We start from the raw sequence: 72,089 nt of genomic DNA on the forward strand, positions 1-72,089 counted from the left end.
CTCTATGAAAACAATAAAACACACAATTATATAGCCTACAGTCTGTGACCTCCAGCACTCACTGGATCGTTTCACAGCCAAGTGTAAAGCAGCTGGGATGAAGATCAGCACCTCTAAATTTGAGGCCATCGTTCTCAGATTTAGAGGTGCTGATCCTCAGGGTGCGTCAGCTTAATTAGCAACCCAAGACCTGATAAATTAAAAAAAAAACTAATAAAAATCTAAACTGTCATCAGACAGTAGCCAGTGGGTAGTGCTTCAGCCAATGCATTCTACCTCTTTTGCTCTCTACATGGACTGTGTACTTGCATGCCGCAAAAGCCTGATCAGCTCGATTGGTCAGTACTACTACAAACAGAAACCAGAACCCTTCTGATTCCTACATCTTGTCCCTTGCCTACAGATTCTTCATTCATATGTGGAGATCTTCTGGTTGGTAAGCCAGGATTGGACGGGTTTAACTGTCAGTTCGGTCTCACTGGTACAGGACTATGATGATTGGTTAATTAACCATCTGTATTTACCTGAGAGCCATCCAGCATAGGGAGGGCGAGCAGAGGAGAGCTGCTATCTGAGACAGAGCAGTAACACAACACTCAGACTGACAGAACACAGCTGCTGCTGCTGCTGCTGCTGGGGCCGCGGAGGCCACTTCGTCTGGCCCTTTACAAACACGCACACAAACACACACACAATGCCCTCCAAGACCCCCCACCCATATCCTGTGCACTCCTGACCTGACAAACTCATCTCTTGTCGTCAAACAAACTCTTTACCCGCACTCTATTGCCCCTCTATCTCACACTGTCCTCCAATGCAATGCCCTTTCCTCATCCCATTCTCACCACACACACACACACACACACACACACACACACACACACACACACCTCCCTACCAATCCATCCTTTACTGCTAATACCTTCTTACCTTCAAATCTTCCTCCTGTGGACGGCTGGATTAAACTGCTTCAGAACGCTAGGCAATCTTTATTTAGGAGTATCCCACATGTGAGTTCAATGTAACTTATATAATAGATAAGTTTAAGGATAAGGCTGGAAATGATAAGACTTACAAACTTCTGATTGGCCTGTTTTTTTTCCCACATAGAGGAAAAACAACAGTCAATGAGTTCTGGAAGATACACTGTCCTAACCTGGCATCACCAGACTGATCTGCAAAACGAAATCTCCAAGTTAATTTTTGATTTCCAAGAGGCATCATTAACAGGTGCAGACCAAAATGCCTTTGGATGCGATTGAATAGACCCACAGCCAATCAGAGCAACACAACACATGTGACAAAGCGCTGAGCGACACACCCAAGTTGGAGCAGTGTTTGTTCCGTTTTCAAACAGGAAAAAAAATGGCGGCTTTTTTAACCAAAGGTTAGATAAGAAGATTGACACCACTCTATTGATATTTGGCAAGTATTGAGCAAGTGCCATGAAGACGTTAGCCTAGCTTAGCATAAAGATTGGAAGCAGCTGAGAAACTATCTCGCCTAGCTCTCTCCAAAGATCAAAACTATGCCTAGCAGCACCTCTAAAACTCACTAATTAACCTGCATCCTGTTCATCTGCCCTGTGCAAAAACAGAAATGTGAAAATGACATGTTGTGATTTATGTAAACAAATGTTATACAACTTGTTAATTAGCAGCCTTCATGGGTGGTAGTAGATGTTTGAAAATTAGTCTGAATGGGAGGGTGGCCAAGCATATCTGCAACAGCAAATGAAACAGATTCATGGTTTGCAGGACAACACTGTCCTGGTGTGCACACCAAATGTGGGTTAACTCTCACTATATATACACTATTTTTATATTATGCCCTGCTGTACTATAAATACTGCTGTACTGTGACAATAAATAAATAAACAAATAAATAAACACATGAAAAAATAGATAGTTTTACCCATATTTAATGATGCTTGTCATCAGTAAGTAGGGAAGTCAACAAGTGTTGAGAGATGGACGAATGCATTGTTGGTTTTGGTCCGCTCATGCAACTTACTGATACTATGAATGATATGGAGTCGTGCCAGAATTAAAGGGATAGTTCACCCAAAAAAAAAGAAAATGCAGTCATTATCTACTCACCATCATGCTGAAACACTGCTGGAGTTTCACAGGAAAACACTGTTGCAGAATCTCCCAAACAGTGGAATTGAATGGTGACCAGTTTTCAAACAGAAAAACCAAAAATGCTTCCATACAGCTCATCTGGTGCAATCCAAGTCTCCTAAAGCCCCAGCACCACACACACCCAGTTCAGATGGTGTGCACACGTGCGTGAGGATCGACAGTGAAGATTCAGGCTAAAAACATGGTGTAAATGACGTCTTTCAAGTCAACTTGGCATGTTGGGGCTTTAGGAGACTTGGATTACACCAGATGAGCAGTAGGGAGGCATTTTATGTTTTATTTTTTTAGCTGTTTTTTTTTATATTTGAAAACTGGTCAACATTAACTTCCATTGTTTGGGAGATTCTGCAATGCATTTTTCCTGTGAAACTTCAGCAGTGTTTTGTGGACTACAAAAACGAAACCTGACCTTCAATCGACATGAAGATGAGTACATAATGACTGAATTTTCATTTTTCAGGAAGTAAGGGAAGACAGGTGGCTTGAAGACAGAACGATGAAGGAAATAAAACCTTCACATCTCCTCTCACTTCCTGCAGTCTCACAGCTGATTACTATCTCTGCAGGGCAGCTCCACAGTGTCCAGCACGTGTCCCATTCATACATCGGACGGTGCATTCCAGTACACTTCCTCCTGTGACACTCTCTCAGGCAAATGGCGGAGGGACAGCTGGATTCCACGGATGGCATTTGAGCTGAGATATTTAAAGCATTTCAGATACGCGTCTGCTCCTATCAGCAGCTACGGGAACTAAGTACCTCTGATTCATCAGTTATTGGAAATGATGGCAACCAAAGATGTGACGACTATCTTATTAAAAACGAAAATTCCAGACACATCATACGTGACAAGTGTTTGTAATTCCCCTCACTGAACTTGGACATCATTTTTATGATATTTCGTGCAGTTTGGGTATTTCAACTCGTCCCATCTGTGTTATCTAAAACACAAGAAATCACACAAAACACTAACAGTCGTTTCGTGATCTAGATGTCTGTGCGGCCGGCCAATAAACACGTAGTGCGCAGTTGTTGTATCATGGAATGTGTGTTTTTAACATGCTCTGTGCACAGACGTGTGACTTATTGCATGAGAGGAGCGTCGTTTTGCAACATGCATCACACGGCGGGGCGAAAAGACGGAGCGTGACACCCTGCTGCATGCTTATTGTATATAATGTACAAAAATGTGCACTCGAATCTGTCTAATTGGTATATGGTCTTTTTCTTCTCATCACACACACTCAAAGACACACATGTGCAGCTCCAGACAGTTCAGATGAGACTTGTCACGTCCGTTGACATAGGGCCCAATTAAAGGGGAGGATTAAGCCAGGGCTGGGTGACCTCTTGAGGAATCTCTCTGAGACGCTGTGTGTACACTGTCAAACCCTCTGACAGACCTTCCCTTAAAGCACTTTCACCTGCTAATTAAGACGCAGCGCTGTTGTGTGTGTGCGTGTACATCTGTGCAATTTGTGTGTGTGTGTGTTCACTCGCCGCGCGTACAAGACAAATGTGCCCGTGAACGTCAGCGATAGATTTGCAGCCCAAGAAGCTTCTATGTAAATATTTGACTTGAGCGTCGTATGAGTTCACTCCAGCGCACGTCAGCGCACGGGCCGCAGCAAAGAGACGGGCCCTGTCATTTATTACGTTAAATTATTACATGTTTTGGTGTGTGCATCTCGCCGCTGTGTGTGGAGGCTCCTCGGCAACAAAAGCCAAGCAGTGTTTATGGTGTGAAGAGATTAAAATGGATAGCGGCGAGGCAGAAGCAGTGAGCTGTTGCTGGACAAAGCTCTCAATGACTGATTAGTGCTGTGTCGCTGCGGCTTTTACACAATGTGGAGGAAAGGCCTGGAGGAATCGCACACTTCTTTTTGGTATTCTTTTTATTTACAGTAGCAAACTGTGAAGTGGATGGGTAGGAAATTAGTGGATATTTTAAGGGAATAATAACGTGGGGACAATGTCAAGCCGGAGATGGAGCTGAAGGCGGATAAAAGTAGATAGTTAAAAAAGGAAAGCATTGAGATCAAATGGGGATAGGAATCACATGAGGACAGAAAGGGAACGCTGCAAAAATCCCATCTGTGAACAAGCACAATGTATTGAGTAATCCAGAGAAATATCAGCATTAAACAGAAGAAATCTGCCAATGGGGAAAACAAATAACTTAATAAAGAAATTTGTTGAAATTATAATAGAAATCAGGCCACTACGAAACTCTATCTGACCTCAGGACTAATAGAAAAAATTTGATATAAGCCATGAAACCTCATATACTTATGGGTAAGGTTCCCAAAATTATTGGTGAAATTGGATTAATCAGTCCCTCTGGGATATCACATGCATTGTTGTGATGATTTCACTGCAGCTTTTCTAAAAAAAAAAAAAAAAGTGTTGTTTTTAGGCAGAGTGAAGTGAAAATTGCACAAAAGTGATTTTTTTTGTATAACTCATTAAAATTCAAAGGCAACTTTTTCCAGGGAGAACAAACCCACACTTTGTTCTAATTGTTCTAAGTAACCAAAAAGGCTCAGGATTACAAAAATTCTAACAAAATGTGCTTTATTTGTAAATGAAGAATTGCACGAGGCTGGTTGTCTACAAAGACGCAGATCTTTTTGGAGCTCAAACTCAGTCAGAACAGCACAAAAAGAAAATAAAAGAGCAGAGTGTTAAAATACAAAAACAAAATAACAATAATAAATTGAGATGCACATGGCTGGTGGACTGCTATGAATGTTGGAAGTGGCAACAATGATTGGTCAAATTTGCAGAAAAGTTGCGGTGATTGGACAAAATTAGAAAGTTGTCAAGGATTCATGGGGATTGGTTGACTGAAACATCACAACTGATAAATCTCTAAAGTTAATGGTAGTTCTATCTATAATTTCATAAAGTCAGTGTGATATTATTGGAATGAAAATACATTGTTAGAAGTTAAAGTACCAAATAATCATAAATAAACTACTGCAGAGAAGCCACATGGTGAAACATTAATGGTTGTTCATTTAGACCTATTAGTAATGTTGATCGGCTAATTCAGACTTAACAGGCTGTTACCTTCATTATAAGGCTCAAATATGTCTTTATGACAGATTTTTCTTGCTTTTATGGTCGTATCACATTTTGTCCACTGTAAGGCCACTTTAGAAGGCATTTGACCATATTTTATCTACTGGAAGGGCACTTTTCCACATTTTGTCCACAGAAGGGGCACTTTAGAGGGCACTTCTCCACATGTTGTCCTCTAGAAGGGCACTTTACCAAATTTTGTCCACTGGAAGGGCCCTTTAGAGGGCACTTTACCTTATGTTGTCCACTGGAAGGGCACTTTACCACATTTTGTCAGCTTTTGAGGGCATTTAATCATATTTCATCTACCATCATGGGCATCACAGAGGGCACTTTTGCATCATTTTTTCAAATATGGTGGCACCAGGGTCTCCCCCCACCCCCCCAACAAGTGGCACTGGGTGCAATCAAGCTTGCACCCTGAGCATGATGTCAAAGGAAAATAGCCACCATGTGAATATTGTCAATTCCTTCAAAAGACATTTTGTACAATAATATATTGAATATCATTTTTTAATGGTTGTTTAAAGTTAAATAATGTACTTTAAACAGTACAAATTCTTTTTCTTCTGACTTTCTTGGTTTGCCCTTTGCACAGTGTATGTAGGGACAGGAAGCCAGACTGGTCCAGGGACACGTACTGTATTTCACCATTTAGCCTCCCCACATTCTCAGCTGTAACCACTGAACCCTTTAATCAGGGTTTAGTGAGACAGTAGCCCTCTGGAACAACAGCCATCACGGACTTTTGACACCTGCTGTGCAACAAAAACAAGGACACATAAATGACATTCCTACAACATACTGTGCCCTTTCGGTGTGTTTCTAACGCGCTTAACGTCAAGCATTGCGTCACGTTCCATATTATGTTCAAATCAAGCCACCGCAGAGAAAGCCTTGACGTGTCCAGCTGACGTCCTGCGCTGATGGACGTTCAGGAGGCTCTGTGGTGTTTAGGGGCCTCAGTTGGCTACCACCGCCTGTCCAAATTCAACTCAGACAAATGTCCGCCTGGTATGTGGGAGCTGGAGGAAGGGATGCTTTGTTGAATACCGGCTGGAGAATCTGCTATCACACTGCTGATAAGATAAACCTCCTGCTCCACCAGCTGCTGGGTGACTGACTGCACTCAACTGATCACTTATTGTAGTCTACATCCATAAATCAAAGGGACAGCTTTCACCAATGCTGTGGTCATTATCGTAAAACATCTATAAATATATGCAAAAATCTTTATTCCATTTTTCTCCCATTAGAAGCCCTCTGTTTTTACGTACACGTCTTTTAAACTTAAGACCTCAAATCAGAGTTTCACACTCTTAAAGGTAGAATCAGTAGGATTTTTCTGAATTGTTCGTAAATGCACAAGAAAGATCGCTGTTTGTTGTGTCTCATTCCCAGGACGTCAACATTTTGGGTTGGTAAAGTGTCCCGAAAATGGCAAAATAGAGACAAACACAGGCAGAGATCATGTTTCTGAGTCTATATGTTCTTTTTAGGAAAATGTTGCATACTATGCCTTTAGCTTTCATGGTGACCAGTAATTCTTCTGGCGCATCTATTTTTATTTTTTTATTTTTTTTCAATATCAATCTGTTCTTGGCATGATGTACTGCAAATACATTTGTGTTGCCAAAGCATATAGAGAAAAGAGCAATGCTGAGTATATTAGAAACTGGTTATGTTCTGTATGGAAAGAATGAACATTAATGACAATCATAACATATCTTATACCCTAGGGTGCAGGTTCTCAAAGTTTGGATGACTGAGTGCCAATTTAAGGAGCCAACATATGATCCAGGGTCGCACAGGAAAACACAGGGTTTGTGATTGGTCTCATGATGGCATTTAAATTCCTTGAACAGACCATTCACCTGTTTGCAGATAAGGCAGTTTACTTTATTTGTTCACTTTAGTTTGACAAAGAAAGAGTCAATCCATTTCTCCTTAAACCTCTTTTCCTTCACAACTATAAAGAGTTTTTTTCTTCTCGTGGTGGCTTTTCCTTCTTACTTCCACATTAATGTGCAAAGTTGGCCACCAAAAAACAGCGTTAACACTGATTATAGAACGTAATTCCTGCGACACTTAAGAGACACCACTAGTTGTAATGCAACCAGTAACTTTCTACGAGTTGTCCCTCTTAACCTGACAGATGCTTGTTAGGAGGGCGCATTTGCAGTAACCGAGTAGTTTATTACATTTAGACTGTTGAAAGTGGAAGTACTGAAATGTACTGCACTTTGAAAACCTCTTTCCCAGAGACATATGTTGCCAAATGATTCTTAGGCTGGATATGGGAAATATTAGAAATGGATGCAATGCATCAGTGGCATGAAGTGTTTTTTTTAAATGAAGTTGATATAACTAACAGGGAAGCAAACACTTGAATATTCACACATTTAGAAGAAAAATGCTCCACTTAGTTCACCATCTTACTTGCTAACTTTGTCTGCCTGTTCTTTGCTGCTGAGCAGGCTGTGTGAAAACAGCTGACAACAACTGTTGCTGGAGCAACGTGTGACACTGAAACATGAAAAGTTCAAATCAAAACAACGAGCTGAAAGATGCTAAAATGCTCCACACTGCTGAATGGAACTTCAGAGCTGGACAACAATTTTCTATTGGTTTGTTACTAGAAGTGAAAACTGACATGATTTCATTTATTGTTTATATAAGATATTGATTGGCACAGCTCAAATTAAGAAATGTGCCCGCATAAAGCAGCTAAGTCTAAAGTTGAAAGGCTTTCCTGGTTTGGATCAGTAAACAAGCGTGTGAATCTGACCTATTGGATGCCAACTTTCTATACTGTTGCTACATTAAAGGAGCCAAGTTTCTATTAGATCATTTTTATTTGCCTTTAAAGTGTTGCATTAGAAAAGGTTGCTAGAAATGGCATAGTTCTCATAACTTAATTAAAAAGTTTTTAGGCTTGCTTGAGGCGTTTTTTTTTCCTCTTTCTGGGAAAAAAAAATACTGCCTTTTGCAAACAACCTAAATTTCCGCCGTCATCTGCCCCATGAAAGAATAATAACGAATATTTACAAAGTGCAGTTAGATGTAGGCTGACAGCTTATTCTTCATCTGCTGTCACAAGGCAAGAAGTGAAACCATCTCTGCTTTTCCCTCCTTCTCCCTCCTGGCTGTACTGCTGCTCCACTATCAGCGACTGTCTCTATCTTGATCTACTTCCCTCCCTATCTAGCTCTCCTCTCCCTCTCTCCTCTCTAATGACAGCCGGCAGGGCAGATAGGCAGATATATTTACACTGGTGGCAGGGGAGGAAGAAGTCATCAGCCAAACCCTGTCCAGCCTCCGGCTCGGGCTCCGGCAGGCGGGGCCTCTCAGAGGAAAACCCTGGTCCCGTGTTAGCCCCTCCCCGAGCGGGGCATATCTCTCTGTGCTGTCTCTGGCCCTGCTCAGAGTTCTCAGCTGGATGGGACCAAAGCTTCACCGGCCCCAGACTCACACACACACACACGCACACACACACACACTCCCACCACATCATCAGCCTCTGGTGAGAGAAGAAGGAGGCAGGAAGAGAGAGCAGAGCAGAGGGCTGCTGCTGGTGTGCACACTGGCTGCAAGAGATACAAGAAAGCCAGTGTGTTTGTGTGTGATTTTTTTCTTCTTCTTACGCCACTTCTCGAGCTGTTGATGAGGCAGGCTGGGTCAGCTCCATCTCATCTCAGCCCGGCGTCCAGAGGTGGCCAGAGGGGCTTCTCTCGTGTGTGTGACTTTATTTTGCAACTCTTGAACACTGGAACTGTACTGTAAGCATTATGACTCTTCTGGGCTCTGAACACTCCATACTGATACGAAGCAAGTTTAGATCAGGTAAGACAAAAGATGATTGACACGTGACTTTCTTTTCTTTTGGTTTGTGTGTACAGCTGTGTTTACTCTCAAAAAGCCTTGCAAACAATTTGTCTGTCATCGCTTGGCATTTATAGGCGATCCTGTGTACATTATGTCACTCATCTGTCTTCATGGATGAGCTGTGCTGACACTCAAGACATGCTCTTCAGTAACGCCTGCAGAAGTGACAGGTGTGTGTAATATACTGCGGGGCATGTGACGGTTAAAAAAGAATACCAGAGGGAGGCCGGCATAAGTCAGAAATCCTCCAGAGTACAACGCGCCCTGTCACAGTGTGATGGATTTACGGCCGGGGCGTGTTCTTTTGATGTTCATCCGCCTCCTTGTAAAAAAAAGAAAAAAAGAAAAAAGCACGACATGTGAGGGTGATGTCTCGGGCAGGTTAGTGCACTTGTTCCGTGCCAGCCGCCAACCTGCTGCTGCAAGTCAGCGGGACGCTCCGTGCACGCTGATAAAGGGAGATTAGACACTGCAGAGGGGTCACAGGTTATCTTAATATGGCTGCGCTGTGTGTGTGCGTGTGTTGTGAGTGTGTGTGTACCTGGACATATCAAAGAGGGAGGAAGGGTACAAACTACAGCGCTGATTTAAACTCCCCTTAACACACAGCAGCTGTTGGAGCTTTGTATTCATCTATCTCCCTCACATGCGCACACACTCTTTAATTCCATCACTCTCACTCGCTCTTACACACACACACACTATCTAAGTCTTTATTTTGAAGATACATTCTGTGTGTGTGTGTGTGTGTGTGTGTGTGTGTGTGTGTGTGTGTATGCTGGACTCCTTCAGTGTGTGTAGTCTGAGCAACACTGCCACCTCCCTGAGGAAAATGTAACTGACGGTGGCAACAACAGCTTGACAGAAGAGAACATACTTCACACTGCTGTGAAAGTACAAACTGTTGGCTGGACTGGTTTAAAGTTACTACAAGGAACTTTCATATTTTCTTTCTTTCTTTCTCTATTTTTTTCTGAAGGCCCCTGTGGACAAAAGCAGTAGCGTCTCCACCGTAATACATAAAATATACCGTGAAAAGTTAAACTATCTTACACCAGTTCTTGACAATTGGGACAAATCATGTTCTACTGAAAAATTTACTGATGCCAACACTCTAATTCCTTTTTTTTAAAGATTTATATGTATGAAATATATAGATAACATAGGAACTATTTTAGTCTGTTTTATTTTATTTCATTTTTACGCTGTGCCAGAAAACACGGTTGCCCAGGCAAGATTTCACAACTTCAAACAATTAAAAAATGTGTCCTTTATAATCTAAAACTAATACCTCCTGACAATACAGACATAAAAATTTGCTTTGTTTTCAATTTCTATTTATAAAATTGTCCACCCTTTAAAGTTGTGCCCTAGATTTCTGTCAGATTTTCGCAAAAACATGATTTAGTCAGGCATAAAAAGGGTTAGCTATATCCTAAGGACCCCTGTCTCACTTCCTGGTTTCAAAAAAGGCAGGAAAACTGCTCAAACACTGATAAGCTTTCTGTTTTTTTGACAAATTCATGAAATTCTACTGCTTTCAGATGTTTCTCAACCATAACATGTCAACTCTGTAGTCCTTCTAAATCAAAGCTAAATAAGAATTATGCTTTAAAATGTGTATTTTGATCAACATTAAGAGAACTCTGAGACACTTTAATGAATAAAATGGCTGCTCGCTCAAACTATTCTGTGAAATGAAAAAAAAAATTAACATTTTGTCAACTCTGTAAGATGTCAGCATTTAATAAAAGATGTAATGTAAGAGGTTTTACAGCCAAGAGTTTGACCTTTTAAAAATATATTTTGCCAGCATAATTGAAGAGTTAAAAAAAATCAAATCCTTTGCAAAATATGGTTCTATCCTAATTCTCAAGACTGAACGCTAATAAAAATATCCTCCTGCTTCTTTAACGTGCAGCTTACTGAAACTCTGCCTGGAAAAATGTAAACACAGCCTTATTTCATCTTATGTCACAGCGTATGGACCCGGTGTCAGGCGTTAAGAACAACTATGCAGAAATAGTAAATCTTCTCGGGAACGGTCTCGTTAACTTGAGCAGGTCATATAGAAACATCAGTAATTAACTGAGACTGTTTCATAACCTCTGAAAAACTCCTTGTAGCAGCTTTAACTTGCTTCCAGTTTGCCTGTGAGCTGTAATTGCGTACCAGAAATGGCAGGCTAAATGATGCTTTTCCTCTGAGCTGTTTAGAGCACATCGGCAGGGTGGGAAATGACCCCCGGTGCTCCGGGGAACACGAGAGGGTGGATGTTCAAGAAGGCAGCAGGAGCCTTTGCACCGAGGTGGCTCAGGTTCTGTGTTGTTCTAACCCACGTGCTCTTAGCTGGTTAATATGGCACAGATGTAGAGATACTGTCTTTACCGCCGTAAAGGTCATCTTCCTACAAGTCTGCTTGATGTTACAGTCAGAGGGATTAATGTTGGGTGATACAAGGTACAACCCCACATGACAGGTTGAGTGAATTTATGAGTGCATGAGTGAAATATTGAGCGTAAGAGAAGTAAAACTGCCCGTATTTCTCTCCGTGATAACCGCTGATGACAGGGGGAGTCTTAGACAATCAGCTCGTCCAGGATTTACAGTTTTCTTTAAGCTGCAGCAGCTTGAGTTACATTCTGCACCCCATGAAAACCAACAATTGTTGCTCTTTTTGCACCACGCTTGGTACAACATTATCAAAGCCATGGGAACTGCTGCTGCATGGTTAAAGCTAAAAGGCAAGATAAAGATCTTATTTAAGTGCTCCCTGCGGACTGCTGAATGTTTTGTGAGTGTGTATGTTACTGACTTGTTCTCATGCCGATTTGATTAACAGCTCAAAGGGCTGTGGCCTGTGCTCTTAAGCTCTCTGCCATTACATAATAGTATGACAGAGGTGTCAAATATTAAGTTTTCAATACTTAAAGGTGTCAGTCAGCACCACACACACAGCCGTTCACCATGCACTTGTATTTATCGAAAAAAAAAACTGACTACCTTATTTAAAAATATGAAAAACATATTTTTTTAATACTATTGATTCATCCACAGTGTACTTTTCTGCAGTGTTTATGGGTTGGGGTTGATGATCTGTGAATGCATAAGCAAAACAAGCCTTGTACTCCAGAGCTCCCCCGAGACCGAGAATATGTCCCCCTGGGTGTCCCATCAGTAAACTGAGCTATTTTTGTCTTCTAGTTAGTGTAAAATGGAGAAAACCAGTGACACATAATCGTTACACAAAATCATCTGTATTGATCTGTGAATACATAATTCATATGCGTAAACATAAAAAGCCTAGTACTCCAGAGAATCTGTCTGACCTGTGTGCCCCCATCAGTAAACGGAGCTATTTTTGTCTTCTAGCTGACGTGAAACGGCGAAAACTAGCAACAGAGATAATCACAACACCAAATCATCTGTTACACATAAGCACAGTAAGTCTTGTACTCCAGGGAATCTGTCTGACCCACTGTGTGCCCCGTAAGTCAACTTGTCCATAAAATGGAGAAAACCACCAACAGAAATAATCATGTCACCGTCACCATAATAATCTGAGAGAGATTAGTGTAGGAGAAGGTATTTTGGATTAGACAATGACAGGGAAAAATCATAGATAAAATTAAGGCTGTTGGGTTAAAATGCAGCTGCCTTGCTGTAAGCATGTTAGATTAGTTTGTCACACAGGTGAGGAACAGAACAACATCAGCAAGAGATGTTCTGATACCAGTTTTCCTTCCCAATGTAGTATTATTATTTTTAACAGGTGTATATCACTAACCCTGTATGAATGTAATATGCTATTGTTAGGTTAGGTTAAAAAAATCTGCGTGCAGGACACTGCTGGGAAGTAGCAGGGTCCTGTTTCAGGGACAAAAAAGTATAGACGCTTGTACTTGCTGATACCCACTCCAGCAGTGTCAGAGGCATTTCTGATACTGGTATCAAAACAATCAAAACATCAACTTACAACATAGTTAGTAAGATAATGAGTTGTGTTTTAATTACTCATAACAAATAACGTTAGCTAGTTGGATTTTATTTTTTATTTAGTTTTTGACCAAGTGACTGTCTCATCTGTTCAGCCAGTCATTTTGAGATGATCATATTAATTAAGCCTTAAATAAATATTACTCCAATGATTCTGGCAGACCACATCCTTCATAATATATCTGACAGAACTGAGAATAAGTAATGAGTTAAGTATGAGAGAAAAAACTTCCACTGAATTAGGGCTGGCAGTGGTATACTAGTATCATGATCAATTAATTCACATTATAGTATTGGCTACCAGTTTTATGAAAAAAGATATAAAGTTTATAGCTATATCCATGTTTATCAGGACAGAATATTACGTGAAATTATAATGAAGAATTTCTTAAAGAAAAAATCCCCTTCTGTTTTCATTCCGTAAACCGTAATACCGTGATATTTTCTGCCGATTATTGTACCCTTGAAATCTCATACTGTTCCAACCCCACTGACAATGAATGGCACTCTGGCAACAGATAAAAAAGCACTTACCTGTGGAATGGGTTGGCTTGTGCGCTCAAGTTATTTTTTTTCCGCATCACCCTACTATCCCACTGTTGACTATAAGTCACTGTCAATGGAGCTGCTCCAGAAACTGTATCTTAATGGTGGAGTGTTGGCTCTACTGCATCTGGCTCTGGCTGACGTTCACAAATCTGCCTCTAACTGTCCAAGACCGTAGGAATAAAATATGCGGGTTCTGTTTTAAGGTGGATTTTAACTTTATGCAGAGGTATTAGACTAAAATAAACCTAATACTTCATTTAGGAATACCTGTTTATTAAAAGTTATACAGTCGCGCTCATACATCTGTCGCGAGCACATTCCTGCAAAGTGCTGAGGGAAAAGTTCAGGAGAATTCATGTAACAAATACAACCAGCCTCTTTAGCTAAGATGTTGGAGTTTAAGTGTAAAAGTGTGGTGTTATTATTATTGTGAATGTGTGAGGCACAGGAGGACAATAAATCAGAATATCACTACATTGGCTTGTGTAATTATCGCCACTTCTACAGTGCAAACAGGGCCAAATGGTAATTTATTTACACTATAAATCTGAAAACTTGTAAATGTGGCTGTGGATTTGTATGTCCTTTGTTGTCAAGAAAGTCCAAGTTAAAACAAATGTCTTCGGTTTCAAAGTCAACAGTGAGAGAGGCAGAGTATCGTATGGTTCAGTGATCTGTGATTACACCGCCTGGCTCAGGTCCTCTTTCTATAACATGTGCACTCTGCAATCAGGACAGACAGCCCTCTGGTCTGAGGGAAGCTTTTTAAGACAAAGAAGAGATTATATGACAGCTGCTGTGCCTTTTCAGACAGAATTATTGATAACCTTTTAGTAAACATAGAGCAGCAAAGAGCCATAGCGCTTGAGCTAAAAGGACAGTCCACCCCAAAATGAAAAATGCATATTTTTCCTCTTACCTGTTGTACTATTTATCCATCTCTATTGTTTTGATGTAAGCTGCCAAATTGTGGGAATCTGTGTTGTAGAGATGTCTGGCCTCTCTCCAATATAATTGAACTAAATGGCATTTGGCTTGTGGTATGCAAAAACAAAAACACACATTTGAAAAAGTCAACAGCGTGCGAGGTTCATGCTTGTGATGGCACAGGATGTAAACATTATTGGTGTCCACCACGGCTGAGCTGTACCCTCTCATCTATGAGTAGATTATATTAGAAAGAAGACAGACGTCTCTATGGCCAATATCTTCAAAACTTGGCAACTCACACCAAAATTATCTACTTGGACACATAGCTCTACTCTACGCTCTGCAGCTAGCAGTAACGTTACATCTGTCTCCTTAATCGAAGAGACAAAATCTGCATGTATTGATCAAATAAATTAGCTGCCTTACCATAGGCTTGTCACATTAGCTTGTTAGACGCACTGCAAATGAATGGAACAATGACAGTGTCTTCCCAAACAAAACTGTTTAAGAAATAGAGCAGATTATTTTGCAGTTTCTGTTACTTTCTTCCTTTTTTCATGACAGAAAAGACAAAACCTGCATGTATGTATCAGCTACCTCACCATAACGTTACCCCCAAACAAACAGAACAACACCAGTCCTGCAGCACAGTTTAGGGTTTAGCTTGGTGGGTTGGTTTAGAATTTCATTAAGTGTCTTAATGCAAAGTTCTTCACTTGAATTTTTTTTCTCCAACAACTAAGCTTTTTAATTAAGAAAGCAGAATACAGCAGCTGCTGTTCTTCTCCTGACAGAAAAATATCTTTCAGTAAATCTGATACAGAGCGGCAAGGAGCCATCCCATGAGTTAAAAACCAAGACCGTCTGTAGAATCAACAACACCAACAATTACATTAAATTGTCACCTTGCTTTTATGATGACAGAAGGGACAAAATCTGCTTGCATGGCTGCCTTACTCTTACGCTAACTTGTCACGTTTGCTTGTTAGAGGCACCAAATGCCAGTCCTGCAATATAGTTTAAGATTCAGCTACATGGATTAGTGGTTAGGCTGTGTGGGTTGTGTTGGAATTAATTCATACACATAATGTACTAGATGAATTAGTTCTCTTGAAAAAGTGTCAGCCCTAAATGTTAGTCTTTGTAAGCAAAATGCTGATTTTCTTCAAAGAGAATTATTGTTAATCTTTACAGTAAACATAATACAGAGCAGTGAAGAGCCGTCCTGTGAGTTAATATCAAGGACGGTCTAAAGAATTAACTAATTCTTCCATTGTTACCTTGCTTTTTCCATGACAGAAGAAACAAAACGTGTATGAAAGTAATGCTGTTAGTTGACTTGAAATGGAGCTGCCTTGTCATAACGTTACTTAGTAATGCAGTTGAGGCACTACAAATGACAGGAACAAAGCCAGATCCACAAGATAGTTTGGGGTTAGGGATTAGGCTGTGTGGGTTGCGGATTAATTTGTACACATAATGAGCTAGTTGAATTGGTTGTTCTGGAAAAGATTCAGCCCTAAATGTTAGTCTTTGTAAGCAAAGTTATTAAAAAATCAAGCAGCTGCTATGTTTTTTGGAGAGAATTATTAATTACCCTTACAGTGAACATAATACAGAGCAGCGAGGAGCCGTTTGTTGGGTTAAAATCAAAGACGGTCTGCAGAATTAACTAACACTAACAGTTACATTCCATTGTCACCTTGCTTTTTCCATGACAGAAGAGACAAAACTCGTATTATCAAAGTAAGGCTGTTAAATGACATAATATGCAATTGCCCTGCCATGACGTTAGACGGTTTAGGGTTAGGGCTAAGGATGTGTTGGTTGTGGTAGAATTCATTTGTGCTTTATAGTGTGCTAGATTTTTTTTTTTAAATCTATTAAAAAAGTCTCAGCCTTAAATTTTAATCTTTTTAAGGAAAGTTGTAAAAATCAAAATCTGCTTTTACAGAGAGAATTATTGATATCCCCTACAGTAAACACAGATCAGTGAGGAGCTGTCCAGAAACTTTACAGAATTAGTTTAAACTAACCGCTCGATTTTGACTGAAGAGATACAACCTGTATAAAAGTTAGGCTATTAACTGACTTAAAATGCAACTGCCCTGCAATAACGTTAGCTAGTAAGGCATGGAGACAACACAAACGACAGGAACAACACCAGATCTACAGTAGAGTTTGGGGTTAGGCTGCGTGTCTTCGGGGTTATTTCATAACAGTAATTGTTACAGCATGTATAAGATCTGGCGTTGCTCCTGACAGTTGTGGTGCCTTCACAACCTTAATAGCAAACGTTATGGCAAGGCAGTTGCATTTTAAGTCAGCCCTACGTTTATACAGTTTTTGTCTCTTCCGTCATGGAAAACACAAGGTGACAATGAGATGTAACAATTAATGTAAGGGTAGGGGTGAGGCTGTGCATTTGCTGTGTTTGAGACAGTTATTGATAACCCTTACGGTAAACATAACACAGAGCAGCAGAGCAGTCCCGTGTGTTAAAATTAAAGACTGCAGAATTAGTTAAAACTATATAGATTTCATTTGTCACCTCGCTTTTTCTTTAACAGAACAGACACAGCCTGCCTGAACACACAACATGGGACATCAAAAAACTTGTCACCGTTGTCAGAGGTTGTATCAGTTACATGTTTTGATCAGCGTTCAGTCAGCAACTAATGCCTGCGTCTGCTCGCTGTGATGTTGGGACCAGCAGGTCACGACCTCCTCACTGTAAACTAAAGCAGATGTCAGATGAAGGGAAGGGCCTGGTGTTACATAATGGAGGTGCTCTCCCACGAGAGCGCTTCGATGTGGCACCCATGCTCGCCGATTTTCAGCCAAACTGTTTCATTACATCAAAAAGGAAATTCATAAAATGTTCAAATGGGGCCAAATCCGCCTGAATGTGAACCACCTGATGGAGATAATTAACAGTAGGGCAGACAGGCAGTAAAGGAGGAACATTTCATACTTGTGTGTCAGATCCAGGGCCTCACCAAGAGGCCGTCAGATAACGGCGAGGAGGAAAAACACACACAGACAAAGAAAGAAGAAAGAAAGCGAAAGAGCCACAGACACAAGCAGACCAACAGACACGGGGGAGGCTCTATGTTTATGACCCCGCACTCCCACCTAGACTAATTCTACACACACACGCATAAACACACACAGAGTGCGTAGCAACATGCACACACGCCGCGGACCACACACTGCCGAGCAGATCTGTTTAAAAGCCAGGAGCTGTGTTTATCATTCCCTACATCCTGCTCACAGAAATATTTGTGAGCAAGCAGCGTTGTTTTTTCTGTGTGTGTTTTCTGTATGCATATAGATACATACATACATGTACACATGTGTCTGATGAATCCGTAGTTTGTTTAATCTCAGCCAGTCGATGAAGTGAAATTATTTGAAATCAAATTACAAGTTAGATTTATGAAACAGCTTTTTAAGTGGTTTGAATTCTCAGTCTCTTCCCGCTTTTTCTCTGTCCCTTACCTGTCTTTCCACTTCTCTTCCTCATCTTTCCCCTTCTTTTTTACTCTTCCCTTCCATCTATCTTACCCTCCTCCTCCTCCTCCTCCAACTTCAGTCCTACAGTTAAGACTTCAGCAGAGGAGGACACGAGAGCAGCTGGCAGACCAAGGCATCATGCCTCGTGAGTAACGCCTTCCAACACTGAGCTGCCGCACATGCAGGCACACACACAACCACACACACACGCACACATACACTTCCACTTACGTGCTTTTACACTGCGGTGTGAGTAAGACAGGCAGAGGGAGGGGGTGAGACACACTGAACAAGCAAGGGAACACATAATCCTTTGGTCTAATTAGTAATAAGATATAAAGGTACAAATAAACCTCAGCTGACATAAAACCACATTTTTTTTCCTTACCTGTTGTAGGTTCTGGTCATGTGGGGGGGGGAGGGGTTATGCCTATATTTGATTGGACAGGTGGACAGGAAAGGGGGAGAAAGATCGGGGGATGACATGCAGCAAAGGCCACAGGAGAGGTTTTATTTTTTTATACTAGTATATATCACTTAAATTCCTGATATCCTGACAACTCTTGTAGATACAATGTTTCAAGATGTTGCTGCTACATTTTTTAAATGTGATTTTTCATTGATGTACCAAAACCAAAATCCCACACTGTGCCTCCATTGTATTTTAATGGAAGTAGAATTGTCAGAGGCATCTATCTCAAAACCCTGATGAACAAAACCAAAATTGTTTTTTTTAATCCCCACAATTCATGTGATTAGACACTAAAGTGTTTCCCGTAGGCCTGTAAAGGCTCGTGTATTAATGTTAATAGTATCTAGATTGACGGGTGTAACGTGGAACCAAAGCTCATGAGTGCAGGTTCTACCCAAAAACGAGCCAGAGCTTGAAGACCTGCCTGCATCCTTAAAAAGAGTTGTTTGGGGACAGTTCTGGTTTGTTGGTCAACTACAACTACAACAGAGAGAAAGCTGTTGATTAGACAAGAACAATGATCGGGTGTTGCTCCACATCAAGCATGCTAACACACATTTTATTGTTTTACCCTGATGAAAATAAACGTATCTTTATCCATTTCGGGGTTTTTTTTCCCCACAGAACTGAATCGCAACAAACCGCAACTTCTAAACATGGGGTATGGACTGAACTGTGACTCTTATACCCTTAGTGTCACATGATAATTATTAGGCTCGCTGTTTTTGACTGGTACCATTTTCTTTTAGGACCTTGGTCATCGCATTACTTAAAGTTGCATTTTTTTATTTTTTCTCTCTTTTTTGACCACTTTGGCCTGCAGAATGACATATAAACACAACACTGACACATCATCACTTCATGAAATTGACATGGCTAACATGTTAGCAAATAGTTTCAGTAGACAGACAGCAACATTAGCATTTGGAATTGTTTTTTTCTGACCACCTGGCAAAATTAAGTCCATCATTTACCCTCTTTTAACTCTGTCTTTGGTCTCCACCAACAGTTTCAAAAAACATCTGGCTATTTAGCTGCTAAATGCTGCACTTCACCAGCTAGTTGCCAACTTTGTTTGTTTAGTGCTTTGGTGCTGGGCAGGGTTTATCAGAGCTTTTCCCCTGAAAACAGCTGCCTGGTATGTCTGGAAACTATGCTAACATGGTAAGAATGAACCAAAACAGTAATGTTTTGGGCCATTGAAACCAACACAGTGAGCTGAGAGACACAAACAGTTTGTAGAGCTGAAGTCTTTTTTTTTCTGTCGCTAATGTAAAAGTGATGATTAGTGCCCTTTTAAATACACAAATGATGCGATTAGCTGTGAAGTAAATGGATGAAAAACAGTTGTTTTTTTTTGTCAAGTAATTTTGTACAGTGAAACATGTAATATTGTGTGTCAACAGTTTCAGAGAGCTATGTGGATGTAAAGGTTCAAACATCTAGTCCAGTGTGGGAAATATGAGCACTTACTGCCTCTTCAAATTTGCCCTGTAATTGTAGGTCCCCTTGGCTCAATCAGTTTTATTTTGAAAATCTTGGAAGACAGTTGTGAGAAGCATCATTTTCCCCAAGTTTCACATGAATCGGAGCATTGATTCTGACATATTGTATGATATATAAAAAGAAAAAAAGACATGACTGATTTGTGATTATCTGTTGCACTTTTGAAATGAAACAGTAAAAATCAGATGCCAGCTGTTTGCTCAGGAATCAGATGATTTCGCTGATGAACTTCAACCACAAAGAGGCAACCAATCAGTGGAATCAGCTGCTGTAGGTATTTTTGTATTGGAAACCTGCAGATTCTTGTTAGCTTCTAGAGTTTTTCTGACCGATTCACTTTCCTTACTGTAACTTGAGTCAAGATGCATTAGAGCTGAGGTCAACGTACAGACTCTGTCTTTGAACAAAAGACTTACGCCGCAGATTAAAGCATTAAAAACAGACCGAGAGGGGCAGGTAGGAAGAAAAGAAAACAGTTAAGATGACAGATGCTCTACAGAGAAACAGATCCAGAGCCCCAGAGACGGATAAATCCACAGGTAGTGACAGATACGAAGGTGCATGTAGAGGAAGCAGGTGGATATATTCGCCCGACAGGCAGAGAGACAGGCAGATAGCGCCTGCAGCCAGCGAGTAGGGCAGACAGGTCGGTGAGTGACCGCCGTGGAATGCTCTCGCGCTGGAAGAGGCTCTCGGCCTTCAGAAGAATCAGCGACTGCTCGGGCAGATTTACAGAGACGGTACCTGTTTACAGCACAGCGCCTGCACAGCACCACATCAAAGCCGAGGCACGCCTAAACACAACAACACCGAGCATCAGCCGCCATTTATAAGACGGAGGCTTTGTACTTTCAATGTCACGTAAAGACACAGTGATGAGAACAAGTAGACCCGAGTGTACTGGACGTACTGTTAAATCGTTACTGCCTCCATTAATGTCCTCTCATGTTCTTTAGGTCACAGTAGCTCCGTAACGTGTGCAGTTATCTCAGCTTCCACTGCCAACACACTACCTGATTTAGATTTAACACTCTTAACCCACTTAGTCATTTGAAGTATATTAGTTTTAGTCTAGTTTTACTTGACTAAATATCATAATTTAGATTTTTGTCAGCTTTTTATCAGCTAGCTAGCCTTGACCCATCCTGTTAGTTGCAGTGGCTTTTAACTACATGTTCACATTAGCATCATGGTTTTGCTTACGTATACTGTCTTCGTTTTACATCCTACGCTTCATATATGTGTGGTTAAGAAAAACAAGTACATCTCCAGCCTAATACTGCTTTGTACCTCAAAAGGTGATAGTGAGTCACTGTAGCGTCCCGTCTGCAATCAACAACGCCAAAATGGTTTTCTTCTGGCAGCTGAGGACAAGCAGTGTAAACACACAACACTCCCCTGGTGCTCCGACAGCAAACTGAACAAACCATCTAATGGCAGCTACAGTCAGCAGGGTTACTCTGATGATATGCCCTCTGTTTAATTTGGGTATGAATTCAGCAGGTGGCTTATTCTTATATACTGCACCTTTAATTTATAATCTAAAATAAACAACTGTAGACAATGGTGGTTTCTTTTAGATTGTATTATATGTGAAGTTAACAAAAATATTTAATTTGGGGATGACTCTTAAGCAAATGCTGCTTGTTTTCATTGTGGGCATTCACAACATTTTTTGTCCTGTTTGTCAGAATTAATAAGATTATTGTCTCAGATTTCTGAGAAGAAGTTCACAGTTTTTTTTTTGTTGCTGTTGTTTTTTTAAATTATTTTAAATTACAGAGGAGTAGGATTTTTTTTTAACCTGAGAAATTATCTCATTAATTCAGGAAAACATAGTAAATGCATCATGCTGCGATAGAAATGTATCCATGTCTGTTCCTCTCTTTCTCCCAAACGTTGATATTTCTGTACAGTTTATGACGTCCCTTTAAAACATTTTGTCTAATTTTTATTCTTTGATGAAAGTATCAGTATATTATTTCATAGTTTTTTCTTCATAAATTATTTTTATTTAATTAGCTTCTCATTTTTGTGGGCAAAATTAACACTGATACACAGACAAATATTTATGACACTTGTGGAATCTAAATTTTAGGTATTCATAAGAAACCAATCGTTTGTTTAGCACAAGACATTACACAGCAGACAGCCACTTATAAACTGAGATCTTATTGATTCCTTATACTGCAACACTGTGCCGTCTTGGCAAACATAGGAGCAGTGAGCGATGCCAGTGTGCGGCGCGTAGTGTTGTTTTTTTTCCCCCGTTACTCCCCTGCAGGAACAACAAGGGGACTGGGGACTGCAGGCCAGGGATTTGTTGAATGATATCTCTGGCACCGTTTGCCATTTCACAGAGGCTCCAGCCTCCAGATAAACTGCTGGTAAGTGTGCGGGGGAACGGAATCCAGAGGCCCGGCAAAGGCCCTATCAGTTTCTAGGAGTCTGTCACAGATAAGGCAGCAAGGAGAACCGCAATTGGCCAGCGGGGCCGCAAGCGCTTTTTTAGAAAAGAAGTTTCAATTGGTTGTTTATCTCTTGATTGCAGGCGGTGGCGCACATGGAAGAGCGTTTCAAAGTATTTGTTAGTACACACTTTCTCACACCCACACATTCAAAGTGTCGCTTTCCGTCCCAGCTCCAGACATTTTTCGGGGCGCGTCCCAGCATCCTTGTCCTCTGTGCTGCTGTGGATATGATCCTTCAGACGCTGGCTGGCTGGCTGGCTCTGCCTGGCTGTGTTATTCCTGCTGGGGGAGATGGACACGGCACAGGGTCTGTGTATATATTACCCAGGGAACATCTGGTGTTTATTAGGCTATTCAAGAATCCGCCCCAGCCTCTCAGGCCTGACTGGCGTGTGGCCTGCATAGGAGCACACTGTCTGCCTGCTGGCCACAAGTCTGAATACACACACACATACAATCTAATATTTCCTCATAAAGATAATAGGGCTGTAGCTGCAGGTTTACTGTGCTTTTTCCTCCATGCATGCGCTCGTGCATAAAAACGTTTCATTCCATCTGCGGCGGCGGTGCTTTAATCCTCAGAGGATGGAAACAAAGGGAATGATTCCTGCCTGCAGCGCCATACGTCTTACCTCTCAGTGCAGTGTTTACATTCGACAGATACAGTCAGCAGGTATATGTATTGCAATAGGTTTAGAGTGCGTCGTGTGTTTTAGCACCGCTGCAGAATGTTTAAAAGTCTGTAAGCCGGCTTCAGGCTCACCGGATCGTGTTACATTATGCCCAAGCGGGCCAGCGCAGCCACGGTCGGACGCGTTTTTTCGGCACAGTTTAAACACACTTAAAGCTCCATGTGTCCCCGCGATGTCAAGTCAGGTCTTAAATCAGGCCGGGCAGTGACAGGTGAGGCAGGAGACTCTGGGAGTTATAAACACACGATGATGTCACCCTGCTGGTGGACGGCGACGGCTCGCCAACGTGACCGGCAGCTGATCCTTCACTACCTACCCTACGAGGCAGGACGGGCACCGGATCCAGGCTGCCATGCCGGACCATCTCCTGTAGCCACTGCCCTCCACCTGTGTGGCTTTCACTCCTTACATCCCTTTATCTCTCCCCAAAGCTCCACCTTCCTATCATACCCCTTTTTCTTCCCGTTTCTTTCCCCAATTTATTCAAAAAAAAAAAAAAAGATTGAATAAAGTCATTAAAGTGAACGTCAATAATGATGCCCAAATAATAACAAATACGTTTCATAGCTCACTACGATCAGTTAATTAAATACATTATTTGTTTGTTTTTTTGGTCTCTAAAACTCAAAGATTCAAGTTTAACTAAAGAAGAAAGGTATGTTATCTCAACGAAAGATTAAAGTTCTGCAAAACATTTTTCAATTTATTTCAAAACATAAAGAGACTCAAAAAACTGTTGCATTAAGTTGCCTTGAAATTTGTAGTTTTCTGAACTTTGTTTTGTTTGTTTGTTTGTTTTTTTCTTTTTACAGTGTATAGCACCTAGTAGGAAACACACTGTTACCTTCAATAAATTACAGATTTCACTGTTTGAACATTGTTGAAAACATATGGTCTGGACCAGACCAGGGCAAAATGTGGCCCAGGGGCTGGATGTGGCCCACTGAAAGGTTTCATTTGGCCCACAATGTCATCATTGAAACACCAAAAATTAAAAATCTAGCGAAGACATTGAATAGCATTTTTGCTTTGTATTTGTATTCACTCAATGCTGTACATCCACCTTGTTTTTCTTCTGCTTTTGCTGCAATTATTGTTGCGACCTGTATGCAGCATGCATGGTACACTGTAAAACATCAAGTTTTGGATATCGCCAACAAAATGCTAGTCCACAGTTCATCACAAAAGTGTCCTATATAGAACACTTCTGACCATTCCACTGTTAATGATTTGGCCATTATTAGGACCTTGTATCACTTGTGTCTGGCCCACAGCAGCCTGATTCACTTCTTATATGCTTCTTTTTTCTTTTTTACATAGGTATTTACCTTATTTCTACCCCCACAACACTCTTCCCTCATTTATTCCATCCATCTTCTGTCATGTTCAGGGAGGCTATCATGCATCACGAACAAATTCACACTTGTTCAACCAATTTAGAATTTTCTAATAAAACAAAGACTGTCCTCCTTCATGTCATCTTTCAACCCTTTCTTTCTTCCTTGGCTCTCTTCACAGATCTGTTTTTCCTTTCTCCGTTTTGTCTTTCATGTTTATCTCCCATCCAGATATTCCCTCTGTATGTTCTTCCATCCATTCATCGTCCTTCAATGACATTCTTCTATCCTCCTCTCCCTGCTCCTCTTCGTTTCATAGAGAATTATAGAAGTCGTATTTGAATGAGACATTAAGCCAAAATAGTTGCTGTATCTGGAGGTTAGAAATGCTTAATATTGCACATTAATCTTGAATTAGTTGTGATGTTTGAAGTGTTTTGTAAAGTTCCTCATGAAGTATTGCATTTCAGCTCCATTTTTCATCAGACAGTAATGCTCCACCTGAGTTGTCCAGCGCGAAGGCTCAATATCATTCCTTTTATTTTGGCTCTGTATCCTATGTCAGCCCTCCGAAATATCCCACTAAAATTATATTTGACCAAATAAGTGCTGTTGCTCTTTCTTGCTCTCAGATAATCAAACTGATGTGGTGTTCTGTCCTCATCGCTGGGTAATCAGTCCTGCGAGTGCGGTGGATGGATTGTAGGCCAGGCCAGGTTAGCTCCAGCACTGATTATTTATACTGGATTTACCAGAGAGAGATTGTGGAAGGTTGAAAATCTCACCCGCCGCAGCCCTTTAATTACAGCCACTCCATTTATTTTTCTAGTGCTCAAAGTGTCTGGCTGTGCTGGGAGTGGAGCAGCTGAACAGATATTACAACGGATCCAGAACAGAAATATTGATTATTGAAGGCTGAGGGAACTCACATGCACAGGGTTTGTGGGGAAATGACAGCAGGGTTTAACAAGATATATCGTATAATGATGGTAAAATAGAAAAAAATAGATAAAATGAAAAAACAGCAGACATATATGCTTGCTTTAGAATCTATATATTGATAGACAGCTCTATAAATTTAACGAGGAAATCTGATAATTCCACTTTTTTCACTTCATAAAGTAGTAAGGGTGAATGTAGTCTAAAGAGCCACAATGTCTGCATAGTTAGGTCGGTAACCTGACACACTGGGTCAGAACCATCTGGGAAATCCTTAAGAAAGGAACTCCTTAGAAACTTCTTGGAAAAGGGCAGGCACTTTCACAAAGAAACTCCACACAGGCTAACTTCAGCCAGTCAGATCAAACCCTTGCCGAAGCCAGTCAGGAGAAAAGCGAAAACATCTTTTCCATGGAGAAAAGCCTTCGGTGAAGCTCTTTGCTCCTCTGTCAATGAAGAAATACTCTCCGAATCTGATATAACATTCTATTTTAGGATTAGGCTCCATGTTTTTTTTTTTTTTATTGAATCAAACAAATCACGTGATAGTTTAAATTGGTTCAAATTTGATCGTTTGTGACAACAATCAAAGTAACAGACCAAAAAGTATTAGAAGTAGCGACAGAATGATGAAATGATGGCAGTTTGTATTATTGATTTGTTATCACTAGCGATGCTCCGATATAATTTTTTCCTTCCTGCTACCAATTCCAATACCTGAACTGAGCATATTGGCCGATACCGAGTATTGATACATTACCAGTGCATTAATAATATGCATATTTACTTGATATTATTTATTAACAAAGGTGAACTACTTGCGCCTGTATGGATGTGATATGTTCAGGTTAGAAGATTTGACTGCTGCTGGGAAGTAGCAGGGTCACATTTTGGGGTTAAAAAATAATGTGGTATTCCTTTTAACTACACATTCGCAAACACACCCCTATGCATTATGACTTTCTCGCATATCCTGTATTCATTTGGGCCGATGGAGAAATTAATGCAAACACTTGAATAAAAAGCAAGTATATCTTTAAGCTGTATCAGAGGCATTTCTGATACTGGTATTGCATTGGAACAACCCTAGTTATTATGACTGATGCATTAATGTAGAAGCAGCATTCAGTTGTTGTAGTATATTTTACATGTGTATCTTATGTAAAACTGTACTCAAATACATTTAGTGATTCTCCAGTACTTCAGTATGTACAGACCTGTATGAGGAGTGTTTCCTTGGTGTGTTCCCATGTTGTTGTTGACGGTGTGGTGCCGCTGTGTGTTGTGCAGACCCGGCCTCAGACGGCTCCTCTCTGGAGGCCCAGATGAGGCTAAAGCGAGCGCGGCTCGCCGAGGACCTGAATGAGAAGCTGGCTCTCAGGCCGGGGCCCCTGGAGCTGGTCCAAAAGAATATCATTCCCCTAGACTCTGCCGTCACGACGACAGGTATCAGCGGAGAGATGCTGCCCACGTGTAGTTGAACTCACCTGTAACACCTGCTGCATCTGCTGCGTGACTCCACGTTTGTGTGTTTGGTAGCATCAGTTTGTGTTAATGAACAGAAGAGCACGCCTCCCTCCTGACTCTGTGTGTGTGTGTGTGTTTTAACAAACCATTGTTCCAGTCATATACTAAGTAGTACAGAGCACTCTGTTAGAGATTGTAATCTACTCAAACAAGCATGTACTTTAATGACTGCACTGCTGGACTTCAACACAGTCACATCATTTTGTCAAACAAGCCAGTACGATGTTTATTGTAGATCTTTTATCGACATCATGTTCCTCCAACGCAAAAAGGTTTGTACCAACAATCTGATGGCATCACATACATCCTGCACATGACTGAAGATATTTTAACATCCAGTGGCGCCCCCAAACCCTAAAACTGACCTTCTTCCTGACTGAATTTCATGAAGCTCACCACAGATCACAATATTTTATGTTATATTGACACTTAATTGTGTATCTGGAGTGGAACTAATCTTAATTACTTTATACTGAACACAATAGTAAAACCAGGAAGTGCATCTGCAACTTTTACAGTTTAGATTAGAAGCTTTTCAAGCTGTTTTTGCCCACGCTTGAACATGAAACAATTCTACCACTTTGTTCTATGGCATCTTTTGTAAATGTTTTAAAGGGACACTTCACCCCCAAATCAAAAATACAGATTTTTCCTCTGGCCTGTAGTACTATTTATCCACCTAGATTATTTTTGTGTGAATAGCAGAGTTTTGGAGATTCTCTCCAGTCTAATGGGACTAAATGGCACTCGGCTTCTGGTGCTCAGAGCACCAAAAAATACCTTTGAAAAATTCAAAACCAGTGTCTCTATCCAGAAATCATGCCACAGTCACTCAAGATAATTCACAGACCTTGTTGTGAGCAGTTTCAGGTAGGAACTACTTTGTTTGTATAAGAAAGAAAATAGTTGCGGTAGATTCTGTTGCAGAAAATCTCAAAAATGAGGCAACTCACCACCACAACAGTTTAGATGGATACAAAGCACTACAGGCCAGAGGACAAATATGTATTTTGGATTTTGAAATGTCCTGTTATGCTATATTAGTTATAATATATGAATAAGAAAAACGGGTACATTGTGCTTCAATATGAGCCAAAAGGGCAAATGGTTTATTAACCATGAATTAACTTAAAAACCCTTTAAACTGTGACGTATTAGATAGATAAGCTTTTTACTGGTTGAGACAGATGGCTGCCTGTCCTGAGCCTGGTTCTGCTTGAGGTTTCTGCATGTTAAGCCGAGATTTTCCTCGCCACAGTCCCTTAGTACTTGCTCATGGTGGGAAGATTTTGTGTCTCTGTAAATAACATTATAAGGAGTTCTGCAGACATGAGAAGTAACTAAGTACAAATACTTACATTCTTAAGGCATTTGCAAAATAATGCACAATGAAATCAGCTTAAAAAGACATAACAAGATGAAAATTGCATTAAAAAACATACCAAGACGAAAACAATATAACAAGACAAAAACATCGTAAAAGACATAGCCATAAGAAAATGACATTAACAAGACAGGAACGATGATGTAACAAGATGAGAATGACGTAACTAGACAAAAGAGCATAACAAGACAAAAATGCTGTAAACAAGATGAAACAGAAAAAGGGGAAAGTTCAACCACTGAGAAGAGGTGAGGTTCAGGTAGCTTTACACAGAAAATACACGTAGAAATGTACTTCAGAGGCGACTCTTTTTACTTGAAGTTCATTTCAGAGCCTTTTTTTACACAACTATCTGTACTTCAGCTTGAGTACAGACTGTGTACTTTTGCCACCTCTGTGGAGTTCTGTCCTGACCTGGTCAATGAGAAAAGTGCCTTCTGTTCCAATTTGGAGTTTTATAAATAAAATTGTCGTGACGTTTACTTGATAAGTTGTTTTAACACAAATGACACTTTCAGTCAGAGGAAAATTACATTCCACCAGACTTTTTCAGTACCTGCTTCCTGTTGTTCCTTCTTAATGCAATCAACATTTCTTAGAAGGAAAAAGTATTTATTTGTGTTTCTTGCACGGAGAATGTTATTTACATTTTTTAAAGAACATCACGTTTATTTCAGAAAATCTCTTGCACGCTGCGTGGATCTCAAAAAATGTTCTTGCCGTGCTGAACTGGCAGATTTTCTTTAAGAAAAGGTGCTTTGGCAAATGTCTTTACAAATGTTTATTGTGGACTAAAGTGTATGGGGAGACCTCTTGAGACCTCCACCTCCTCTAGTGCAGTGCACAACGTGCATGCTTAGACACTGCATTGATTTAGCGCTGTGCGGAGGCCCGAGACGTCCACTCTGTCCTCCCACTGTTTGTCTTCTAATGCTCAACATGTTGCTCACTCTCTCTATATCATTCTTGGCAGCGCGACTAGTGTTTTTGAGACTCTGGTCTTTTAGCGGTTTTATGTTTGCCCCCTTGAGCTTGCAGTAAACATGTTGCGTAAAGGCCGCCGTCAGCTGGTTTACACTACCTCTGCAGGAGGAGGGGAGCATCGTTTATTGAGATGAACAGCAGCTGTATTTGGGTCCACCCATTTTCTTTAGAAGTGGCCATGTGTATTTGAGTTGGAGTGCATCCTTGTGTGTATGTGTGGGCGTACCTGTGTGTATGTTTGTGCTGACCCTCCTCCTCCTCCCTGCTTTGTCTCTGTCCACTCTTACAAAAATGTGTTCCAGAGGGGTTCTTTCTGAAGGACAGAGGTTTGAATCAGGACCGTTTGTTCTCAAGGGTTCCTTTTAATGGCCCTTTTCATCAAAACAGCCCCTTTTAAAAGAAGGAGTTCCTTTCCTTGAAGAACACTTTTGTCAAGGGTTTGTCATAGGTTCTTTATACCACAGCAGTAAGAGCCCCCCTCTGTGGGTTACAGACAAAACCCATGGAATATAAGAAAGTTCCACCTGAGTGGCTTCTTGTGAGCATCCTTTTTTGAATAAAGGATTCATCCAGGGTTCTCTGTAAGACTAGGGGTTCTGTTAAGGACCCTTTGCAGCCAAAGAACCCTTTTTTAAAGTATCAGTTCCTTGATAAACTCTTTTGTCCAGGGTTTGTCCTAGGTTCTTTGCACCATAATATTAAAGGGTTCTCAGCAGAACGCCTTGGGTGGTATCTAGATAAAACCCATGGGATATAAAAGGGTTCTCTGTAGTACCCCCGTAAGTGTGTCAGCACCCTTTTTGAAATGAAGGGCTCGTCCATGGTTCTTTGCAAGACTAGGGATTCTGTTAGGAATCATTTTCATCCATATAGCCATTTTTAATAGAAAGGGTTCTTGTTAGCACCCTAAGAAGGTGGAACAGTTCTGGATAGAACCTGCAGAGAGGGTTTTACGTGGAACCATTAGACCATGGAAGTGAACTCTGTAGAACATCTCATAGGGGACTACGGGTGAAACCTCTCACAGATGGTTCTAGATATAATTCTTTATGCCGGGTTCAAGGTAGGACTCTCTTAGGACTCTTTTTCACCAACATGGAACTGGTCCCACTCTGGTTCATGAACCATTTCCACCACAAATTGACCAGCATGGAATCAAAAAATAGCAGGTTTTCCTTGAGAGCCAAACTGGTCCTATTATGTTCTATGGGTTGTTGCATTGTGCAACACCCTCTGTTGATGATATCCTTGATTGCAATTGTTCAGGTCAAAACTGGTGGAAATGGGACCTCAGAGGACCTCAAATGGTTCCAAATGGAACTAAAAAGGTTCAGTCAGCAGCTGGTAGTGAACCAACCTGTTTTTCTACCAGTTTTGAGTGGAAGCATTGTACTAAAGGATGTCATCAACAGAGGGTGCTAACCAACGCACAACAAGCTGTAGAGTATGTTACGCCCACTTTGGTTCCCAAGGAAAACCTGCAATTTTTTGCTTCCAGCTGGTAAACAACTTTTGAGTTTCCGAAGCAACTTACTTTTGGTCAAAATGCACAGAACAATTCAAAATTAGGTGCTTGAACTAGAACAGTGCTGGCTCCTTGTTGGTGGAAAAGGCCCTATGGAGAAAAGCAGGAGAACCCTTTATGGTTCTAGCTAGCACCTTTATTTCTAAGGGTGTATAGCTCCAGACAGCCACCTATAGCTCTGACAGGAGCAGGCTGTTGCGTTCCCCTCGCCTGCAGCATTAACCCCTCACCTTAAAGCTCTATATTCTCTCACACAACACTCCCTACGATTGGTTCAACCTCTGTCCGGTGATGTTGGAAACTATGTGACTTCTAAACCAGCCACTTGGAAAGCGGAAGTGAACACGTCTTGCAGATTTCCTGCAATTCTGCCATCTCAATCTCCCGCTGACATCAAATTGACTTAAAGACTCATGGAAACAGCATGTACTGGACACGTTCACACATGACCCATCCGGAGTGTGTGTGAGTGAAGGAGTTAAACATGAACAGGTGGGAGGAAATGGCATTTAGGACAATGCTGTGCACTAAGCTGTGTGTTAGGTTCTGTGTGTGTGTGTGTGTGTGTGTGTTTGTGTATTGCGAGGTCATTGAGTTGCACAGAATGGGCCTGGTGCTGTGATTGAAACCAGGGTCTGTTCCTGCCTGCTGTCACATGTTTGGATACAAAAAGAGAATCTTATACCTCTGCACACACATACACACACACACATACACACACACACACACACACACACACACACACACACACACACACACACAGACACACACACACACACACACCAGCCTGTACCACCTCTCTCCCTCCCTCCTCTGGCTCTGTCCCTTGAGCTCTGGTCTGATAGCCACTCTTAGCTCCTCCAATTAAAGCCGCAGTCACTATCAGCGCAGCCAATCAGGAGCGTGGTGGATGTAAAGTGGCGGTGTCAGTGTCTCACACACGCAGCGTAACACCTCCGGGCTGAGTGTGGTACTAGGTGTCGGTGACAGACAGGCGGTGTGTGAACACCACTGGTCACACAGGGGACATACATTGTGGACAAGGTGCAGCGGTTTGCAGTGTGCACATGACCTAACCATCTTATGTTAAAAATTAAAGGATGATTCCTGAGTTTTACAACTTTGGATTAACCTGCTGCGATTTGATTAGTGGTTGCCTAGCAGCACAGATAACAGCCCCTCATTTGTCAACACAGTTTGATTCAAGTGAAGGGTTCTATGATCAGGATAAGGTAATGGGGTGCGATTACTATTGCTTGAAGCAGTATTGACGAAGTACCAATCACAAAGTCTATTTGAAGCTTTCTGTTTCACGTGTATGTGTACGTTTATTTAAATATCTTAACAACATTTTATATTAAGTATATATATAATTCAACTTGACTAGTATCACAGAGGTATTTGGGGACCTGTTGTACAAGAATATGGTTGAGTTTACTGTTAACAATTTAATAGGGTTTTTGTAATAGAGAATTTTTTTAAATCTGACATGATTTTAGCGTCTAATTACTAAAGTGCTGCAGTGAAAGAACAAAGTAATGGCAGGTGTAGATAACAAAGGAAAGTAAGAAAAAATAGACAACTTCATGTCAGTTTGAATATAAATTTTTGAGTTTACAAGGAGCACCTGAAAGCACCATGAAGTCCCTGTCCCTGCGTGTGTGTGTGTGTGTGTGTGTGTGTGTGTGTGTGTGTGTGTGTGTGTGTGTGTGTGTGTGTATATCTCTGATGCAGACAGTGAGCCTCCTGAGATTTACTCGCTAAGTGAAAAATCTACCTGCATTCTGCGCTTGGCGGTTGTTCTGATTGGCTTTTATAGAGACCACTGGTCGCGAGTATCAGCTGACAACAGTCTGAATCTTTTCTGACTTTGACAGGAAATGTTTGTATTTATGTCGGACCCGTAACTCAAAGTAGGAAAATACTTAATCATAGCCTAGATGAATTAAATGCCACATGCTGACCCAGGAGACACTGGGTCTTTTAATGGACTTGAGCAGTTGCTGCTTGGCCTGGTTGGTAATCTTGCACTGTTAATTTTGGCAAGAACGTTTAGTTTAATTTTAGTCTTAGTTGCTTTTTTTGTTTGTTTGTTTTAGTCACATTTTAGTCTTTCGTCTTTGTTTTGTTTTAGTCACTTCAAACTGTTTACTTTATTCAAAACTGTTTATTATTTATCCATAAATATAGTTCTTTCACATTAACTCGCATGATGTGTGATTGTACAACAGACATCCAATTAAGTCGTTTTTTTTGTTTTGTTTTGTTTTTTTTTTTGTAGAAGACAAACGTGGTTACTGTGTATCAAAGTTTGACAGATTAAGCACAAACAACTGTTGAGTTATGAGTTATGGATGCTCAACAAAAATTGTTACCACCATCCCAGGTCTCCCCTATCATATAAAAATCACTGCATAAGTTATGACTGATGCGTCATTATCGGTTATCAAACACTGATAATGTTTATTACCTGGTAAAATATATATATATACATGTCTGATCACTGTGATCTAATCAGGTTGTCGACCTGAACAGAGCCAATTATTTTGTCTCGTCTTTATTCATCAAGGCAGAATGAACAGAGACTTTGTCATAATTTTTGTTGCCAATATTTTTTCATTTGCATCGTCATAAACTTGGGTTGTATTTTCACCATATACAGCTGTATACTGATACTAATATGTTTGCACTTACCAAACTGTGTTTCAAAGAAAAATCACCAAGTAAAGAGTTGAGTTATGGAAATGTGGTAACATCACTAAAAAGAAGTCAGACAGAGCAAGAAGCATAAGCAGTCAGACAAACAGATTTTAAACAGGTCAGACAAACTTATTTAGAGGAGAAAATAAAGGCAGATAGTAAAATTCTAAGCCAAACTTTCAGTTATGAGCAGCCATCACAGATTACACAGTTTACCTACTGTATGTTTGTGTGCGCTCAGTTTTCCTGTGCAGTGAGGGATTGTTAGTGACATTAGTTCTGGACATGTTGACTTTCAGTTTTACCTCCAAACAAAGTGGCTGACATAATCTTGGCTTGTTTACTGAACAAACCGCCCGATCATCTGATTTCTATTTCTATTTCTTGTTCCATCTGACTTCTTTTTTTCTCGTGTGTCAGCAGTAAATTTGATTAGAAAAATCATAATTAATAGAAACGACATAAGACCCGAGTTGTAACCAAGTGGAATTATTTATTTAAAGTGATCTTCTGTTCTCCCTCTTCCTCCTCTCAGTAATGTGGAGGTAATGCATACTGACCCCCCCCCCCCCCCCATATCTCCCTCTCTGCTCTCCTTCCAGTAAACCATGGCAAGTTCCCGAAGCAGGAGGACTCGTACGCGTTTGAGGAGGACAGCAGCAGTGAGAGTCTGTCTCCAGAGCAGCACCACAGTGACGAGTCGCAGGGCTCGGCCTGCCCTTCGTCTGAGGCAGCGGGCAGCGCGCCCTCCTCCTCCTCCTCACCTGCCCTCACCAGCCCACGACAGGTAAAACACCTGACTCTGTCCTGACAGCGTGGAGGTAAAAGATCCCAGAATTCCTCTTGTTTTCCTCCACTCCTGACTCTGTTGCACCTCCAGCAGTTGTTGCCACTGCTTTGCTTCTTCTGCCCCCCTGTGGCGGCAGAGTGAACTGCAGCACCATCCTGTGTTTTCCACTGACCGTTGGACTGAGTTGAACTAGGCAGGTGTCGCATTCCAGCACGCCGAGCCACCCCGCCTGCTTACCTCTCGCTCGCGATGACCTCATTCCAACGGTCGCCATCAGCAACGGTCACTAGGTTGTTTACTTCTGCTGGGCTTCTGTCTCTGACATGTTCCAACTGAATCATTAACTCTCAGTGTCTCATGTCAGTTACAAACTCCTCTTTAGAGCTTTTTGGAATGCTTTTACAAATGAAACATCAATGCATGTGCATTTTTGGGTGCAGTTATTCCATTTGAATTACAAACTGACTGTCTCCTCAGTTCAACTTTAGAATCCTGAAGCAGAAGTCAATAAAATACTTAATTATGAGTAAAAGTTTTTACTAAAATAAAACTACATAAGTATTCTCAGTAGAGCTGCAGCGATTAGTCTATAAATCAATTAGTCGATCAAAAGAAAATTCATCGCCCACTATTTTGATAAACGATTAATCCTTTCTGTCATTTTTTAAGTGTAGTCTGAAGTTGTCAAACTTGTCTTAGCTCAAATGTAAAGTGGCTATTAGATAAAATAACGTCATCATCATCCCATAAACATCTGATCTGCAGCTACTAAGCAGCTGCACTGGGGCAGCCTTGCTCAGGGGCACCTCAGTGGTGGTAATGAGGGGAGGGCAAGTGCAAATGTTAGCATTTTAACATACTAAACCACACAGTGAGCATGGTAAACATTTAGTTATTAAAGATCTGTATGCTAGCATTGTCACTACCAAGATGTACCAGAAGTACATTCTTCTTCTTCTTCTTCTTCTTCTTCTTCTTCTTCTTCTTCTTCTTCTTCTTCTTCAGTAGCCCAGAACAAACCAAACACTGGCTCTAGAGACGGCCTTTTGTATTTTTCATGAGTTTCCTTGCCAACGTAGGTTCTCCTACATGCTTGGAAGGGGAGGGTGAGACTAGCCATATTCATTTGGTTGCAATCTACAACCTCACCGCCACCATCACTAAATCTTACACACTGGTCCTTTAAGTTTTGTTTTCAAGTTGTTGATTTACTGTCTTATCTGGAGAAACGTGCCCAGAACCACAGGTGACATCTTCAAACGACCTGTTCTGTCCAGCCTGAAGTACAGCAGTCAAAGATATTTAGTATATAACTGTTAACTGTCGATAACTGTCACTTTAGAAGCTGGTCTGTTAGAGTGGCTCTGAATGGACATAGAGGGTTATATAAAGAGTGTTGTTTTTATTTGTGAACAGGGAGGTGCAGCCAGAGACCCTCCTGATCAAAGCCAGGATGAAGGCCTGTCTGGTGCCAACAACAGCCAGGCTACTCCACCAATACCTGTTCCTGCTATTGTCAAGGTCAGCAGCATTAAAAAATGTATTTCATCTTCTGCTTACCTTACCTGATGTGATTGCTTTACACTTTAAAGGAGAAATCTGTAATGTATTTACTGCAATAAATCATAAAATGACCATGATATGTCATCAGAGAAAACGGAAACACAGCAAGTTTAAAAACTCACTTCTCTGACAACAATGCTAGTCATGGTGACCTTCGAAATTTCTGTTCTGTCCTTACCTTGTGTTTTTGTTTGCCCATTTCACGTTCATTAGAACTCTAATTAGTATTGAATGTTCATTCACATGGGAAAGTGTCTGTTTATGAGTTGTAATATATGGCTAATAATCTTTCAGAAGGAGAAGATATTTATCACGGTTAAATTGATAAAAATGTTAATGGAGTCTGGCAGACAGTCACTAAACTCCACACTCCATTTTCAGAGCAGTGGACTTTTGTTTTCAGGGTAACAGTCCTAAATTCACTCTGACAGTTATAAACAGCTGATCAACTAACAGCGGAGGACTCGTCCTCGCACGTTATTGTCAGATTACAATGTTGACCTCTCCCTCCCCCTCCGTCCTCCGAACAGTCCAAGACGTCGGACAAGAACCGACACAAGAAGCCCAAAGATGTGAAGCCAAAGGTGAAGAAGCTCAAGTACCACCAGTACATTCCTCCGGACCAGAAGGCAGAGAAGTCTCCTCCGCCCATGGACTCGGCCTACGCCCGACTCCTCCAGCAGCAGCAGCTCTTCCTGCAGCTGCAGATCCTCAGCCAGCAGAAACACGCTCACACACACCCGCAGTCGCAGCAGTCGCAGCAGCACACACACGCTCAGCAGACGCAGGCCCAGGCTCCTCCGCAGCGGCAGCCCGCCTTCAGCTACCAGCCCCACCCACAGAGCCAGAAGTAAGCTTTGTATGGTCTCCTCCTCCTCCTCCTCCTCCTCCTCCTCCTCCTTCTTCTTCTTCTTCTTCTTCTTCTTCTTCTTCTTGTAATTGCATTTCTTTTTTTGATTAGGCATCTATTATAAAGGGCTTACAAGCTGGTCATTAATGCTTAATAAATTATTTACTAATGTCACATTGATCGGTTTTAGATGGTAATCTAACAATAAATGTATTATAATGCTATTATTAACACTTAAATAAAGTTAATAAGCATCTTATTACCTATAAAGGCTGTATTTGCGATCAACGCTTGTTAGCTCTTTGCCCACCAGCGTATTTTAATAAAGTTGTCAGGCAGTGCCAGCTGAATTTTTGTCAAAATTCACTGATTTTTCAACACTTACAGAAAATTCAGTTCTACAAATATGTTAACATGGAATATATCAAAAGAAAGAACGAATCTGCTAGTTTCAGACATTCTAGCTTCATTCATTCTTTTTTATAAGCACTTTAATTTTGGTTGGTTGCATCAAAAAGGCCACTTTACAGACAAAACACAGAAAACTGTGTTTTTGTGAAAGACACATTTTTAAGCAGAAAATCAACTCCATGTTTTTATGTTTGTTTTTTTTATCACTTCATATTACATGTGTAACATCACTGTCACTAGTGTGACTAACATTAAGTGTTCCCTTCTTCTTAGGCCGACAAATGTTTGTCAGATGATGCGTCACAGCGTCCCCAACCACCTCACGGTGAAAACAGCAATTGACGAGATATCTTGTCATTGGCGGAGAAAGAGTTAAAAGGGCCTTAATATAAAGCATTAGTGGACTGCTGGTGGGCTTCAGAGCACCAGAGAATCATGTTTTTAAGTCTCAAAAAATCCTGTGGTACTTGTCTGTACATTCATGGGTACGCTGCAGACGAGAACAGCAAATAGCTAATTCAATGCCTTTTAATACTGCCAATTTGCCATTATGCAAATATAATAAGCTAATATGCTAATGGAGGGCAGTAGTCTCATTTTCCAAGACCCGTATGCACTAGACATACATTGACACAACCTTGACATTATCTTATAAGCATAAGGAAAACTGATTTTGGTGAGGAACATGGGAAATGTTGCACAGGGAAAATTTAAAAATGTAAAATGGAATAAGTAAATATTTTAAAGCTTTAGATTTATTTTTACACTATATTTAAATTAAAACAAGTATTATTTATCAGTGGTTTCAGTTTTTGACTCATCTGAGAAGGGTTTTTTCACTATCTGGCTAGTTAGTTGCTTACAACTGATCTAAGAAAACTTATTAACCATTGATATTTACAACATATTATCAATCTATAAAGGGTGTCTGATCAGAAGTGGTACCATGTTTTTCTTTTAGCTATTTTTACTTAACTGTGTGAGTAATCCACTTGATTTCTGTCATTGTAGAGGAGCCAGTGAGCAGCTATCAGCGTGCAGCTCCAGCGGTCCATCCAGCCAAACCAACAGCAACTCCTCGTCCCCAGTCAAGAACACATATCCCAACCAGAGCAACATCTCACCGGTCAAACCTGGGCCCCTGCCAGCCAATCTGGATGATCTAAAAGTAGGTGTTACAAAATCAAATTACTCTAGTGGAGACATTATAAGACCGCCTTCATGACTTTGATGTCTTTTTTTTCCCCAATGTCAGGTATCAGAGCTCAGGCAGCACTTGCGTATTCGTGGCATGCCCGTCTCCGGCACCAAGACGGCCCTCATCGAGCGGCTCCGACCCTTCAAAGACTCAAACGCCGGCTCCTCACCCTCAGCCTCCTCCGACATCACCACGGTGACCTTCCCCGTCACACCCACGGGGTCCCTGTCCTCCTACCAGTCCCCGTCCTCCTCCAGCGCACTGTCCCAGGGGGGCTACTACCCTTACCCCAGCACCTCCTCCACCCCTCCCATCTCTCCGGCCTCCTCCGAGCTGTCCCTCAGCGGCTCGCTCCCCGACAGCTTCAGCGACGTGCCCATGTCCTCGCCGACGCAGTTCGCCCTGCAGCCGTCTCCGGCCCAGCTCAGCATGGAGGACGGCCTGGGAGGAGGGGGCGGCATGGGCGGGGCAGGACTGAGGGCCGGGGAGGGCGGAGGAGTGGATGGCATGGAAGCTGAAAAAGATAAGATGCTGGTGGAGAAGCAGAAGGTTATTGAAGAGCTGACGTGGAAGCTGCATCAGGAGCAGAGACAGGTGAGGAACCATGAGTGTGTCAGTCATCAAAGAATATAAAGAGGACACTGTGTCAAAGAACAAAACTATTACAGACTGGGTTAATCCAACAAAGATTAATTTAATGTAAGATTCGTTCTGATCAGAGTTTATCAAAACTGGGTTTAAAAAAAGAAAATCCAGATTTAAATTAAGCAGAGCTCTGTTGTACAATTAAAAACTTGTACAAGTTTGGGAAATCCAAGTTTATTGATGTAAACCAAAATTAAATTTAATCAGAATGGAAATGCTTGACTACTTAATCTAAGATAAATAAATAAATTAATGTAATATTCCTTAACAAAACATTACATTGTTTGCTAGCTAGCTAAAAAGTGAGTTGGCTTAGTTAGACTACTTATTCAGCTCTAATTTGCTAAACTTGTAAGCTGAATTAATGAAGCAATATAGTCAAATAATACTAGATAATAGATAAAAATGGAAAACACAACAGTGAGGAAAAGAGAGACAGTGGTTGGACTGTTTTAACAAATCAACAGGAGTAAAAGAAAGAAGAAGCATGTCATAAAGCTCAGTTGTTTCTGTCCATTAACTTTCTTTGCTCAGTTCATCTCAAAAGGAATATAGAGTTTTGGTGCAAAAAAAAAAAAATCTAGGTTTAGAAGATAGAACTAAACTTAGGTTTAAAGTTAATCTTAATTTTAAAAGTTTGATGCAACATAGTTTTAAGTTAAACCATGGGTTTAAAAATGAATCATTGACGGTGCAATCCTGCCTTCAAGCTGCAAACATCTTTAAGAGCTTTTCTTTGATTGATATATTTACCCCTGTCTGCTTGTCAGGTTGAGGAGCTGAAGATGCAGCTCCACAAGAGGAAACGCTGCTATGGAGCGACACAGGACACCATCCCTCCTCCATCTCACCCCTCCATGCACCACCAGCAGACTCCAGCCATGATGGGCCAGCACTTCTTCGGGGTGACGATCAAACAGGAGCCCATGTCCCTGTCCTCCAGCTGCCCTCTGTCCTCTCCCAAACAGCTGAAGAGCTCTCCTGGCAGCTGCATGGAGGACATGGGACACTGCAACGCCCCCCTGTCCAATATGGGGGGCCCCGGGGGGCCACAGTGCATGGACACAAACCCGTCCTCCGGCAGCCCCTCCACGATGTCGGCTTTCCTCAGTCCACAGTGCTCACCACAAGACTCCCCCATCGGGAAGCCTTCTAGTAGCCCCCAGCCTTCATCTCCCAACAACCCCTACCTGCTATCACCTCCGCTGGGGAGAGACGGCTGCAGTCACCCCCACCCCCAGGGCAATAACAGAGCACGCAACATGCAGGTAGGACAGGTTTATGGACACAATTATTAAATGTTCTGAGACATTTTATTTAAAAAAAAAATATGACATAATAACGATACTATTCGTAGGGGAGTATTATTACCTGGGGATGTCATAATTTTTGGCTTCTTTCCACAGTCCAAAGACATGCAAGTTAATAGGTTAATTGGTGACTCTAAATTGCCCATAGTGTCAGTGGTTATTTATCTCTATGTCTCAGCCCTGCGATGAACTGAAGACTATTTATATTTATGGTTTGGTAATTTTGAATTTTTCACTAAAACTGAAGGAGAAAATGGGGTTTTTTATGAGCTGAGACACTTCACTATGAGACGCTATTTCTTAAGCCAAAACAAACCATTCACAAAGCCGATGGATCGTCTAAAAAACTGCACTGCCACAAAGCCAAAAACATGGCTGTTTTTCTAAGCACCTGAAAAGTTGACATCTTGGATATAAGTGTTTTTCATTGGAGAATGACAATTTTATATATTTATACATATATCATTATTATTATTATTATTATTATTATTATTATAAATTAGCAATTTGTCTACCCAATTGGATGGAAGAGCTAAGAATGTAGCAACAGTGCACAGAAGCACTATGAGCTGAAAGCTAATGTAAGCAAGCTAATATGCTAATGCTAATATGCTCACAATGACAAAGTTATCATGCTGATATTTAGCAGATAATGTTTATCTGAAGTTTGCCAATTTAGTTTAGCAAGTTAGCATGCTAAAAAAGATTTGCTCATTTGCTCTGAACAGAAATAAGTGCAGCTGAAGGAATGTATGTAGTTTCTTTAACTGTTGAAATATTTCAGTCTAGGACAGTCCAACAAACCAACATTACAACTATGGCGCTAACACCCTGATTTCCACGTTTTGTTCAACCGTAACTACAGTACTTCTGAATGTGGTTACATTTGACATTTGTGTAACTCCAGATGCAGCAGAAGAACGGCGGCCAGGCCATGAACTGTTCTTATCCTTCTGACCAAAGAGGCCTTCAGGGAGTCTTTCCCAACTCGGCTGACTGCGGCCACGGCAGCTCGGCCAAATCTGAGAACCAGAGTATGCAACCAAAGGTAAACATCACGTCAACGTTAACAGCGTTTGCAGTGTTGTCATGTCGGTGTCATGTACTTCATCTGAATCACCTCACATCCACGTAACCGTTTTTCTCTTTTCATTTGTGTTCTGTCTGTGACTCTATATGGTTGTGTGTTGTGATGAGGTCCATCGTCACTCTGATCTGTTTTCATCACATATTCCTTCACATGTTGGTGACTTTTCCTTTACGAGAACACAACGCCAACCCTTTTCATCAAATGAATGTTTAATATGAGATTATTCCATCATGAGGGCCTGATTTATAGATCTTTTTGCCTTTTTTAATCTATAGTACACTCATATTTGGTAATCTCCTCCATTCTAATTGGTGGGCTAATGTCACTTTTTACCCATGTCTCATATAGATGTCAATATTGCCCTCTCCTCGGCATGTTGGCCAAAAGTGCCAGGTGTCTCCCCCTGCCTTCAGTAGCTCAGATTCAGATGCATCTGACTTAAGACAGCCCCCATGCTATGAGGATGCAGTCAAGCAGGTAAACTGGAAATCGTGCTAAAATGAATTCAGTAGAGAATGGCTGGCCAGAGATTTGATTTGACCTATCGGCGTTGCTCTAATCGCACTTTTCCTCCTGTCCCCTGTTTTTGTCTCTTAAGTCCATCACCTGTCCTGTACTGCACCTCTTTGATTCATCCATTCGCTTTGTTCACTGCACTAACTTTCCACCCTTACCAAGTCTGACGCAGATTGGGGTTTTAGTTGTACAAGCAGTTTTTGAAGGCAGATCTTTTTCAGTTGGAGAAGCAGATAAAAAACTCAACCTGACTAACCCAGAAAAGCTAAAGTTCAAAAGGTCAGTCCACTCAAATTACAGCAAAATGCCTGTTTACACCTGGTAATAACATGTATTGGTTGGACAGCTTTAGGTCTGTCAGTACAGTGGATCTCACTTCCCGCTTTAAATGCAAATAAACACATTATATTATTTCCATTTGCGAAGACCAAATGCATTGCTGTTTTTAACTGGGTGTCCTCCACCATACCTGACCATGACGGAGGAGGCCGATTAACACTGCTATACTTCCGTCACTTTTGATTTGATGTTGTCATTGTGTGTCTCGTTGCAAGTGATGCAAAAGACCTCTGATTCAAGTGGCGAGAAGGGCCCGACTGATACGCATCTAAAGAAATATATTTCAAACCGCATTTCAAACCATCTACGTATTTGGCTTGGATCCGATTTGCAAAAATCTGATCTATTTCATGCGTTGTTTTTCTGATGTCCAGACTTTTTCAAATCAATCTGGATACAATCAGTGTGTTTGCAAACATCTGCTGCTTATCTTGGCAGGTTAGAAAACCCAAACACATCATTTGTACATAATTTGCATTACAGTGAACCAAATGGAAATCAGACAGCTGTTTTGTGTGGATTTCAGTTGAGTAGGTGGTTCTTTAATGTGTTGAGTTCAAATCACTAAAGGAATGTGGTCACGTGCGGCCCAGGCCGAACCTGAGTCGTCCTTAGAAACTGTTTGGAAAAGGGCAGGCACTTTCAAAAAACACTTAGTCTTCATGTGGTCTCAGCGACTGGATCAAAATGCATCTTGGATGCGTTTACATCTGTACTTAGAGCAGCCCGCTTGTGATTGGATCACCCAAGACACATGTCATTACCAGGTGTAAACAGGGCCTAAGAAAAGCTAGTGCAAGAGTTTAATCTCAACCAATAAGGTGGTCTGTCTTCAGAAAACTCTGTACCAAAACCCTATTCTGCAAGTCTTTGTAGACTGCTTGAAAGCTTGCATAATGTTCATGTACAATTCTTTAATATAACTGGATTGAACATTGTTCAGTTAATAAAAAGAATCACTTTTTTATTACTGTTCCAGCAACTGACCAGAAGTCAGCAGATGGATGAACTTTTGGATGTGCTCATAGAAAGTGGAGGTAAGGTGAAATTCCGCACATAATGTTAGCGTAGCTCACACTGCGCATGCATATCAAAGATGGTTCAAAATCTCCATGTACATCAGTGAGTCACAGTGGTATCAGCTCCAGTCCCTGCTGTGACCCTCCCTCCTCTCCTCTTTCTCTTCAAGAGATGCCAGCTAACGCCAGAGAAGAGAGGGAGAGGTCCTCTGTAACCAAAGTTGTGCCTCACATTACTGTGTCCCCAGGGTGTCCCGGCCTCCTCATCCCGAGGTTCCACAGACACTACGAACACCTGTCCCCCTCCCAGCTCCCGTACGACCACTCCGCCAATCACATCACCGAGAGCCACCTGGAGACTCTGCTGGGAAGTCCGATTGGCCGGGGAGGGGAGGCGGCACTCCTAAAAATGGCTGCTGAGGACGGCGGGCAGGAAGACGAAGGGAACAGAGAGGGCGAGGGGTACGGCAGCCCCCACAACCACCACCGCCACCCTCACCACCCCCAACAGGACAAACTTCTGACCAACAGAGACCTGATGGACACCCCTCTGTCGCCCATCAGCTCCAAGGTGTCCGCCGTCCCAGAGGTGCAGGGGATGGTGAGCATGACTTTCAGCGAGACGCCGTGGGAGACGATGGAGTGGCTGGACCTGACGCCGCCCAGCTCGGCCACGACCTTCAGCGTCGCTCCGCCCAGCGGGCCCAGCATCTTCAACACGGAGTTCCTGGATGTCACAGACATTAACTTGAACTCTGCCATGGACCTCCACCTGGAGCACTGGTGAACGCATCACCGCCACAAAGGGCGTCTAAAACACGAGACACCAGCTTCGAGTAGCTGTACGGACCGCTCATATCAGCTATGACCACACCAAAGAACTCTTGAATTCTACCTTAACAGCTTCAGTCCAAGTGCCACAGCTAGCCTCCTATGATATCACGTGGACCGTTAGCCTCCATGCTATGATTGGCGGCTAAGTCGGAGGTTGAAGTACAGAATTATATTTTGACTTATTTTCTCCACGTCACTGAAATAAAGTCCTCATGTTGTCGTTGTACCCAGAATCCAAAGACTAGGTGCTTTTTGACATGATCTTTGTCCATTTCAGACAACGATGCGCACAACTGCCAAATAAGTATGACAGTGGACACATGAAGGATTGTCAAGATAATGGACATCACTCATTCTTCAGAATTGGGGCAAAAAAATGTTTTGCTTGCTTGACTATTAAATGTTGTAATGGGCCAACCTTCAAGTGATGAAATTCTTAATAAATGTGGACGTCAGGTCCATCAGAGTTTTTTATTTTCCATTTTCCATCTCATAAACAAAAAGAAAGCAAACCAAAATATTTAAGAAAGTCCATATATTTATATTCTTAAAGAACAGATTTTCACCCCACCAATTCTCAAGACTGGGTGATGGACATGATTACAGTGCTTTATACCAACACTTTATGCAGTATCAGTGTTACGCCACCTAGACTTGAAGACACATTTTGACAATCATTGTATATTTTCTGAGTCTATGTTTGTATTACTGGAAAAAAATGAAAGGAATTACAAGGTGAATTGGATTGCTCAGCACGGCCATTTTTGTAAATATCTTAACTATCTGTACTGACAGAGACAAGTCGACGTCTGCATATTTTGTCAGTGGTGTGGGAGACGGCACAAACCACCAGTCAAGTGTATCATGTAATCAGTTCATCAATTGATGTAAATATGACAAAAAAAATCTCACTGTGCACCTCTAGCTAAAATACACATTTGTCACAGTTTGCTTGAGCTTAGAATATGTGTGTAGAAATGGTTTTCATTCCTATGAAGGACCTTTTTGTTTTTTTATACAAGTTTCTTTACACTATTTGGCGCATTTATCCACAGGATGACATTACAGAGAGAAATGAAGGTCTGAAAAAAACAGACTTGGGTCTTATCGGTTTTAATCGGCAGACAAACTGTGCCTTATTTGCAACAGTTTTTATAAAAAATATTTTATATGAGTTTCCCCTTTACAATGTGTTATTAATTTGTTATTCCCTGAACGCTGTTGATAGATATTAATATAGAAAGCTCCAGATAAGTCCATTTTTATCTGCAAAATCAGACAAATGTTACTGAAAAATACAACTTCATCTCTATTTTTTCTTACTAAATTTCACCCTTTCTACTCCCTGGCCAATCACAGTTATTTATTTTGTGTTTTTGTATTTATACTTTATCCTGTATTTATACTGACATTCCTTTCTAATAGATTGGGGCTCTTTGATTTACCGGAAAACTCCTGTGCTGCCAATCTGACCACGGACATTTCTCAGTAGATCAATTCTCTTAAAAATGTGATACAAAGTGAAGGAACCACTTCGAAAAGCCATGCTTTCTTAAAACACTTCTCTTTAATGAACCATAAGAAGTGGAAATGTCCATTATTATTAGCACTTGTGAATAGAAAAATGTAATATATTCAGATCTTTACTGTGAATACTGCATATTAACACAGCATAAACCTGTAGGAGAGCCAGCCTTTACACACACAAGTTACACTAATGACATCATTTCTGACTCAAAACAGCTTTCTGTGGAAGAGTTTTAGAACCAGGCTTCAGGGAAAAACATGAGAAAACAGAGGATTTTTTTAAAATTTATTTTGCATTCCGAGATTTCTGAGATAATGTTGAGAATAGTCGGACTAACAGTGTTAGAGCCGGCATAAGGGGAAAAAAAAACTGTATTTCCAGAAGGAGGTCGAAATGCTGAGAATTAAACTGAAATACCATTTTGTGAATAAAGTCAAAATTTTATTCCACTTTATTCTCAACATTTTGACTTTTTTAAATCTACATTTCGACTAATAAAAAGATTTAAAATCTTCCTTTGATTTTTTTTTTCTTATGCCTGGCAGCAAACTGAAAAATCTTCTCACTATTTTGTCCTTATTCTTATTTCGATTACATTCTTGCCATTTTGACTTTGTTCTTCATTTTGACGATTTTCGCCATTTCACTTTTATTCTTGACATTTTGTCTTTATTCTCACCATTTCAACTAAGAAAAAATCTTACACTGATTTATTTTTTTGGTGCTTCTTACGAATACTGAAAAACTTAACTTCATTCTCAACCTTTATACATTTTTCTCAAAATTTTGCGCAGAATCATCCTCATTTTGTTCCCTTACTCTTGGCACTAATAGTCTTCCACAGCTTTCAGTTTTGGTCAGTAATGGTCTGGTTTTCACACATGTAACAAGATAGGAGTTAAGATGAGAAGACTGATAACACTTGAGAGAGGTATCAATCTTCTCCTCTAGCTCTAGGCAAGAATGAATAAAAAGTATAGGTCCCAAAATGTCAAACTTTTGCTTTAAGTGCATCAGGCAATTAGTTTTTTGCATTTACAATAATGTCCTCTGTAAACATGGATCTCACTTTGTGTTCTGTTTAGACCAAATATTGCTTTTATTCCTATTACTTATGAAGTGTTGCACTTGTTAGATGGGTTTTAGTTTCTTTTCATCCTTTAATGCCCATTCTGAATATATGACGAAGCCAATATTCTTTATTTCCCGCCCTCTGTTGAAAGAATATCTGCTGGCCTTTTTTTTTTTAAATCTCATGGGGTTCAATTTGCAGCAATTTTCCCTTCTCAAGAAAAGAAAATCTCACCTGACAGAAGCCTCCATGTTGCTTGGCCACTGACTTGCTTTACTATTGTAAAATAAACAGTATTTGCCTGCATCCCTGTATACTACAGAAAGAAGAGCAATAAACTTATCACAGCAAAATCATTTCTGCAGTTACTTTTTTATTCATGTCCGATTCACAAGAAGCACACAATACAGCTTTTTAATCTTTTCCATGGGAACTTTATTTGTAACCCTTGATAAAGATACAATATAATATTCATCGCCCTTAATATTATCTTATAATCTAATATGAACATTCTAGTAAATTGCAATTTTATACAACATGTACCCTGGAGATTCAGATTCACCAGCAGTAAGTTAGCTTCCTGGAAATGTATCCCATGAGAGAAGAGCAGATCTGGAGACAGTTTGCAGAGAAACGGCTCTCGGGTCTGTCGTGTCACATGAGACCGTGGGCTTTCTCAGGGGTTTGCACCATTTCGCGTTACGGATAGAAACGGAAAGAACAGAGCTGACGCGATTCTCCATTTGAATTATGAAGAGACTCATGTCTGGTCTACGCTGCATCTCCATCAACTCGTTTTTTTTTTAAGTTTTACCCCCTTCTGAATAAGCCACAAGTATTCAACAAGTCTGTCACCAAACTCCCCAATACGTCCCCATGATGGTGGCCATTTTCCAACATGGCTGACATCTGTAGAGACCCATGAAAGATTTTTAAATGAAATGTTGTGGGTATCTCCAGCTAATTTTACTCGTCAATTCATCAGTCATCAGCCTTTTGAAAACAGTTATTTAATGTGTTCTGAGGCTCTGGAGGAGCTTTGTCAAGTCTCAGACAATAACCTGATGATGTCATCAGGTTATTACTTTTGGTTTCGGAGCTTTCACCATACGAAAGCTTAAAAGTCATGATATCTCTGCCTCTGCTGCACAAATGTTGACCGCTCTTTGTTCACCTCTCCTAAACCTATGAAAGTACAATACTAAAATTGCTGGAATGGCCCTTTATGCATAGCAAGCTCTTTAAAGGGATGGTTCAGATTATTTGATGTAAGGTTGAATGAGGTACACAAGTAAGTGTATGCTACATTCAGGATATCTTCACTACTTGAATCTACCGTTTAACAAGCCAAATATTACTCTCTCCAAACCAACCAAACTCCATTGCCAAAATCAGTCATTTTACCTTGCAGAACATGGGAGTTGGTGGTCTACCGCTGCCTCCATGTGTTAGTTTGTTTGCATTATTGTGTGACTTCAGTGTCTTAAAAGGATAGTTTAGATTCACTGAAGTCAAACAGTAATACAAAAACTAAGAGATCAAGGCAGCGGTAGTCCTGCAACTTCTGTGTTAAATAGCCCATTTCGCCTATGGGGTTTGGTTAGTTTGGAGAAAGCAAAATTTGGCTTGTATCACAACAGTTTCCCATTTGAAAATGCTGTTTGGTAGCAAAGTTAAGTGGTGAAAACACTCTAAATAGAGTGCTCACTTAGACTGATATTAAATTTTTCAGGTGAACCTTTTTGTTACGTGGCTAAAAAACTTCTGTTGCTGACCGTGTCCACAGCTTAGCTTCTGTGCTGGTACTCCTTTCTGCTCCTCCAAACTGGAGGCGTGCTGACTGGCATCTTTGTAACTAACACACTGACCTCATACAACCCCACTTGAAATAATCTGAACTATCCCTTTAATGCAATGAAACTAAATGTAATGAAACATACAGTGAGAAAAGAAGCCAAAAATACAATAAGAACTGAGCTGCAACAATGTCAGTCAGTGTTGACAACAGTTTATAAATGTATTTCTTCCATATTTAGTTAACATTATTTGCATTATTAGTAACTGCTAGGTTAAAGGACAAGGCTGGCAATATTTAATGTTATATTAGTGGGATTTTTTACATTATTACATTACAAGTCTCTACAGTGTCCCAGTCTTGAAGGACCACCATCCATACAGACAGTTTGGTTATGTAGCTAAGTCCAAGTTGCGTGACTACCGCCGGGTAGACGTGGCTTTCTGAGAGGGAATGATGGCGGGTGGCTCTCGATAGTCTTAAGCCTCTGCCCTGGTATGGTAAACTGTGGTAAATCGTAGGCGAGGCAACACGTTTTAGACTACAGAGACACATCCCGAGCGTAATACACGTTTTTGGCCTGGGAAACATTCTATCATCAGTGCAAGCCAGAGAGACATGCCGAGTCACGGAGGAGCATGCTGAGTCATGGCGACCTTAAGGGTCAAAGAGCAGTAACTAAGCGAGGAGCGGTCTCCCTCCTCTCCTGACAGTCGTGTGTGGGTGGTACAGAATTATGTCATTTAGCAGCATCTATGGGTGTCATATTTGTCGACGGGGAACTTTTTGCCAGGACTTTTACAGATGTAGTTACTACAGTTTGCCTCTGTGTGGCAGCATGGTGGATCTGTGATCAGTGTGGATGAGCAGTCGAACTGTACAGTGCTATGACAGGCTGCCGAGGAGCATTAGGGCTCATTCTCAAACTCAAACGTGCGCACGCCGTTTCATTCTACGCCCAGCACCCACGTCTCCCCCACCCGTTCCATCAGATCATCTGTGTGTTTGGGAATGAGCCTTAACTGTCAAGCAGAACCTGCCAGGAACAGCAGATTAGATGTACTATATACATACACATTTACATCAGCGGACACAATGTCCTAAAGTAACTTTACATCAGGCAATGTAGCATTGAATTAGCCCCAGTTTGTGCCTGTTATGAACTGTCATTACGTCAGAGTCACAAAGCAAAGCATCTTGTTTTTATGGAAGCTAAAGCGAAGATGATCTCTGAAAAATCCAGAGGGTCATTTAACAACATCTGCTGCAGTTCTGATGGAGTTTCTAGAAGATTCAAAGATTCTCATGTCCACGTCTTGATACATTTTTCTTCTCTTGTAAAGTCTTTTGATCTTTTTTGTCTTGTTACACATTTTAAGTCATTTTGTATTGTTACTTCTTTTCTGTTGTTTTCATTTTGTAATCTCTTTTTTGATGTCTTTTACATAATTTTTTGTCTTAAGTCCGTAACGTCATATTCGTCATGTCTTTTTGTCGAGTCTTTTTCATTGTTTTTGTCTCGTTACATCTTATGTCTTTTCTGTTTTCATCTTTTCCGTTGTTTTCATCTTGTTACATCTTTTTCAATGTTTTCATCCTGTTACGTCCATTACATCTTTTCTGTTTCATTACATCACATTCGTCTCGTCTTTTATGTCATTTTTGTCTTTGTCATTATTTTCATCTTGTTAAAACAACTTTTGCATCATATTCTTCTTGTTACGTCTTTTTGAAGTTTTTGTCTTGTTCAATCTTTTTTTGACTTTTTTTTTTCCATTACATCTTATTGCGTTCTGTTATGTCTTTTACATTGTTTTCATCTTATGTCTGTTGTGCATGAACTGCACTGATAAACAGATCAAGGAATCATCTTGTTCCATCCATTTAGGTTGAAATTACTCTTGATGTTGGAAGGCAGCTCACAATTATGCAAAACAAAAATAAGCAATTATTCCCAACAAATGCGTTGAAAGTGAAGTAACAAGCCTGTTTTGAAAATGTATGAAGTAGAAACTACAGATATTTGTGTTAAAACGTAGGAAGTAAAAAGTTGTCATAAAGATAAATACTCAAATAGAGTTTTCAGGTATTTCTACTTTACTTAAGTACAATAACAAAGTAGTTGTACTTAGTTATTTCCCACCTCTGCATCTGTATCAGCACTGAAAAAAACATGAGTCGGCCCCTGATCAAAATGGATAGAAAAAGACTGAAGTGATCAAAGTCTTGTTAAATGATCTGGATTTTTTTTAAAGATGGTCAGGGATTTATCTTTTATAAAACCAGACGATTGGCTCTGTGACGCAAATGCACTGACACCACATGACAGGTTCACACCGGGGCTAACGTTGGGTGTGAGAAATGTAAATGTCCCAATAACATGTCAAGACAAACTCTCACAGATTGCATATTGGAAAAAAAAAAAAAAAGTAAAGCCACGCTACCGAATCCATGAGCTTTCCAAAGAGAAAACACTTTTGCATACTCATTTACCATGAGTGAAGGTGCCCACAACAAACTGCGTGAAAAGTGTGTGTGTGTGTGTGTGTGTATGTTTGTTTAGACAGTAGGTCTATCGGCAGATATCTGTACATGTCAACAATTCAGAGGTGAACACACATATGCATACATACAGTCCACAATGTACAGTCCAATAGGTGGCTATTTTTGTTCATACATCATGAGTGTCACTGTTCAACATTTTATTTGGTAGATTCTGTATTTGTGTACAACAACTTCAAGTGTATATATATATATATATATATATACATATATATATATATATATATACACCATATATGGATACTCTATTCGTTTTTCCTCACATAAAAAGATGCATTGCATTTTTACTAAGACAATGTTCTGTCTTCAAGTTTTTCTGGGTGAAGATGGATGAGAATATTTTAGATTTCACTGACTTTATGTTAATGAGGTGATGGAGGTGGGAGGGGCTTGTCTAACTATTCATCTCATTGCACCGGGCAATTTGGACTGAGTTCCTTTGTTCTTTGGAACATGTGAATGAATAAACAGGTGGTTCTACGTTAACTCTGAGGGCTAAGATGTCAAGCGTTGCATCACAAAACTTAGTGTCCCACCCACTGCACGTTGGGTGATCCCGCCCCCCCCTCCCCCTCCCCCGATTCCCCCAGCCTGACTCCATCAGTCCATGTACATAGGAGAGATGGGAGAGGCGGGGATCTGATCCAGGATGCGACATACGTAACTGGCGACGTCCACGAAACGCTCTTCATACATCAGGATGAAGGGATGTTTCTGGAGGAGGAGGAGGAGGAGGAGGAGGAGGAGGAGGAGGACACAGTGAGCTTCAGGCTGATGGAGCTTCCTCAAACACACTCAATGTCTCACCAGGAGAATTTAAGTTTCATGGGAATTTATGTAGTGACTTCATGCTGATGTACAGATTTGTGAGACACGTATAAGAACTACAGAACAGTTTTAGAACTTACCAGAAGCTCCTTGTACTTTGGCCTTTTTGATTCATCCTTTGTAAGGCTGGAAAGACATGAAACAAAATCCATGAGTACAGGGCTACAAGTGTTCACTGGTGATGCTGTTTTAGATTAGAAACACTTAGGACCCACTGAGGATCTCATAAATCAAGCTAATTATCTAATTAAATTAAGTTGTTTTCTGTTATTCCATATTTATCTAGACTGGGTTTGCAACCTGCAGCTCCAGAGCTGCATGCGGCTCTTTAGCCACTTTCCGGTGGCTTTAAGTGTCCTTTGACAAAAAATTACATGAAAATGAATCTTTTTTTAACATTTTAATTTTCATTTATCATTGTTGTAGGTCTACACTGAAAAAACAAAAATGTTGAGAAAACTCAACTTAACAACCTGACTCATATTCTTAAGTTTTGAAAAAGTTTTACCAGCTGCTAATCTTAAATTGAGTTAATTTACTTCTCTTCTTTGGATGAATTTAAATCTTTGAGTTTTAAAAACCTCAAAAATGTTGTATTAAAAAAAAATATTGCGTAAATTTGTTGAAGTGAAAGTGAATGATGGTTAAAATTTTAATATTTTCAGTTTAAACCATTTCATTTTCAGGCATCACATAATGACAAATCAGGTTCACAGCTCGCTTTTGAGTTTAAAAAAAAAATCAAAGATTAAAGTTTATCTAAACAAGAAAAACAAATTATCTCAACTAAAGATTAAAAGTCAGCAATGTGTGAATTGATTCTTACATTCTTTAACTGTAAGAATATTCAGCCTATACACCAAAAATACTTTCCCAGCTAAAATGTGCATCATAGCCTGTGTCAATGGCTTAGTGTCTTTTCCTCTACATTCTGACGGCGGCTCGTCTTCTTGAGTCTCCATGACCAACTGATGGATACTAAATCAAAGAATTTAATAGTTGTGGCTCCAAAGAGATTTTTTTTTTCTTTTTTGGACAAAAATGGCTCTTTTGATCGTTAAGGTTGCAGATCCCTGATCTAGTCTGTAAATGAGGAACAAGACAAAAAGTTGATGTGTAGTTTTCCTTTACTGTATCTCACTGATGTAGTTCAGAAAGTGGTCCATGTGTATATTAAATATTATTAAACAGCCATCATACCACCAAATGAACCAAAAACTGTGATTTAACTCCATCCATTTTTAATCAGGAAATAATTTTAGCTTTAAACTGCTTTTTTTTCTGGTCTCCATCAGTGAACGGAGTCAGCACAGTTGCCATGGAGATGGCTTTGTCCTTTACTCGGGTCACGTGAAGACAACTGAGCAGACTACATCCCGAGGACCATAAGATGCGGTTCAAGTTTAATTATCAGACTTCTATTTCCAAGTCCAACAAAAGAAAGTTAACGCTGACTTATTTTAAAATGTTTTCAGTAACGCAGAATGTTGAATCTGTGTACTTGACTGTGTGAATGCACTGGTGCTCACCATAGGTTAACAAAGTTGATGAACTTGGGGGAGAACTGCCTCTCCTCTGAGTTGCTGAGCTGGGGAGGTTCACCTTTCACCACCTGTGTCAGCTGATCAAAAACACTATTCCACTTGGGGTAAGGAAACCTTCCCGTGGCCAGCTCGTACTGGAAGAAAACACAGACCAGTGAGTCAGACTGGAGGGTTTTCACTGCAGCAGCTGTGTCTATTCAAACGTACTCAGACGTAACATTTGTCCTACCAGGGTGATTCCCAAGCTCCACACGTCAGAGCGGACATCGTAGCCTTGTCTGGAAGCACTGGGGTCTATCCTCTCAGGCTGAAACACACACAAGAGAAAGACTGGGGGGGTCAAAGGTCAGGCTCAAAAACTGAGCAGCTTTGAATCTGCTAAAACTTTCCACTGCAGTGTTGTCCCTGCCTTAAATGAGATGACATCAGAAAACACCTTTAATTCATTCAGTTCAGTCAGGAGCTCATCAGGTTTGAACAGCCACTCCTACACACCATTTGAGCCAGATACTGTACGATTCATCATCATGGTACTTCCTTCAAACCCATGGTTCACAGCTCATATGAACCATCAGACCATGACAATATCCTAAATTATGCCTGTATTGTACAGAATTTAATTTAAAGATGGAATAAACAGTCATTAGATGTCAATCAACCAACATGCGGACAGAACTCTCCACCACCAGCATCAGAAACCAAATGAGGGAACATGTTCTGACAGACAAAAATATATTTCAAAACTGCACAGCAGGCCAACTTTTAATTCACTTCAGGGAAAAAAACTAAAAGAAATTGTTTTTTTTTAAATTCAGATTGTTATTGAAGATAGAAAGGGAAAAGAAATCTCAAAGGATAAGGACCAGATGAAGATGTGAAAACAAGCTATATTCACAGAATTATAACAGTTAAAACAACCAAAAAACTAATAAAACAATGTCCAAGCGTCAGGGAGAAGAAAAGACTGAATCTGTCATAAAAGAAGACTATCAGGTATATAAAATTCCTTAAAAAAGAGAATTGTATAAAAGGTTCTTAAAAATATCAGGTAAACTCATCGCTAATGTAACATTCACCAGAAATAATCTGCTCGAAATCATCCAAATCACTCTTTTACACTAATTTCCTGTATTCACTATTTGGGTTAACTGAACAGAGTCAACTGTTTGTAGTCGGATATCTGAAAATCTGTCTTTGATCGATTTATCTGTGATTCTTTCAGTCGATACTTGTGATTGCTTACCGCCATGTAAGGCCTGCAGCCTGCATCTCTGGTCTTGGCTATGGAGTCCACCAGCTGACCGCTGATGCCAAAATCACACAGCTTGATATTACCCCTTCGGTCCATTAGAATGTTGGAAGGTTTGATGTCTGAAATGACGGAGAAACACTCATAGAACTGATCTGAAGTTTTGAACATAAGCACTGGTCGAGTTAATCAAACGGTACAATGATTCTTAACTTACCTCTGTGAATTATTTTCAAGTTTTCTTTTAAGTGGTTCAGTGCTTTAACGGTCTGTTGAAGACAAAATAAAACACATGACTTCTGTTTCTATGATATGCACGGTGTGAAATCAAAGTGTAGGAAGAACAAAGTGAATCCTTGACTCACCGCTAATGTTATTTTGCCTAATATTTCCTCTGGAATGACGTTGTCTAATGCACAATACACATATTTGTAGAATTTGTCTAATGAGGTAGACATAAGCTCCATACAAATCCAACAGTCCCCCTGAAACAAAGAATCAGATGTTAATTTCCTTCAAGTCTAGTTTTGTTTCGACTAAAGCATCATCTGTGTGCGGGAAGTGCTGAAGTATATAAGTTTCCACAGAAATGCTGCTGTATATGGAAGAAGATTAATAAGGTGAAAATTCTAAGAAGGGACAGATGCAGAAAATTTATCTGAGTTCTGACTTTAAACTAAGAATTTGGACTATATTCTCAGAATTCAGACTTGTTTCTCAGAATACTAAATTTAACGTCAGAATTCTTATATTAAAGTCTGAATTCTGAGAGAAAAAAGTCCAGATGAATGTGTGAATCTGAATTTTAAGATTAAAGTGAGCATTCTGAGAAACGTCAGAATTTTGAGAATATAGTCTGAATTTAGATTTTTAAGTCCTGAGATTAAACTCAGAATTTGAGATAAAGTTCTCAAAATTCTGACTTTAAACTCAGAATTCAGACTTTTTTTCCTTCAAATTCTGACACTTAAAACTCAAAACTGAAATACTTTTTTTTGAATGTGGCCCTGATCCTCCTCCATAGCTATATACATCAGTAAATACAGTCAATATTAAAGGGCAGATCACGATGTGGTGCGTTCGAGGTCAGACCTCTCTGAAGAGAGCGCCGTAGAACTGAACAATGTAGGGACAGTCACTGCTCCTCATCACCACGTCCAGATCCATCAGCAGCTGTTTCTGCTCCTTCTCATCCACAGTGGAGCGAATCCTCTGAGAGACACAACACAGACACTGTCACAGTTTGCACTTCGACATCTGATTTAAATTTGCAGTGATGGATTCAAGCCCTCTTCATCACAAGGACCATTTGTTTCACTAATGGTTGGTGTTTCATTAATGGTGCTCTTCACTTTGTGCAGTCTATATATTTCTTTTAAGTGTTGCTATGGCCAGCTGTTTTTGTCTGATTATTAAAAGCATAAGGTTGTATTTCATAAAAATGTAATAATTTCTTCTGCCTCTGTATTTCTGGTGAGGCAGGACATCATCATTGTAAAACACTGTCATGCCAAACTCCAGCTGGTTGGGTTTTACTTGCAGATCAGACTGTAGCAGCATGTGTGCTCTGGATAGGTGACCTTAGATTTCACCACTTACTTGCTTTTGTTATACAGTAGTGTAGTTTTCTTGTAGTTTTTCTATTTAATACCACTAAGATTGATTGGATTCTATAGATATTTAAACAAATAACAGACTGTGCAGATTTTTCCAAAGTTGGCATCATTTATGTGCCTTGAAGCTGCTCACCATAAATAAAAGTATCTATAATTTAGATGTCGGAACAACAGCTCCACTTAGTTACATGGCCTTAAAGGTAACAGCTTCTACATTTTGAAGCAAATAATAAAAATAACATAACAAATAATTAATAAATTCAGGTGAGGTGTAAGGGTCTATCAGCAGGTCACCTTGACAGCCATGATCTGGCCCGTGGGTTTGTGGACCATCTTGTTGACGGAGCCGTACGCCCCGCGACCGATCTCCCCGAGGTCTCTCAGGTCCTCCGCGGTGAAGTCACAGTGCTGCTCCGGAGAGATCTTCAGCTTCCCCGACGACTCGATACTGTGTGTCCGCAGGCGCTCTCTGGAGGGACGAGGCGACGCGTCAGACAGGGCAGGAGGAGGAAGAGGCCACGGGAAGGGGAAGGAGGAGGCAGAGAAAGAGACGGGACAGCGTGGAGCCATGACAGGAACATGCATTATAGATTAATGTGGACATGATCAATATTTAATAAGTGATTCCCTAATCTGAAACATTTCAAGGTTCCATGAAGTGGCTTTGCATTCTCATGTGATCTGACTCTCTACAAAAGCAGACTGGCCAAAGAAGCTCATTTAAACATAATTGTCTTTATTGGCCAAAAAAATCCACATGGCATATAAGTTCTTGGAGACAGCTGTTTTTTTTTTTTTTTACAACCCCAATTCCAAAAATAAAAACAGAATGCAACCATTTGCAAAAACGTTTCAACCTATATTCAGTTGAATGCAGTAAAAAGACAAGATGTTTAATGTTCAAACTGATTAACTTTTTACACAATGTACTAACTTTTCTAGAATTGGGGTTGTACTCAAAAACAATAAAAATTCACCATCCCTTTAAGCGAGTTGAGAAAACTTGATTGCTCCTAGGATGTGCTTAAATAGAGGATACACTGGCCTAAGAGATCCCACCACCATCTGTCTCTACTCACATGTGAGGGTTCTGGAAAGAGGGAGGCGTTGGATTGAGCGGGAGCCTCGAGGCTGGTTTCACAGGAGGGTTGGCGAAATTCAGCTTCAGAGCTTTACGTTTACCTGGCAGGACAAAGAGAGGAACAGATCCAGATTCCCACAGCATGCACACCACCAACCACACTGTGGGCTCAACCAGCTGGTGCAAACAAGAGGACACACACAGTGTGACAAAATGCCCGTCTTACCTCGGCAGCTTCTCTCCCTGTGCACTTGAGATAAGCCTTTACATGTGTGCAATGAGCAATTTTAAGAAATTCATGCCAAATATGACCAAAGTAATAGGTCAGTAAAGAATGAGGAGAATAAAACTGTGGTGGCTTCAACATGATTTAAAGTTCCCATGAAGTCAAAAATTGTAGGTATTCATGATAGGGATGAAACGATACTAAAAACTCATGGCACGATTACACTATGATTAAAAACTCCATGATACCATAAGGTAACACTTCATAATAAGCTACTTCTAATAGCCATTAGTCAAGATGTAAAAAGGCCATTATAAGATGCTTACAAACATTAATGTGTTGAGACTATATAAGCGTAAATAATAGCATAATAAACATGTTGTCTTTGTTTTATTTTATTTCATGATATTAAATCATTGCCAAATACTATAAATTAAACAAGTAATATCACGATAGATATTGTCAAAGTCTGGTACAGTACTGAGACATTTTTTATTGTAATATTGTGATATTCAATATACTGTGTCACCCATATTCCTCTTGTATTGCTTAATGGGATTTTAGAGTTATAACTCATCATGCACTGTGAGGAGGTTTTTTGCATCTGCTGTCATCCGGCTGCTTAGCTTCAACTCTGTGGTGGACAGATAGCTTTATTTGTTGCTAAAGTAGCAAACCACTTACTGCTGCTAACTGTTACGGTTTGCAGCACTTAGCCGGCAACGGAGCAGAGCTCTTCAGCCTCCCAGTGAACACAGCCGGACTGGCTGTGGACTGTTACAGCCTCCTGCTGAAGGGTTGTCACGTGTATTCAGTGCTACTGGTTGCTGTTCACAGGAATCTTGTTAATATGCAAAAGCACTCCGCTAACCATTTCATGGGAACTTTAGGTGCTGTTTTCGTCCACAGACTGACCATTGGGTTATCTCAAGCTCTTCTCAAGATCAGAGGAAGCACAAAATGCATTTTGAACACAAGCAAAGTGCCCAGATGTACAGGGGTTCCCAATATTCAGGTACTGCATCAGTTCTTTTAGCTGTAAACGATACCTTTTTCTCCAAACAATTAATGTATTCATGTTTTTGCAATTATTGTTGCCACAAATGAGCCCAAAACAGCCGTACTGCAGGATGCTGATATTAGGAATCCCTGTTCAAAACATTTACATTGAGAACTTCTTTAAAATGTGCAACTCAAACCTGAACAGTTCCCTTGAGATATCAAAGTGACCCAACACTTAAAAAGCACTTGATTCCAGTTTCAGACTGATGATGTCTACCTGTAAGTGTACATTAGGGTTTTTCTCCAGGATATAACTGCCAATTAAGCTAGCTTCTATGCAAAGTGCTGAGTTTAAGTGGTGAGTCATCTTTGCCATGCCCTCTTATAACCAGCTCTTAAGTGCAAACAGGTCCCTTAACCTTAAAGCCCCGGTGCAAATGAATCTCTCTTGGCCATAACTGAACTGGTGACAATAGCGGTGAACAGTGGACAGACTCCCCAACTACCAGAGCACCACACAGGCTGTTTCAATAGTATACAGTGGCTTCCTTTCACCTATTTTATCCAATGAAGTGAGCAAAACAAGATTAAGACATCAAGAATCAGGAGCTCAATAAGAACGCTAGGCGGCAGTACACCCAGCAATCAGCTGATGATTGAACAAAAACAAGGCTCAACACAAGTCCATGAGGAGAGGAAACCACTTTAGACTACTGAGGTGTACCCACAAAGAATAGAGGTCGGTGTGCTTTGTGAAAGAGTCTATTGCTTACTTTGGGACACTCCAGACAGGCTTATCTGAAACCCTGAAGTAAAGGAAAAAAGATTTTACTACATGGTCTTCAGGCTTGTTTAAGTGTGAGTGGGTGATGATTCAAAAGTGCCATCGAAGCAAGAGCCAGTGCTGGAAGTGGAATAGAGGGCAGGTTACCTTTGATGTGCTTTGGCTGGTAAAAAAAACAGAGGCACCATGTTTCGGTGGGTCTGGTTCAGTGCACTGCCATGCAACTGTATGTGGAACTTGATGCGGTTCCATTGTATATCGATGGAATAAGTTAGATTTTATCAAGTTAGGCCATTATCAGAATGTATTAAAATGTCTATGTGATTGCTTTGGTTCATGCCTTCTTTACCCCTGCAGTTATCACCGCTATTTCCCATTAGACAACAAAATGAGTGATGGTTAGATTGAAAAGTGGCTGATGCTTTGCTGCTCTTGGCTAATTCTAAGTTGGCTGCCAGTGTACAGCTGCTGCTCTTCTGGCATGAAGCACTCACATTATGTCAGTCGTGTTCCACCGGCAGATACCATTCCTCTTGTAAAGTCGTCATTTTAATGTATTTGGAAAAGGGCAGGCACTTTAAAAAAAAAAAATACAAGTGACTGGATGAACGATTTGCCTAACCTCGAAGAGGAGCCGCTTCACTTCTTGCTATCGTCATGCCTTGACCACGCCCGTAGGTGCCAGCAGTTCTTCACAGGATGCTGACTGGTCTGAACCACTGTCGCCTGACCACAACACTTGGCAAGATGGATTCTTGCCGTATCTTCTGATCTCGCAAATACACAAGCATTTGATGTTTCTCACTTGCCTGTGCCACTGTTGACTACTGGTGTTCTGATGCTGTGTGCCACATCATAATGACATGCCACTCATGTTCCACTGACAGGAGCCACTTTTCACTGGCAGGTGCCACATACAACTGGTGGCTTATGCCATAAGATTACACTGATGATGATGACAGGCGGTTGCTTGTCGCTGATGTCATGAACACGATGCAAACTTTTTCCTTCAGGGTGATCTGAAAATCAGACTGCAGCATCCAACAGAGTTAGCTTACTGTTTGCTGAGTGATGGGGTGATGTGGGACTTTGAGGATAGGATTTATGACTGATTTGAGATATGTTGCTGCTCCCCCTCCTTCAGTATAAGAAGTCTGATCTCATAAGTGCACTTGATTACAATGGAATACAACAGGCATTATGCCAATGTCTTTTTACTGTAAGGAGTGCCATGTATGCGGCACACCATCACCACAGAAGTGGAATATGTCAGCAAGAATCTCTATATGCCAGTGGAACATGAAATGTCATACCATTCTTATATGTCTTAGGCCAGTTGAACAGCAGTGGCGTGCTGATAGCTAAAGTGGCATAACATCCAAGAATGAGAATATGGCACTAAAGTAAGAGTGGCACACTACCAATAATAACCGTGAGAAGGGGTTGCCATCTGACTAGTGGCGGGCGGCTGCATAACACCTTAGAGACAACAGTTAACTGGCATTGTGCATGAATAAAATATTGATAAATAGTTCAAAGTATTTCTGGTGGTGACTAGCAAGCGTGGCAAGGTTTAATTGTGCACAACCTTAGATTTAACTGACGTTTGGTTTAGCTGACTTCATAAAGAGAGAAAAGGATGGCTGCAACTAATGATTATTTTCATAATCGATTAATGTGTTGATTATTTTCTCAATCAATCAGTAAGTTCTTTGATCCACAAAATGGTGAAAAATGTCTATCAAAGCCAAAGATGACATTCCCAAAAAATAACATGTATTTATTTAAATGTCTTGTTTTGTCCATAACCCAAAGACATTCAGTTACTCACAGAAGAGTAAAGAAACTACATACTCTAAATACTCACATTTGAGAAGCTGACGTAAGAGAATTTGGACATTCTCTTACACTAAAAAATGTCTCAAATGATTAATCAATATAATAATAGCTGATGATTAATTTAATAGTCGAATAATAATTTTGTTGCAGCTCTAAGAAAGAAACTCACAAAAATTCAAACATTTTTTAATTATTTTAAAACTGCACGAAAGTGAGAAGAACTGAACTGAACAGCATGTCGCCGTCAGTTGCATGCCATTCTAGAAACCAATTAATTGCAAGTAGAGGTACACAAAGCTCATGTAGGTGATGACAGCAGAATGTAGGTTTGACATGTAGTTGCACTGTGTGACCAAAACTAACGGGATCAAACTTCAGGCCTACACAACGTAACTTAAAGGTGAACCTCGATTTGCACCTCGGTTTGGAGACTCAGGTGTGAAAACATCCATAATGAGCAGTTGTGTATGACAGTGAGAACTGGTATATGCTGTCAGGATGTGGTGCTCACAGTGGAACATGACTGACGTTCTGTTGGTGTATGCCATAAGCCAGTAGAACAGCAGAGGCATACCAGAAATTAACAGTGGCATACCACCAAGAATTGAGATGTGTCACTAAAACAGCCACGTTTTTATATCTGTGCTGCTGAGAGTAACACTCCCAGAAGCAGCTGCTTGATGCAGTGTCTCATCGAATGGGGTCTGTCTACTGTGTTTACAGGAGATCATTCTAATATGGAAACGAGATTAAAACATGCAGATATGTGGATAAAAATGCAGGTTCTACAAAAAAATATAAACATAAATGAAATTTTGAAACAAACAGGGGAAAAAAATGATCAACAGAAGAAGGTGGACAGGGAACATTTCAAGGAATACCTTTGCCAAGATATGGCCTAAACAAACACAATGTAAATCCCCAACAGCAGACTGAAACTAAAATAAGTGTGAATACCTGTTTCATTTTGACATCTCCAGCAGGTGTTGGTTTCTGTAAGGTTTAGATAAAACATTTGATACCAGACATCTGCCACAGAGTAAGAAAATGCAACTGCTGACCAGTGGATACATGACTGCACTGCTGTTGATTAGGTTCTAACAGTCAATCAATCAATGGAAATGCCGTCCGTTACCGAGCAGCTACCATCAACACATCCATTATCGGACACGACCTCGCCTGACCTGCTTCATGTCTTTTTTCCAGTAAGAGTCGCATCACGCAAACACACAACCTACTGCATGTAAACCAGTTTAACATGTGAAATTGAAAATAATCCCAAATTAGCAAATCAATGCTACATAACACAGAATCATCTGCCATTTGGCACTGGTGCTTTGCCAGTTAATATTATGACTTGTATTGAGCAGACATGGCTGTAAGTTAACTTATAGCATCCTATCAAAAACAGTTGTGACCAGAGATGGGAGGAATTTCAATTAAATATATTTTTTTAATTTAATAACTTTTGTAATTTGTATTTTGTTGGGCAGAAAAAACATAAGATGCAACATATAACGAAATACTTCAGTTTGTATCTGTGTATCTGAAATACTTAAAATACATTATATAATGTGTCATTTTATGCTCAAATAAGGCATTTTTATCCACAGGTTTTTTTAATTGTAGGAAAAATTGTTCAACAATTACCCTTATCACAGTCAGACAGGAGAAGCAAGAAGCGGGAGAGGAGTGAGGGGGCGGTTGAGAAGCTAACTGGTTAGCATCCTAACTTAAGGAGGCTAGATATACCTGTACCACAATACATAAAGCTACACAAAGGTTTCGAAATAATGTCACACCTGTTTTTTCTTCACACTCTGTTGATAATTTTGGTTAATTTTTGAACTCTTTTAAATACAATTCTTACATATTGCACCTTTAAGGTCAGACCCATACTGGGGCTGCTAAATGCCTAAAATGTGATACCAGTTAGCATTGAATGTATTCTTGTATTTTACTATTTGTGTTTTAATTGAATACACCTTTTTATAGCAGTATTTTGTATTTAATTTTGAAATCCCCAACAGCAGACTGAAACTAATGATGAGCACATATTTGTAAGTGGTAACAAGATACTTTTTGATGTTGGTTATTTGTTAAACAGTCTAATAATTCACAGCTAGCTATATGTTTAGGTTGCAACCAGGCTTGGTTTTCCACCCGAGAATGGACTAAGAGTGTGGAGTCTAGGTTGAATCGCCAAACATTAGCTAGAAACGCACATACAGGGCTATTTTACAATAACCAACAACAGAAATAATGTTTCAGCACAGTGGTAGCGTTCTCAAATGAGACATTTTTATCCAGAGATTTAAACTGTAGGAAAAACAAAACACTATAGCAATTAGCCTTATCAGCATGGGGCTGGAGAGGAGTGAGGTTGGGAAGCTAGCTGGTTAGCATGTTAACTTCAGGAGGCTAGATATCTCTGCAAGAAAACACATAGAGGTCTTTGACATAAAGTCAAAACTTATTTCTTCAAACTCTGATGATAATTTTAGTTATTTTTTTCAATGTTTTAACTTAAATTCTTAGATGTTGCACCTTTAATGTCAGACCCACGCTGGATGTAATGAATGCCTAAAATGTGATCATAGTTATTTTCAAATTACAAACTACTTGCATTTTAATTAAATACATCTTTTCATACCAGAAATTTGCATGTAATTTCGATACAATTGACGAGCAAGTACTTTGTAATTTGTAACAAGACACTTTCTGATGTAGGTTGTGTGTTCCCATCTCTGGTTGTGACTGAAGTGGTCAAATAATTCTTAGCTAGCTAGTCTATATGTTCAGGTTGCGACCAGGCTTGGTTTTCCGTCCGATAATGGATTTACAGTGTGGTCTCGAGGTTGCATCGCAAAACATTAGCTATAGAATATACAGACATATGCCTATATCACGATAACACATAACAGACATAATGTTTCAGCACAGTTGTAGCGTTAAAGGCTTAAATCTTTATTTTATGCTATCAGATTATTTAAGAGGCTGGAGTCTCGACAGAACTGACATACCGAATGAGAAGAACCTTCGTGACGATGTGAAGCTAATTCGTCGACGACGTTTAAAAATTAGTGTTGACACAGTGAATTTAATTACCATCTCTAACTTTAACAGTATTGTTTGCATTATTTCTTTGCCATATACAACGGTGCATTCAAACAGTGGCCTGGCTCAGGAGAGAGGAACAAGCTAGGCCTTGGTGGTACTTGTAGCAGCCTGGTGCTAATAATATCGACGAATACACATTCACTGAATGCATATTTATACTGTCATACATTTGGGAATGTGGTTGTGGTTCTAATGAGGATCATGTCAGACTCGAAGGAATGAAAACACTTCACTGAGCCGCTACAGGTCTGTTGGTTCAGCAGCTAAACAGGGGCGACTTCATCACTGCTAACCTGGTAGCCGTGTAGTTTCAGGGAGACACTTCAAGCTAGCCCACGAAAGCTACAGCGATAGCGGAAACTGCGCAATGAGACTTCAAAATAAAAGCGTACAGTTTAACGAGTACGCTACAAAGATTGCGGTTTTTATTACCACACGACATTAAATCATTTACTTCTAAACAGTTACAGTAAATTGTGAATACTTTAATTTTAAGATTTATTGTATGTATCATGTCGACATGAAAAGTGTGACAGACACTATATTAAATTAAACCTATCACTTTCTTATGAGATTAAAAATATTTGAATGGATAGCACAGCTTTCAATAACATATCATGTCTAATGAAAAGTCGGTTATTTACATTCACACGAGCAGAATATTAAACATTTTAAAATTAATCGCATTAATAAAACCAAAAAAATAAATGGTATGACTTATGAATAGCTACGCGCATTTTCTTTTGAAAGTTCTGACCGGAAACACTGAATTATTCTGTCTCTCTTCACTATGGTTTTTCTGATTCTGGGAAGCTACAAGCTACCTTTTCCTACTAACTCCAGTGTCTTCAGTTGAAAGCGAAAAATATGAAATAAAGGCCAGCGTCGCCTACCTTGCATGCTGCTGCTCTGTGTCTGCTGGTGAAAATGGTGCGACGTGGATCCTACAATGTTGCTGCTGTTGCTGGAGCTTGTGGAGTTGCTGTCCGGACTGGGAGTCGCCATTGTTGTGTTGGATTCCGGCAGCAGCGCTCAGGCTGCAATGCAGAGAGTGAAACTTCGCCCTCTCTGCCTCCAGACGGGACACTGCGCCACTTGAACGCAGCAGCTGCACCACGGCCACGTCTGTGCCGCTGCTGCCTTCTCTGCCCGTCGGAAATTTAGGAATTCACGACTTGACAGTGGAATGTTTGACTTATTTCTGTCACTAATCTGTACTGTTACTGTAAACCCTGTCCTTTCAGTTTTTTTTGTTGTTGTTTCAATCACACTTAAGCATATTATTGGTTAATATTCAATTTACATTTCACAGTTGCATTCTTGACACACATCTATGGGTTATCATCTCAAGTATAGCATTTAATTTTATTTAGAAAATGTAAAATCATGACATAAGTTCTCTCAGGATGCTTTTTAGTCTAGTCTGTTCTTTTCAAAATATTATTTATAGAGATCCAAGAATTCCCACCATGAGCACTATGCAACAGTGGAAAAACTTCCCCTTTAGGTCTGAAATAGTAGTTTGACAAAATAACCAACTCAAGGTCCACTTGCTCACTAAATCAGACGGTTCTCCATTTCATGGTCTTTGTCAGTGAATGGAGTTTGTTCAGTTGCCATGGAGATGGTTATTTATGAGAATGCCATTTTACGACCACCTGTTATCCTATGTCCATATTTTAGTAACTTCTCCTGCTGATGAAGCCTGTGCAATGCCGCTGAACGCTCCAGAAAAAAAAAGTTATTTGTCTCCTATTTTGAACATCTCCTGTTTATTATTTCCTGTGTCATTTGTCAGTATTATTTTGTCACATTATGTGTTAATGTAGTGTTTGTTATGATTCTGTTATGTGTTTGTGGTCATTTTGTCCACAGGAAACAATTTGCAATTATTCAGGGGTGGAAGTAATTAATTACAAATACTCAAATTACTGTAATTAAGTAGTTTTTTAGGGTACTTGTACTTTTATGAGGAGATCTTCAAGTCTGTACTTTTACTTGTACTTGTAACTATCAGTAAAGCAAAGCACACAAAATGTAGAGCCCTAGTCTGGATAGGTGATGGTGACATCATCGGTTATAAGTAACTAATACTCTGAGTAGTTTTTTTTGATGAATACTTTGTACTTTTGTACAAGTATTTTTCTAACACTAGTACTTTTACTTGTAATTGAGCAATATTTCAGCCATGTAATAGTACTTGTACTTGAGTACAGATTTTCAGTACTCCTTCCACCACTGCAATTATTGGCACGATTTTATCACGTTCTTGTCACCTGCAAGCAAAACATTATGACGTTAACATACTACCACGGTGTCAAGGGTTAAATCAGAGTTCATAATCCAACCACAAGTGATATTTGTCTCTGAAAAACTCAAATGGACTTCACTTTGCTCAATTTCAGATAGAAAACTTGCATCTACCACTTTCCCATGTAACATGAATGCAGCATTAGATGCTAAAGATGTGAATGTGCAACCACTGCTAATTAAGATTAAAACACAACCTGTGCATAAGATACATTTCACACTTAATTCTTAAAAAATAATTTAAAACCTGCAATAAATTCTTTGAGGTACAGTACTTGCTCTTCTGAGGTAAGTGGACATGCATTTAAAAACACACAGGCAGTTTCTGTTTTTAGATGCAACTTTTAATTTTTTAATTCAAACCTTGGCTTTTATATACAACAAAAAAAATGGAGAGTTATACTACTTCCATTAGTGCAGCCCAAGTCTCTCCTGATTTTTGAAGAGTTTTTTTTCAGCTGATAAAAAGTGACTAGTGTAAAATTCCAACTTCTTCAGAGAACGTAAAAAAAAAAAATCCCAATCTGGATTATAATTTTCTAAATCCCAAAACATTGTTTTGACAGCTTCTGTAATCTACCCATCTTCATTACAGCATGTCGTTTAGCCCATTATCTGCATCACTTTGGCATCCTGGAAACAGAAACACTCGATCTGCGATCCTCCCTCGACCTTTCAGTACCATCCTGTCCTCGTACACGGAGACCGTGCCGAAGGCGTTGCTGTCAGGCGGAGTCTCGATCACCCCCTCTAACGTCAGGTGGTGCACTCCCGTGCCTTTATCCCAGTAGTATCCTCCGTCATGGTCGTGTCCGGCCATGAAACACACCACACTGCTGTGGGAGCGTATGATGGCCAGGAGCTTTTCAAAGTTCCAGGCGAGGCAGATGGGGTCTGTGGAGTACGGGTGTACAGGGAGGTGACCTAGGCAAGAAATAAAATTAAAAAAAAAGGTTAAGATTTCTGGGTTTTGGTGTAACAGCACACAAGATGATGTAGACCAGTGATTCTCAAAGTGTGGGCTGAGACCCACTGGTGGGTCATCAAGGTACTGCAGGTGGGCCTTGAAAGCTTATTTAAAATAATAAAATGTTTTTAACTTTTAATTTTGTAAGCTTGACTTTACCACAAAATATTAGATTTTTTAATAATGTGAAATAACAAAACAAAGCCATGGGATTTCAATTACATGTTATTCTTAATTTATACAACCTTTTTTCACAGGTATTACAGCGTATTTATAAACCAATCAGATTAACACTGAAATGTATTTTATCTTGCAGATGGTACCGTTAATCTTGCGTGTTGATCACAATTGTGAGTAAAGGTTTGGATGGGCCGCAGAATTTTTAGATTTCAAGATTTTAAGATTTCAAATTTGCCCATGGACTTCTTAAATTTGGACATCACTGCTCTAAACTAAGAAGGTAACATTGGTAAATATTATACCTTCTTATCACAAATCCTTTAGCATTTTAATAGTGGGTATTACCATGCTAAAATGCTAAAATATGAAGTTAACATCTGTAAATATTATACCTGCTAAAACTAAGCATTTTAGCATTTTAATAGTGGGTATTAGCATGCTAAAATGCTAAATGAAAAAGGTAACATTGGTTAACATGATAACTTGTAAACATAAGCATTTTAGCATTTTAATAACAGCATTAGCATGCTAACACACTAAATTAAGAAGTTAACATCTGTAAATGTAATACCTGCTAACAAATAAGCATTTTGGCATTTAAATGGCAGGTATTAGCATATTGAAATGCTAAATTAAGACGTCAACATGGTAAGCATAGCTGCTAAACATTAGCATTTTAGCATTTTAATAGTGGGCATTAGCATGCTAACATGCATGGTAGAAGTTTTTATTATGGGTATGTTGGCATACTGTTGTTAGCATTTAGCTCACACAGCTAGTATGGTTGTAGACTGCCTTGTTATACGTCATTTTTTTAAATGAGGGCTAATAGGGCAAGAATGGGCTTCAGCAAATTAGAGCAAGGATGAGGAAAAATGGAAAACTACAATAAAATAAAATCCAATTTTAATTATTATTATATGTATTATATGTGTTCTATAATATAATTTATAATGTATTATTGATATTATTATTTATCTTTTTTTTAAACATTTGCCATTGTATTGTTAGTGGGTTTTAAAGACAGCTTGAGGGACAACAGACGTAAGCCAATATGATTTCATGGACCGTTGGGACAGGAAATGTTTGGGAACCCCTGATGTAGACAATATGATGACGACACATAATCCACAAATGTATTCCTATTGATCAGAATTGTATATTTACGATTGAAAATTGGCATAATTTAAAACTAAGTTCACAAAATAAACACAGATAATTGATTTCAAGTCAGTCCATCAGACTTCAGATCAAACTTGGAGGACAAAGAACCCAGAAATGTGCTGAAGCAGGTGCATCAGTGATGTTTGAGATGTAAGGGTACTCAAAACCCTCTGGTTGAAAGGGACCTGGCTGGATATCCTGCGCTACACACTAAGTAAAGTCTGTATGAGCAAGCTGTGAGTCACAGTGGGGAATTATGGATGAAAAAACAGTTGGCTTACGCTGTCAAACATGGTCAGATAAAGTATTGTAAATGTATGGCAGTGTTGTGAATGCTGGGTCTTCTTTCACACAAACATCACTGGAATCTCTCCAAATGCTTGAATGAATAAATTTCAAATCCCCAGCAATCAAAAATAATCATATTCATTCACACAAAAATGACATGTTGTACTTACTGACAATTGTGACCCTTTCCCGCTTCTCATCAGCAGAGGACAGAACAGACTCCAGCCAGTTCAGCTGCTCCTCACTGAACCCACCGTTGAACATTGTATACCTCTTCTCCAGGCCATTAACTGCTAAAACAGTACATAAAATATAAAAATCATAATCTACGTACTTGTTTACTGTTAGTCACCCTGATGTCTGTGAAATGGCTGAAGTTTAAGAAAAATAGGGTGTGCTCTTGAGCAAAGTGCTTCACATTCAAGGTGCCATATGTAGGAATTCATTGTTCAAACAAATAGGGGGCAGCATTTCAATACAGTAGTAGTTTATTTTTTTTTAGAATGATTAATTGATCTACACTGCCTTGCCAAAAAAGTCACCACCTGGATTTAACAAAGCAAACAGCTAAGAGCCTTCCATTGGATAATTACTGCAGTGATTAATATGTTTCAGTTGGCAACAAGTTATTAATTAGTTACATTAGATGGTTTCAGAGAGTTACAAGCTTCTGTAAATGCATCATGAAAACAATACAGCATGTATTGATATTAGAAAATGTACTTTGTAATTTGTACTTTTGAATACTTAAGTATTTTTAAAACCAAGTACTCTAGTACTTTAACTCAAGTAAAATTTTGACTGAGCAACTTTCACTTGTAGTTGAGTAATATTTGACCAGGAGTATCTATACTTTGACTCAAGTACTGGGGTTGAGTACTTTGTCCACCACTGTTTCTTAAACAACTATGTTTATTTGCATTGTTCATTAAAAAACAGTATTGTATTATATATTAGCATAACATAAAGTAAAGTTATGACTAGTTATCAGGCTAACATACCTGGGGGGCAGTTTAGATCCTCGTTCTTGTTGTACTGTTTGATCAGACTCAGAGCCTCCCAGTACTCTTCACTGGTCTCCTCTCTGCCCAGCAGGCTCATATCATAGGCGTCCAGCACAACGAAAGTAAAACCGGGGAAGGGGCTGAAGTGGTAGGCGTAGATATCCCCTCCAGCCTGGGCTCCACTCGGGCTCCTGTCGGTGTGCGGGGTGCTGTTGAGCTTCGACCGCAGCAGCGCGCTCCTGCTGAAGTTATAGAACTCGTGGTTTCCCCACACATGGTGGACCTCCACCGGGCTGGAGCTGAACTCTCTCAGCACGCACTCCAGCGCCCGGTCAGAGGCGCCGTGGCCCTTGTTGAAGCCGTCGATAATGTCCCCGAGCTGGAGGATAAACTCCGGTCTGACAGCCGACTCCGACCAACTTTGCCGGGCATTTCTGAGCAGCTGTAGACTGCTTCGGTAGTACCGTCTCCTAGTCCGGCTGTAATTATACCCGTCGTCGATATCAGCGTACTGAATGTCAGCTATCACTCCGAAGGTAAACAGCGGCGTTTGTTGAGAACAGTCGTCCATTATCGGTGCTGTCTGAGTGTGTTTCTTGTGTCTGCGGGGTGTACGGAAAACACTAACCAGGTACCGGTATCCTGTCAGTCCTCTCACATGATAAAACCCAGCCAGGCTGTTTGATAGACCAATTTCCTCTATCGTCAGACACGGTGACAGTGCGGTAATCAACAGAGCCAGGGACGATAAGAGCAGCGACTTCCGCCTGTATCCTTCAAAATAATGCTCTTAGACGACCTGTCAGTGAAGACCACAGACAAGTGGATACGGTGTAGCAAAATGGTAACCTATTTATTCAAATGTTACTTGCTCACCCAAGGAAGTGTTTGTTTTCCTTGTCCTTTGTTCCAGCGTTGTACAGCCCATAATCTGGGCGTTGGTGTAACAGGTGTAACAGGTGTTTTCCCTACCTGCCCCGGGGTTTTTGCCCACATGCCGACAGATTGATGCATATGGAAGTCCATTACTACCAATCTGATTGAAAAGAAAAAAAAAACAACTAAAAATAATCACTTAATATCTCAAAATAATGAGAAATCTCATTAGCTCATTTCCGCCAGTGAAAGAAAAAAAATATCCACATGGTAAGTCATAATCGTGGGAATAAAAAAAGTTAAAATTCTGAGATAAAAAGCCATTATTATGAGATAAAAGGTCATACTTATGAGAAACTGAGAAATAAAGTTGTAATTTTTAGATAAGTAAGAATTATGAAATAAAAGTCAGAATTATGAGATCAAAAGTGGAAATTATGAGATAAAAAGCTATGAGATAAAATAATTTTTAATTTAATTTTTTGGCTTTTTATCTCATAATTATTGACTTAACATGGGGATATTATTTTCTTACAATGGCAGAAATGTGGTTTCATACATAAACCATTTTGAGATTATTTTGAGATAAAAAATTAAATTAAAAAAATTGTATTTTGAGGAAAAGGAAGTCATTTTGAGATAAATAAGACATTATTTTGAGATACTAAGTCATATTTTGAGAAAAGTAAGTCATTTGAAGATAAATAAGTCATTGGTTTGACATACTCATTATTTTGATACTAAGTTGTTATTTTATTTTTTCCTCTCGAGTGTCTCTGACTTATTATCTGCAGGTATTTACATCTGGTTCCATCTTGGCTCAAACTGATAATTGTGCTATTTATTTT

General features: G+C 40.1%; 3 protein-coding genes across 10 annotated transcripts; 1 reads left to right on the plus strand and 2 right to left on the minus strand.

The window, feature by feature from the left end:
• The first annotated feature begins 8,654 nt into the window (after positions 1–8,654).
• On the plus strand, positions 8,655–46,288 carry myocd (myocardin). 5 transcript variants are annotated; one of them, XM_084741246.1, is made up of 13 exons: positions 8,655–9,071; positions 18,184–18,249; positions 26,812–26,967; positions 34,244–34,428; positions 35,848–35,952; positions 36,525–36,844; positions 38,267–38,423; positions 38,511–39,047; positions 39,869–40,366; positions 41,316–41,456; positions 41,847–41,975; positions 43,333–43,390; positions 43,543–46,288. In XM_084741246.1, the coding sequence occupies exons 1-13, from the start codon at positions 9,017–9,019 to the stop codon at positions 44,157–44,159; spliced, it is 3,024 nt and encodes a 1,007-aa protein (XP_084597372.1). In that variant the 5' UTR covers positions 8,655–9,016; the 3' UTR covers positions 44,160–46,288. The 5 variants fall into 5 exon arrangements, with proteins under 5 accessions (XP_084597372.1, XP_084597373.1, XP_084597374.1 ...); XM_084741247.1 differs by having other exon boundaries at positions 43,621–46,288; XM_084741248.1 differs by lacking the exon at positions 41,847–41,975.
• Positions 46,289–49,989: 3,701 nt separating this feature from the next.
• map2k4b (mitogen-activated protein kinase kinase 4b) lies at positions 49,990–65,669 on the minus strand. 4 transcript variants are annotated; one of them, XM_084741252.1, is made up of 13 exons: positions 65,346–65,669; positions 62,290–62,325; positions 59,483–59,515; positions 57,480–57,582; positions 56,695–56,869; positions 55,877–55,996; positions 55,150–55,269; positions 55,002–55,053; positions 54,779–54,906; positions 53,765–53,842; positions 53,521–53,669; positions 52,072–52,117; positions 49,990–51,877 (listed from the first exon to the last, which is right to left on the minus strand). In XM_084741252.1, the coding sequence occupies exons 1-13, from the start codon at positions 65,455–65,457 to the stop codon at positions 51,764–51,766; spliced, it is 1,266 nt and encodes a 421-aa protein (XP_084597378.1). In that variant the 5' UTR covers positions 65,458–65,669; the 3' UTR covers positions 49,990–51,763. The 4 variants fall into 4 exon arrangements, with proteins under 4 accessions (XP_084597378.1, XP_084597380.1, XP_084597379.1 ...); XM_084741254.1 differs by lacking the exon at positions 62,290–62,325; XM_084741253.1 differs by lacking the exon at positions 59,483–59,515 and having other exon boundaries at positions 65,346–65,593.
• A 1,451-nt stretch (positions 65,670–67,120) lies between these two features.
• adprm (ADP-ribose/CDP-alcohol diphosphatase, manganese-dependent) lies at positions 67,121–71,107 on the minus strand. Its single transcript, XM_084740932.1, has 3 exons — positions 70,363–71,107; positions 69,532–69,654; positions 67,121–67,686 (listed from the first exon to the last, which is right to left on the minus strand). The coding sequence occupies exons 1-3, from the start codon at positions 70,934–70,936 to the stop codon at positions 67,352–67,354; spliced, it is 1,032 nt and encodes a 343-aa protein (XP_084597058.1). The 5' UTR covers positions 70,937–71,107; the 3' UTR covers positions 67,121–67,351.
• Positions 71,108–72,089: the final 982 nt, after the last annotated feature.

Source organism: Lutjanus erythropterus, chromosome 17 (genome assembly GCF_056507025.1).
Source record: "Lutjanus erythropterus isolate fLutEry1 chromosome 17, fLutEry1.hap2, whole genome shotgun sequence".
In the NCBI taxonomy this organism is placed as follows: Eukaryota; Metazoa; Chordata; class Actinopteri; order Lutjaniformes; family Lutjanidae; genus Lutjanus; species Lutjanus erythropterus.

What these genes read in the sequence shown, in the direction of transcription:
- adprm (XM_084740932.1), bottom strand. Translation starts at nt 70,936, where the DNA reads ATGGACGACTGTTCTCAACAAACGCCGCTGTTTACCTTCGGAGTGATA. An exon ending in GGATCTAAACTGCCCCCCAG is followed by an intron (nt 69,655 to 70,362) that starts GTATGTTAGCCT and finishes GTACTGTTTTAG; the next exon opens with CAGTTAATGGCCTGGAGAAG. An exon ending in GGAAAGGGTCACAATTGTCA is followed by an intron (nt 67,687 to 69,531) that starts GTAAGTACAACA and finishes TTTCTTGCCTAG; the next exon opens with GTCACCTCCCTGTACACCCG.
- myocd (XM_084741246.1), top strand. Translation starts at nt 9,017, where the DNA reads ATGACTCTTCTGGGCTCTGAACACTCCATACTGATACGAAGCAAGTTT. An exon ending in CCCCACCCACAGAGCCAGAA is followed by an intron (nt 36,845 to 38,266) that starts GTAAGCTTTGTA and finishes CTGTCATTGTAG; the next exon opens with AGGAGCCAGTGAGCAGCTAT. An exon ending in ATGAGGATGCAGTCAAGCAG is followed by an intron (nt 41,976 to 43,332) that starts GTAAACTGGAAA and finishes TTACTGTTCCAG; the next exon opens with CAACTGACCAGAAGTCAGCA.
- map2k4b (XM_084741252.1), bottom strand. Translation starts at nt 65,457, where the DNA reads ATGGCGACTCCCAGTCCGGACAGCAACTCCACAAGCTCCAGCAACAGC. An exon ending in ACAGAGCAGCAGCATGCAAG is followed by an intron (nt 62,326 to 65,345) that starts GTAGGCGACGCT and finishes TAAACCTTACAG; the next exon opens with AAACCAACACCTGCTGGAGA. An exon ending in GAGATGTCAAAATGAAACAG is followed by an intron (nt 59,516 to 62,289) that starts GTATTCACACTT and finishes CCTTTACTTCAG; the next exon opens with GGTTTCAGATAAGCCTGTCT.